Source organism: Amblyraja radiata, chromosome 40 (genome assembly GCF_010909765.2).
Source record: "Amblyraja radiata isolate CabotCenter1 chromosome 40, sAmbRad1.1.pri, whole genome shotgun sequence".
NCBI lineage: Eukaryota > Metazoa > Chordata > Chondrichthyes > Rajiformes > Rajidae > Amblyraja > Amblyraja radiata.
In genome coordinates, this window is record NC_045995.1 from 809,988 (window position 1) to 882,076 (window position 72,089).

The window sequence follows — 72,089 nt, forward strand, 5'->3', positions numbered from 1 at the left end:
CGCGCTTGCCGGTGGGGTTACATTAGCTGCTCTCCAATCCTCAGGAACTACTCCAGAATCTAAAGAGTTTTGAAAAATTATCACTAATGCATCCACTATTTCTGTGGTTACTTCCTTAAGTACTCTGGGATGCAGCCTATCTGGCCCTGGGGATTTATCGGCCTTTAATCCATTAAATTTACCTAACACCACTTCCCGGCTAACCTGGATTTCACTCAGTTCCTCCATCTCCTTTGACCCGCGGTCCCCTGCTATTTTCGCAGATTATTTGTGTCGTCCTTAGTGAAGACGGAACCAAAGTAGTTATTCAATTGGTCCGCCATGTGCTTGTTCCCCATGATCAATTCACCTGTTTCTGACTGCAAGGGACCTACATTTATTTTAACTAAACTCTTTCTCTTCACATATCCATAAACACGTTTCCAGTCAGTTTTAATGTTCCCTGCCAGTTTTCTTTCATAATCTATTACCCTTTCCTAATTAAACCCTTTGTCCTCCTCTGCTGGTCTCTGAATTTCTCCCAGTCCTCTGGTCGGCTGCTTTTTCTGGCTAATTTGTACGCTTCATCTTTTGCTTTGATACTATCCCTGATTTCCCTTGTTATCCACGGATGCACTACCTTCCCTGATTGATTATTTTGCCAAACTGGGATGAACAATTTTTGTAGATCATCCATGCAGTCTTTAAATTACTTCCATTGCATATCCACCGTCAACCCTTTAAGAATTAATCGCCAGTCAATCTTGACCAATTCACGTCTCATTCCCTAAAAATTACCTTTCTTTAAGGTCAGAACCATTGTTTCTGAATTAACAATGTCACTCTCCATCCTAATGAAGAACTCAACCATATTATGGTCACTCTTGCCCAAGGGGGCACGTACAACAAGACTGCTAACTAACCCTTCCTCATTACTCAATACCTAGTCTAAAATAGCCTGCTCTCTCGTTGGTTCCTCTACATGTTGATTTAGATAACTATCCCGCATACATTCCAAAAAATCCTCTTCCTCAGCACCCCTGCCAATTTGATTCACCCAATCTATATGTAGATTGAAGTCACGCATTATAACGGTTTTGTCTTTGTCGCACGCATTTCTAATTTCCTGTTTGATACCATCTCCAAATTCACTACTACTGTTAGGTGGCCTGTACACAACACCCACCAGCGTTTTCTGCCCCTTAGTGTTTCGCAGCTCTACCCATACCGATTCCACATCCTGCCAAGCTAATGTCCTTCCTTTCCATTGCGTTAATCTCCTCTCTAATCAGCAACGCTACCCCACCTCCTTTTCCTTTCTCTCTATCCCTCCTGAATATTGAATATCCCTGGATGTTCAGCTCCCAGCCTTGGTCACCCTGGAGCCATGTCTCCGTGATCCCAACTATATCATATTCATTAATAGCTATCTGCACATTCAACTCATCCACCTTATTACGAATGCTCCTTGCATTGAGACACAACGCCTTCAGGCTTGTTTTTACAACACTCTTACCCCTTACACAATTATGTTGAAAAGTGGCCCTTTTTGATTTTTGCCCTGGATTTGTCTGCCTGACACTTTTTATTTTCACCTTACTACCTATTGCTTTTACCCCCATTTTACACCCCCCTCTCTCTCTCTCTGCTCACACATTTAAGAACCCCACCACGTCATATTATATGTTTATTATTGTTTTCTTCTTTTCCCCTACATGTTGGGCTGGAGTGCTTCCCTTCTCTGCCTCCTCCCTCACACACTGTCTACTAGCTTTCTCTATTTGAGTCCCTCCCCCCAAACGTTCTAGTTTAAAGTCTCCGCAGTAGCCTTTGCAAATTTCCCCGCCAGGATATTGGTCCCCCTCGGGTTCAAGTGCAACCCATCCTTTGTGTACAGGTCGCACCTTGCACAAAAGAGGTCCCAATGATCCAGAAACTTGAATCCCTGCCTTCTGCACCAGTCCTTCAGCCACGCATTTATCCTCCACCTCGCTCCATTCCTACTCTCACTGTCGCGTGGTACAGACAGTAATGCCGAGATTGTTACCTTTGCGGTCCTTCTTTTTCACTCTCCTCCTAACTCACTAAATTCTCCTTTCAGGACCTCTTCTCTTTTTCTACCTATGTCATTGGTACCTATATGTCCCACGACCTCGGGCTCCTCTCCCTCCCATTTCAGGATATCTTGGGCACGTTCTGACACATCCCAGACCCAGGCACCAGGGAGGCAAACTACCATCCCGGTCTCCCGACTGCGTCCACAGGATCGACAGTCTGACCCCTAACCATAGAGTCCCCTATTACTAATTCCCTCCTCTTCCTTTCCTTACCCTTCTGAGCAACAGGACCGGTCTCTGTATCGGAGGCCCGCTCGCTGTTGCTACCCCCAGGTAGGCTGTCCCCCCCAACAGTACTCAAACAGGAATACTTATTGTCAATGTGTACAGTCACCGGGGTACTCTCTAGTCCCTGCCTTTGCCCCTTGCCCCTCCTAACCGTGACCCACTTACTTGCCTCCTGTGTTCTTGGAGTGACCACCTCTCTGTAACTCCTCTCAATGACTTCCTCGCTCTCCCTAACCCAGACGGAGGTCATCGAGCTGCTGCTCAGGTTCCTAATACGGTCCTTTGGGAGTCCCATCTCGACGCACCTTGCATAAGCTAAGAATAGAGAGTTATAAGAAAGACTTGAGGGGTAACATAGTTTTACTCAGGTTGTGGTCTATAACTACAAGGAGCATTCCCCCATCTCGACGCACCTGGCGCAGATGTGGACGTCTGGAAGGCTATCCGATTCCTTGATCTCCCACATCCGACATCCAGAACAGTAACTGCCCTGGCACTCATACTACCCTCTTACCTAGGATACAATACAAAGTACAATACAATACAATACAAACTGCTGGAAGAAATCAGCAGGGATCTGACTCTCAATCAGCTGCTCCCTCTTGTCTGCTTCCACCAATGAGGGACTTCCTCAAGCCGACTTGTTTTGAAATGCGAATGGAACTTGGAACTGTGAACGTTACAGATTCGAGTTCCTCCCTCTGCGACCGCTCCAATGGCTCTCGGGCCTCTGTAAAAAACAAGCCCCGCGCTCGAGTTTAAATCCTACCGGGCGGGTGTAGCTCCTCCCTCTGCGACCGCTCCAACGGCTCTCGGGACTCAGCAAGAAGCAATCTTGGACATAGGTCGGGAGAGATTGGACCAGGGAAGATAGGATGGATTCGAGGTACGTGGAAATAATTTCCGTGGGACAGGAGCAGGCAGGAACAACAGGTCTGTCAGGGCAGTTGTGTATGAGGATGGGTCTGTCAGGGCTGTTGTGATTGAGGATTTTGGAGAGAAGGTACAAACGGGCAGTGCTTGATCTTCTAATTCCCGTGGTCTATTTCTGGGCCTGTGGCACAATGCAGCATGGTGACCATCATCTCCTTTTCATTTCTCTCCTTCAGTCATATAGCCTGGCGGCACAGAAAACGTACAATGCTGTGGCTTTATCGGGCGCCGACGCTCCCACATTTGTAATTTGTCGAATTACTGAGTATAGAAGTCGGGAGGTCATGTTGCAGTTGTATAAGACGTTGGAGAGATCGCATTTAGAACATTGTGTGCGCTTCTGGGCACCGTGTATAGGGAAGATATTGTCGTGCTTGAAAGGGTTCAGGGTAGATTTACGAGGCTTCTGCCAGGACTAGAAGGTCTGATTTATATGGAGAGGTTGAGTAGGCTGGGTGTCTATTCCTTGGAGCACAGGATGACGAGGGGTGATCTTATAGAGGTGTGTACAATCATGAGAGGAATAGATGGGGTTCATACACAAAATCTCTTGCCCAGAGTAGCGGAATAGAAGACCAGAGGACATATGTTCAAGGTGAAGGGCAATAAATTTAATAGGAATCTGGGGAGTAACCTTTTCACACAAAGAGTGGTGGGTGTTTGGACCAAGCTGCCAGAGGAGGCTGGGACTATCCCAAAGTTTGAAAAACAGTTAATAAGAGACACGGATAGGACAGGTTTAGAGGGATATGGACCAAGCGAAGGCAGGTGGGACTACTGTAGCCGGTGTTGGTAAGTTGGCAGAAGGACCTGTTTCCACACTGTATCAATCTATGACTGTGGCCCTTATCTCCAAGAAGACGAAGGAGCTCATTGTAGACTTCAGGGAGTCTAGGGGCGGAACGCACACCCCCATCCACATCACGTGTTTCCAGCTTCAGGTTCCTGGGGATCAACATCTCCGATTACCTCTCTTGGACCCACAATACCTCAACTCTGGTCAAGAAGGCTCACCAGCGTCTCTCCTTCCTGAGGAGACTGAAGAAGGTCCATCTGTCTCCTCAGATTCTGGCGATCTTCTACCGCTGCACCATCGAGAGCATCCTTATCAACTATATCAGGGTATGGTATGGCAACTGCTCTGTTTCCGACCGGAAAGCACAGCAGAGGGTGGTGAAAATTTCCCAACGCATCACCGGTTCCTCGCTCCCCTCCATTAAAAGTCTGTCAGTCCAAAGCAAGCGTTGTCTGCGAAGGGCGCTCAGCATCGCCAAGCACTGCTCTCATCCCAACCATGGACTGTTTACCCTCCTACCATCCGGGAGGCGCTACAGGTCTCTCCGTTGCCGGACCAGCAGGTCCAGGAACAGCTTCTTCCCTGCGGCTGCCACACTACTCAACAATGTACATCGGTGACTGCCAATCACACCCCCCCCCCCCCCGGACACTCCTCCCACAGGAAAAACACTATGACTGTATGCATGTAAATAGATGTATTTATTTAGATCATATTCTATGTCGCTCTTCCAGGGAGATGCTAACTGTATTTCGTTGTCTCCGTACTGTACACTGACAATGACAATTAAAGTTCAATCTGAATCTGAATCGGATCTGTGATTCTATAAGGAAAAACATTTTGAAATAGTCGGAACAGCGTTATAGCGGTGGATTTCCTGCCTAATATATGAGGAGGTAAAGAGTAACGAGAGAGAGAGAGATATATTTGTACCCCTCAGAAAGCAAAGCTCCGTGTGGAGCCACGGGAGATGGACAAGAAACTGAATGAGTCTTTCTCCTCTGTATTTACCGGGGAGAAACACAGGAGAACGGAGGAACTAGGGGCAGTCAATGGAAGTATCTTGAGAGCAGTCAGTGTTACGGTCGAAGTGGCGGTGAAGGCACTATCGTGTATGAAGGGAGATAAATCTCCATGGCCTGGTCAGATATTATTCCGACCACTTTAACGGAACCCAGAGAGGAAATTGCGGGAGCTTTGGTTGTAATTTTCGAGTCGGCTTCATATTCAGGATAGGTGCTTGGAGACCGTAGGTTGGTAAATGTTGTGTCTTTCTTTCAAGAAGGGCTACAGGGAAAATGCTGCGAATTATAGGCCAGTGAGCTTAAGATCTGTAGATGGATATTTACTACAGAATATTCTGAGGGATATAATATACAGTCATTTACACGGACAAGGGATGATTAGAAATAGTCGGCATGGTTTTGTTGGTGGCAGGTCGTGTCTTACAAATCTGTTTTTTTAAAGACGTGACCAACAAAGTCGATGAGGGCAGTGCAGTAGATGTTGTATATGTGGACTTCAGTAAAGCATTCGACAAGATTCATCATGGTAGCTTGCTCTGGAACGTTAGATCGCATGGGATCCAAAGGGAGATAGCTGAATGGAAAAAAAATCGCGTTCTTAGAAGGAAGTAGAGGGTGATGCTGGAAGGTTGCTTCTCGGACTGGAGGACTATGACTAGTAGTGTGCCTTATGGTTCGGTGCTGGGCCCGTTACTGTTTATCATCCATACCCACGATTTGGATGAGAAGAACCACGGCAAGATTAGCAAGTTTGCAGATGATACAAAGATGGTCGATTAGGCAGGCAGTGAAGATGGTTGTGAAAAATTGCAGCAGGATCGTGTTTCTATAAGGAAAAATTGCAGAAAATTTGCAAAGAGAGAGCAGGCTATTCTAGATTGGGTATTGAGTAATGAGGAAAGGTTAGTTAGCAGTCTTGTTGTGCGTGGCCCCTTTGATTATAGGAGCAAGGAGGTTCCACTGCAGTTGTACAGGGTCTTGGTGAGACCACACCTGGAGTATTGCGTACAGATTTGGTCTCCTAATCTGAGGAAAGACATTCTTGCCATGGAGGGAGTACAGAGAAGGTTCACCAGACTGATTCCTGGGATGTCAGGACTTTCATATGAAGAAAGTCTGGATAGACTCGGTTTGTACTCGCTAGAATTTAGAATATTGAGGGGGGATCATATAGAAACTTACAAAATTCTTAAGGGGTTGGACAGGCTAGATGCAGGAAGAATGTTCCCGATGTTGGGGAAGTCCAGAACAAGGGGTCACACAGTTTGAGGATAAGGGGGAAATTCTTTAGGACCGAGATGAGAAAAAACATTTTTCACACAGAGACTGGTGAATCTCTGGAATTTTCTGCCACATAAAGTAGTTGAGGCCAGTTCATTGGCTATATTTAAGAGGGAGTTAGATGTGGCCTTTGTGGCTAAAGTTATCAGGGTGTATGTAGAGAAGGCAGGTACAGGATACTGAGTTGGATGATCAGCCATGATCATATTGAATGGCGGTGCAGGCTCGAAGGGCCGAATGGCCTACTCATGCACCTATTTTCTATGTTTCTATGTTTCTCTGTCCCTATATCTTGTCCGTCGACTCGGTCCAGGGACCTCGACAGTTCTTTCTGGTTATGTAGAGATTTATTTGACCCTACTTCAACCTCATCTACTGTATTCGTTGTTCAAGATGTGCACTCTTATACATCGGCGAAATCAAACGTAGACTGGGCGAACGTTTCACTGAACACCTTCACTCAGTCCATGTGAACCTACCTGGTCTCCCGGCTGCTAAACACTTTAGTTCTCCTTCCCATTCCCATATTGACCTTCCTGTCCCAGGTCTCCTCCATAGACAGAGAGGGGCTAAACGCATATTGGAAGAACACCATCCCATATTTCGCTTGGGCAGCTATACTAAAGACACCACTGCAGCAGAGTGGTATGAATATTGATTTCGCTAAAGTCAAGTCACCCCGACATTCCCTCTCTTTCTATTTTGCGAACCCGCGCCCTCACAGTTTCTGCCCAACAATATTATATTCATATAATATAATTCTTAAAATTCGCGGATGACACAACGGTGGTGGGACGCATCAGCGGAGATGACGAATCAATGTACAGGGAGGAAGTAAAACAACTAGTGGACTGGTGCGGCAAAAATAATCTAGAATTAAATGTCGACAAAACGAAGGAGATGGTTGTCGACTTCAGGAGGGCGCAGCCGAAGCATACACCCCTCAACATCAGTGGAACTTCAGTGGAGAGAGTGGAGAGCATAAGGTTCCTCGTTGTGCAAATTACAGACAGCCTCACCTGGTCCAGGAACACCACTGGGACCGTCAAACGGGCCCATCAGCGACTGCACTTCCTGAGGAAACTAAAACAGGCCTCACTCCCCACCAACATCCTCAGGACTTTCTACAGGGGTACGGTGGAGTCTGTACTCACGTACTGCATAAATACGTGGTACTCCACCTGCAACTGCTCGGACAGGAAGGCTCTGCAGAGGGTAGTGAGGGGAGCAGAGAGGATCATTGGCGTCTCCCTACCCTCGGTACAAGAACTGTTCCAGAGCCGCTGTCTGAAAAAAAACTCAGAGAATTGCTAAGGACAAACTGCACCACCTCCACATACACCTGGATCTCCTGCCATCAGGCAAGAGATATCGAAGCATCAAAGCCCGGACTACAAGACTGCTAAACAGCTTCCTACCACAGGCTGTGAGGCTGCTAAACAGTCACTCTGTACTCACAGTCACTTGATTCAGCGGCTTGGCACGGACACTTTAATCTTCTTCTTCTTCTATGTGGTGTTTTTTGGCGGTTGGCAAACAACTTTTTTGGTGCATTACCGCCACCAACTGGCATGGTGTGGATCAAACAACACCATTACATATACTAATAACCTATATCCTTCCGAACAAATTGGTTACCCTAAGAAAATGCAACAGGATTTGATAGCACTTATATGAACTTCCTTGCAAAATATCTACCAAATCAAATTGTATTCTTTCTTTTCTGAACTGCTCACTCATCCGTTCTCTCTCCTCCTCATACCTCTAACAATGTACAATGACATGCTCTATTGTCTCTTCTTGCCCACAGTATTCACATCTACCTGTATTATGCTTGCCTATTATAAAAAGTGTACTGTTCAGACCAGTGTGTCCAAATCTAATTCTTGAGATTACTGTCTCCTCTTTTCTGTTTTTTCCTGCACATCTCATTTCTCCCACTTTCCTCTGGACTCTGTAGAACCACCGTCCTTTCCGCTCTTCATCCCATTGCTTTTGCCATCTTTCCTTCAGTCTTTGCTTAATAATGTCTTTGATTTCAGTTTTACCTATGTTAATACTTAAATCAATTTTACTTCTTTTTGCTACCTCTTTTGCTACCTTATCTGCCATTTCGTTTCCTCTAATGCCAATGTGTGACGGACACTTTAATAACTGTCACTGGCCACTTTAGTAACTGGCACTGGCCACTCAAATCAGCTGCCCCGGACATTTTTATGATTGGTTTTATTGTATTTTAACGTTGTGTTTTTACCCGCTTTTAACTATTTATACTGTTTCATCAGGGACTGGATTGTTTTTAGTGTTATTATGTGTGAAATGTTTTAAATTTCATGTGCGATGCTCCGCTATTCCCTGGGAAACGTCTTTTTATTTTGCACTGTACAACTGTTGCTTGCAAGATGACAATAAAGGTTGATTGATTGATTGATTGATTGATTGATTGATTGATTGATTGATTGATTGATTGATTGATTGGTTGATTGATTGATTGATATTCCATTCACCCGACTTCTGCAATATATCGACAAAACAAATGTTCGTTAAAATAATGTATTATTATCAGTGTTATATCTTTCAATATAGTCTATTAAATAAAACTTAAACTTTTAAATTCCTAATTAATTCATCTTATTCTTCCTCTTCACCCCGTCTCTCCAGGTCGGCGGAATCCACGGCCACCTCCTGGTAGTCCTTCTCCAGCGACGCCATGTCCTCCCGCGCGTCCTGGAACTCCCCTTCCTCCAGCCCCTCTCCCACGTACCAGTGGACAAAGGCCCGCTTGGCGTACATCTTGTCGAACTTGAGGTTGAGACGGGACCAGGCCATGGAGATGGCGGTGGTGTTGCTCAGCATGCAGAGGGCGCGTTGCACCTTGGCCAGGTCGCCCCCCGGCACCACAGTCGGGGGCTGGTAGTTGATGCCCACCTATGGCCGGAAGAAAAATATCTTATAATCAAATCTACTTGCAAAAAAAAAAACCATGTTCCATTATTAATTTAATATGCGCCCAAAAATTAACCAAACAACGTTTAGTACATCTGTCTGAAGAAGGGTTTCGGCCCGAAACGTCGCCTATTTCCTTCGCTCCATAGATGCTGCTGCACCCGCTGAGTTTCCCCAGCAATTTTGTGTACCAACGTTTAGTACACCCTTGCCATTCCCTAAAATAAGTCTCCGGCTGTAAGTATTCTCTGGATAGCCATCAATGTCGCAAGTTCCGATATGCGTGTTAGAGCCATGAAGGTATGGAGCTGTGCAGATGGGAAACATGCCCTTCGAACCACCTTGTCCATGCCCCAAGAGTTGGCACATTCGGCTCGTCTCATTTGCCTGTAGCTGGCCTTAATCTCCAAAACCAATCAGATTCATATGTTTTGGGATTTACTACATGTACCTAACTTCCAGAATGCATTCAGATGCAGTGAAGAAAGCTAATGGATTGTTGGCCTTCATAACAAGAGGATTTCAGTACAGGAGTAAAGAGGTTCTTCTGCAGTTGTATAGGGCTCTGGTGAGCCCACATCTGGAGTATTGTGTACAGTTTTGGTCTCCTAATTTGAGGAAGGACATCCTTGTGATTGAGGCAGTGCAGCGTAGATTCACGAGATTGATCCCTGGAATGGCGGGACTGTCATATGAGGAAAGATTGGAAAGACTAGGCTTGTATTCACTGGAGTTTAGAAGGATGAGGGGGTTTCTTATGGAAACTTATAAAATTATAAAAGGACTGGTCAAGCTAGATGCAGGAATTTTTTTCGCAATGTTGGGCGAGTCCAGAACCAGAGGCCACACAGACTTCGAATAAAGGGGAGGTCATTTAAGACTGAGGTGAGAAAAACTTTTTCACCCAGAGAGTTGTGAATTTATGAAGTTCCCTGCCACAAAGGGCAGTGGAGGCCAAGTCACTGGATGGATTTAAGAGAGAGTTAGATAGAGCTCTAGGGGCTAGTGGAGTCAAGGGATATTGAGAGAAGGCAAGCACGGGTTATTGATAGGGGACGATCAGCCATGGTCACGATGAATAGCGGTGCTGGCTCTATGGGCCGAATGGCCTCCTCCTGAACCTATTTTCTATGTTTCTATGTTTCTACGAAACACGCGAATTGGTCACACTCACCTTGAACCCGGTCGGACACCAGTCCACGAACTGGATGGAGCGCTTGGTCTTGATGGTGGCGATGGAGGCGTTGACGTCCTTGGGCACCACGTCCCCGCGGTACAACATGCAGCACGACATGTACTTGCCCTGGCGAGGGTCGCACTTCACCATCTGGTTGGCCGGCTCGAAGCATGCGTTGGTCAGTTGTGGAACGGACAGTTCCTCGTGGTAAGCCTTCTCGGCCGAAATAATGGGAGCGTAGGTGACGAGCGGGAAATGGATGCGCGGGTAGGGGACCAGGTTGGTCTGGAACTCAGTAAGGTCCACGTTGAGGGCCCCGTCGAAGCGCAGCGAGGCGGTGATGGACGACACGATCTGCGCCAACAGGCGGTTGAGGTTGGTGTAGGTTGGGCGCTCGATGTCCAGGTTCCGCCGGCACAAGTCGTAAATGGCCTCGTTGTCCACCATGAAGGCGCAGTCGGAGTGCTCCAGGGTGCAGTGGGTGACCAGCACCGCGTTGTAGGGCTCGACCACGGCTGTGGAGATCTGCGGCGCCGGGTAGACGGAAAATTCCAGTTTGGATTTCTTGCCGTAGTCCACGGAGAGTCTCTCCATGAGGAGGGAGGTGAAGCCCGAGCCGGTGCCGCCGCCGAAACTATGGAAGATGAGGAACCCCTGGAGTCCGGTGCAGAGATCGGCCTGAGGGCGGAGAAGGGGCAAAGCATCAATTCTTGATTGGGAAGGGGCGACGCGATAGGATCACGTTCGTCTCTATAGCCGGCGCTGAGAAAGATAGTGCGGTGGGTATCTCAGTGTTGCAGGGAGAGGTAGCATTGGGAATCCGGGAGCATCGTGGCCGCAGTACTCGGGAATGGACCTGTGTAACCGGATACATTGCGCTTCAAGCACGCGGAACGTCGTACAAGAATATGCATTCGCTGAGCAACCTACCAGCTTCCGGATGCGATCCAGGACTAGGTCCACGATCTCCTTGCCGATGGAGCAGTGGCCCCGGGCGTAGTTATTGGCCGCGTCCTCCTTGCCGGTGATGAGCTGCTCGGGATGGAAGAGCTGGCGGTAGGTGCCGGTCCGCACCTCGTCTGTAGGGGGAGGGGAGCACGGAAGCGTGAATTCACCATCGGCGCACACTCCTCCATCCCCGCACGGGAGAAGTTTAAGACAACGCTCTACATTCTCCGGACCCCCCCCCCCCCCCCCCACCTTACCGATCACCGTGGGTTCCAGGTCGATGAACACGGCCCTTGGTACGTGCTTGCCCGCCCCCGTCTCGCTGAAGAAGGTGTTGAACGAATCGTCGCCGCCTCCGATGGTCGAGTCGGTGGGCATCTGTCCATCTGGCTGGATCCCGTGCTCCAGGCAATACAACTCCCAGCAAGCGTTGCCAATCTGGACGCCAGCCTGGCCGATGTGGATTGAAATACACTCGCGCTGTTGGCGAGCGGAAACAGGCGGTGAGATGGACTCCACTTAGACTGGCTCAAAGCGCATTGATCGCGAACAGACCCACACCCTTTGTGAGCACCGTCTCAATTCTACCCACCTCTACAATTCGCGCACACACCACGCTGCATTCGCCTTTTTCTACCCTCGAATCCCTGGCAAATTCCCGCCCCGTGAGTACCCTGCGCCCTTCCCTCCCACCGTCGCCTCATTCCCGCTCAGCGTATCCATTCAGCCACTACGATCCCAATTCCCCGGGTGCGCTCTCCCCTTCCCGTGTCCAGTCTCGAACACCAGTCCACAAATCCTCCCCCCCCCCCCCCCGTGGATCCCTCGCCCGGGTGCAACACGCGCGTCTCAAGGGCATTCTCCCGCGCGCTCACCATGTTGCTCCGCTCGCGTGTTGCCAGAGACAGTGACACAATACTGCGCCGCTCCGGCATTTATACGGCCCCCGGGTATAGAACGTTAGCGCTGACCAAAGGAGCGCTGACTGGTCAGTGAGAACAATGGCCTTGGTTGCCACAGGAAACAAACACCTAAAGTTCCAAGGCGCTCATTGATGAATAATCCACAATGTGTGACGTAGAAAGATGGACCTTCAGTGACGCAATCAATTGCCCGTTGTCATCTGCCAGATTACAATCCATCACTTGCCGCTAGAAATACAGCGGTCTGACCAAATGCCCCCAAGTGAAACCTAGCGCCACCTATTACACTTCCTCGCCCAATGAAATAAACCATTCGTACATGAACCAGCTCCCCAGTGCCATAATCTGCTAGATTCCAATCTATCACTTGCCGCTGGACATACAGCCTTGGACTTGGAGGAAGTGGGGAGGGGTCAAATGTGATTTTTTTTTTAGTGTGAGGACCAGCTTCGCTAGGCAGAGAGAGTGTTAGTAAAGAGAAATTCGTTGGTTCAGAGGTCGAGGAAGAAACGGAGGACATTAAGGCCTTCCAGTTGGGGGGAGGGGGGGGGTGGAGGAGTACAGTGCCTGAACGTCCATAGTAAAGATGCGGGATTGGGGGCTTCGAAAGCGGAAGTCAAGGTTTCAAGGTCATTGAAGAGACGAAGTGTATGTGGGGCATCTTAGACATAGGACGGGAGAGATTGAACCAGGGAAGATGGGATGGATTCGAGGTACGTGGAAATCATTTCCGTGTGACAGGAGCAGGCAGGGTCTGTCAGGGCAGTTGTGTTTGAGGATGGGTCTGTCAGGGCAGTTGTGATTGAGGATTTTGGAGAGAAGGTACAAACGGGCAGTGCTTGATCTTCTAATTCCCGTGGTCTATTTCTGGGCCTGTGGCACAATGCAGCATGGTGACCATCATCTCCTTTTCATTTCTCTGCTTCAGTCATATAGCGTGGCGGCACAGAAAGGGTGCAATGCGGTGGCTACATCGGCCGCCGACGCTGCCACATTTGTAATGTGTCGAATTACTGATTATAGGTCATGTTGCATTTGTATAAGACGTTGGTGAGATCGCATTTAGAATATTGTGTGTGCTTCTGGCCACCTTGTATAGGGAAGATATTGTCGTGCTTGAAAGGGTTCAGAGAAGATTTACGAGTGTTCTGCCAGGACTAGAAAGTCTGGTCTATATGGAGAGGTTGAGTACGCTGGGTCTCTATTCTTTGGAGCGCAGGATGATGAGGGGTGATCTTATAGAGGTGTGTAAAATCATGAGAGGAATAGATGGGGTTCATACACTAAATCTCTTGCCCAGAGTAGCGGAATAGAAGACCAGAGGACATAGCTTCAAGGTGAAGGGGAATAGATTTAATAGGAATCTGGAGAGTAGCTTTTTCACACAAAGGTTGGTGGGTGAATGGACCAAGCTGTCATAGGAGACTATCCCAAAGTTTGAAAAACAGTTAGTAAGAGACACGGATAGGACAGGTTTAGAGGGATATGGACCAAGCGCAGGCAGGTGGAACTACTGTAGCCGGTGTTGGCAGGTTGGGCAGAAGGACCTGTTTCCACACTGTATCAATCTATGACTATGATTCTATAAGGAAACATATTTTAAAATAGTCGGAACAGCGGCATAGTGGTGGATTTGCTGCTGATAGACGAGGAGGGAAAGAGTAACGAGAGAGAGGGAGGGATTTGTGACTCTCAGGAATCAAAGCAGTCAAATCTGTGTGGAGCCAGGGGAGATGGACAAGAACCTGAATGAGTATTTCTCCTCTGTATTTTCCGTGGAGAAAGACAGGAGAACGGAGGAACTAGGGTCAGTCAATGGAAGTATCTTGAGAGCAGTCAGCATTACGGTCGAAGTGGCGCTGAAGGTACTATCGTGTATGTAGGGGGATAAATCTCGATGGCCTGGTCAGATATTATTCCGACCACATTTACGGAAACCAGAGAGGAAATTGCGGGAGCTTTGGTTATAATTTTCGAGTCGGCTTCATATTCAGGACATGTGCTTGGAGACTGTAGGTTGGTAAATGTTGTGTCTTTCTTTCAAGATGGGCTACAGGGGAAATGCTGGGAATTATAGGCCAGTGAGCTTAAGATCTGTAGTTGGAAAGTTACTAGAGAATATTCTGAGGGATATGATATACAGGCATTTAGAAGCATAGAAACATATAAACATAGAAAATAGGTGCAGTAGAAGAGGCCATTCGGCCCTTCGAGCTTACACCGCCATTCAATATGATCATGGCTGATCATCCAACTCAGTATCCTGTACCTGCCTTCTCTCCATACCACTTGATCCCTTTAGCCATAAGGGTCACATCTAACTCCCTCTTAAATATAGTCAATGAACTCGCCACGAATACCTTCTGTGGCAGAGAATTCCAGAGATTCACCACTCTCTGTGTGAAAAAAAAAATTCTCATCTTTGTCCTAAATGGTTTCCCCCTTATCCTTAAACTGTGACTCCTTGTTCTGGAGTTCCCCAACATCGGGAACAATCTTCCTGCATCTAGCCTGTCCAACCCCTTAAGAAATTTGTACGTTTCTATAAGGAACCCCCCCCCCCCCCCCTCAATCTTCTAAATTCTAGCTAGTACAAGACGAGTCTATCCAAGCTTTCTTCATATGAAAGTCCTGACATCTTTCAGTACAGTAGATGTTGCATATGTGGACTTCAGTAAAGCATTCGACACGATTCATCATGGTAGGTTCCTCTGGAACGTTAAATGGCATGGGATCCAAGCTGAATGTAAAGAAAATCGCATTCTTGGAAGGAAGCAGAGGGGGATGCTGGAAGGTTGCTTCTCGGACTGGAGGACTATGACCAGTGGTGTGCCTCGTGGTTCGGTGCTGGGCCCGTTACTGTTTGTCATCTACACCCACAATTTGGATGAGAAGAAACATGGCAACATTAGCAAGTTTGCAGATGATACAAAGATGGTTGGTTAGGCAGGCAGTGAAGATGGTTGTGAAAAATTGCAGCAGGATCCTGATCAATTAGTCAAGTGGACTGAGGAATGGTTGATGGAATTGAATGCAGAAAATAAAGGAAGGTTTTACCTTTTGGGAAGTCTAACGTGGGCTGGCAGTGAAGAAAGCGAATGGCATGTTGGCCTTCATAACAAGAGGAGTTGAGTAGAGGAGCAAAGAGGTCCTTCTGCAGTTGTACAGGGCCCTAGTGAGACCACACTTGGCGTATTGTGTGCAGTTTTGTTCTCCAAATTTGAGGAAGGACATTCTTGCTATTTAGGCAGCCCAGCGTAGATTCACGAGATTAATTTCAGGGTTGACGGGACTGTCATATGTTGATAGAATGCAGCGGCTGAGCTTGTATACTCTGGGATTTAGAAGGGCGAGAGGGGGACATTGAAATATATAAGATTAGATGCAGGAAACGTGTTCCCGGTTTTGGGGGAGTCCAGAACCAGAGGCCACAGTTTAAGAATATTGGGCAAGGCCATTTTGAACGGAGATGAGGAAAACACTTTTTCACACAGAGGGTTGTGAATTTGTGGAATTCTCTGCCTCAGAAGGCAGTGGAGGCCAATTGGCTGTATGCTTCACGCCGGTATGATTTCCAATCAGCTGGTCTGTAATCGACTGCCGCAGTTATGATAGGGACTTATTCAAGGACAGCTGCTCCCAAATTACTCCCGCCCAGTTTGTTATCAACGCACTGACTCCCACAATTATCTCCACTACACCTCTTCCCACTCTGCTTGCTGCAAATACTCCATCCTCTAATCCAAATTCCTCCGTCTCCGTCGCATCTGCGCCCATACTGAAGTGTTCCATACCAGGACATTCGAGATGCGAGCATTCTTTAGGGAACCGGGGTAATCCTTTTCCCCATCATATATGCGGCCCTCACTCGTTTCTCCTCGTTCCCCCGCCGAACCGTTCTTGCTTCCCCTGCCCCAAGTCGCAACAGAGAGCAGATTATCCCTTGTTCTTATCTTTAATCCCACCAGCCGTCACATACAACACATTATCCTCCGACATTTTCGCCAACCCAACACTCTCACATCTTCCCATCTCCATCTTTTTCCACTTTCCGCAGAGACCGCAACTCCCTGATTAATCCATCCCTTCCGACCCAACCCCTCCTCAGGTTCTTCCCTAACAACCGCATGAGATACAACACCTGTCCCTAAATCTTCTACCTCGACTTGGTCCAGGGACCTCGACAATCCTTTCTGATTTGGTAGAGATTTATTTGGCCCTGCTTCAAGCTCATCTTCTATATTCGTTGTTCAAGCTAAAGGATTTGAGTATAGGAGCAGGGAGGTTCTACTGCAGATGTGCAGGGTCTTGGTGAGACCACACCTGGAGTGTTGCGTACAGTTTTGGTCTCCTAATCTGAGGACAGACTGATTCCTGGGATGGCAGGACTTTCATATGAAGAAAGACTGGATAGACTCGGCTTGTACTCGCTAGAATTTAGAAGATTGAGGAGGGGTCTTATAGAAGCTTACAACATTCTTAAGCGGTTGGACAGGCTAGACGCAGGAAGATTGTTCCCGATATTGGGGAAGTTCAGAACAAGGGCTCACACAGTTTAAGGATAAGGGGGAAGTCTTTTAGGACCGAGATGAGAAAAACATTTTCCACACCGAGAGTGGTGAATCTCTGGAATTTTCTGCCACAGAAGGTTGTTGTGGCCAGTTCATTGGCTATATTTAAGAGGGAGTTAGATGAGGCCCTTGTGGCTAAATGTATCAGGGTGTATGGAGAGAAGGCAGGTACAGAATACTGAGTTGGATGATCAGCCATGATCATATTGAATGGTGGTGCAGGCTCGAAGGGCCGAATGGCCTACTCCTGCAGCTATTTTCTATGTTTCTATGTTTCTATTTCCCTATACAGTGGCTTGCAAATTTTTCATACCCCTTGAACTTTTCCACATTTTGTCACGTTACAACCACAAACGTAAATGTATTTTATTGGGGTTTTATGTGATAGACCAACGCAAAGTGGTGCATAATTGTGAAGTGGAAGGAAATTGATATATGGTTTTCAATTTTTTTTACAAAACTGAAAAGTGTGGCGTGCAAAAGTATTCAGCCCCCCTGAGTCAATACTTTGTAGAACCACCTTTCGCTGGAATTACAGCTGCACGCCTTTTGGGGTATGTCTCTACCAGCTTTGCACATCTAGAGACTGAAGATTTTGCCCATTCTTCATTGCAAAATAGCTCAAGCTCAGTCAGATTGGATGGAGAGCGTCTGTGAGCAGCAATTTTCAAGTCTTGCCAGAGATTCGCAATTGGATTTAGGCCCAGACTTTGACTGGGCTATTCTAACACATGAATATGCTTTGATCTACACCATTCCATTGTAGCTCTGGCTGCATGTTTAGGGTCGTTGTCCTGCTGGAACGTGAACCTCCGCTCCAGTCTCAAGTCTTTTGCAGATTCTAACAGGTTTGCTTCCAAGATTGCCCTGTATTTGGCTCCATCCATCTTCCCATCAACTCTGACCAGCTTCCCTGTCCCTGCTGAAGAAAAGCATTCCCACAGCATGATGCTGCCACCACCATGTTTTACAGTGGGGATGGTGTGTTCAGGGTGATGTGCAGTGTTAGTTTTCCGCCACACATAGCGTTTTGCATTTAGGCCAAAAACTTCAATTGTGGTCTCATCTGACGAGAGCACCTTCCTCCACATGTTTGCTGTGTCCCCCACATGGCTTGTGGCAAATTGCAAACGGGACTTCTTATGGCTTTTTTTCAACAATGGCTTTCTTCTTGCCACTCTTCCATAAAGGCCCGATTTGTGGAGTGCACGACTAATAGTAGTCCTGTGGACAGATTCTCCCACCTGAGCTGTGGATCTCTGCAGCTCCTCAAGAGATACCATGGCTGCTTCTCTGATCAATGCTCTCCTTGCCCGGCCTGGCAGTTTAGGTGGACGGCCATGTCCAGGTAGGTTTGCAGTTGTGCCATATTCTTTCCATTTTCGGATGATGGATTGAACAGTGCTCCGTGAGATGTTCAAAGCTTGGGATATTTTTTTATAACCTAACCCTGGTTTAAACTTCTCCACAACTTTATCCCTGACCTAAGGTACACAAAATTGCTGGGGAAACTCAGCGGGTGCAGCAGCATCTATGGAGCGAAGGAAATGGGCGACGTTTCGGGCTAAAACCCTTCTTCAGACTGATGGGGGGTGGGGGAAAGAAAGAAGGAAAAGGGGAGGAGGAGGAGGAGCCCGAGGGCGGGCGGATGGGAGGGTGGGAGGAGACAGCTAGAGGGTTAAGGAAGGGGAGGAGACAGCAAGGGCTAGCCAAATTGGGAGAATTCTATGTTAATGCCATAAGGACGCAAGGTCCCCAGACGGAATATGAGGTGCTGTTCCTCCAATTTCCGCTGTTGAGCTGTTCCGCTGTTTATCCCTGACCTGTCTGGTGTGTTCCTTGGCTTCATGATGCTGTTTGTTCACTAATGTTCTCTAACAAACCCCTGAAGCCTTCACAGAACAGCTGTATTTATACTGAGATTAGATTACACACAAATGGACTCTATTTATTAATTAGGTGACTTCTGAAGGCAATTGGTTGCACTGGATTTTATTTAGGGGTATCAAAGTAAAGGGGGCTGAAATCCTTTGCACGCCACACTTTTCAGTTTTTTATTTGTAAAAAAATTTGTAAACCATGTATCATTTTCCTTCCACTTCACAATTATGCGCCACTTTGTGTTGGTCTATCACATAAAATCCCATAAAATACATTTACGTTTGTGGTTGTAACGTGACAAAATGTGGAACAGTTCAAGGGGTATGAAAACTTTTGCAAGCCACTGTATCTTCTCCTTCGAGTCACCCCGACATTCCCTCTCTTTCTATTTTGCAAACCCGCCCCCTCACAGTTTCTGCCTAACAATATTATATTCCATTCACCCAACTTCTGCAATATATCGACAAAAGAGTTGTTCATTAAAATAATTTATTATTATCAGTGTTATATCTTTCAATATAGTCTATTAAATAAAACTTAAACTTTTAACTTATAATTAATTCATCTTATTCTTCCTCTTCACCCCGTCTCTCCATGTCGGCGGAATCCACGGCCACCTCCTGGTAGTCCTTCTCCAGCAACGCCAAGTCCTCCCGCACGTCCTGGAACTCCCCTTCCTCCAGCCACTTTCCCACGTACCAGTGGACAAAGGCCCGCTTGGCGTACATCTTGTCGAACTTGAGGTTGAGGCGGGTCCCGGCCATGGACATGGCGGTCGTGTTGCTCAGCATGCAGAGAGCGCGTTCCACCTTGGCCAGGTCGCCTCCCGGCACCACAGTCGGGGGCTGGTAGTTGATGCCCACCAATGGCCGGAAGAAAAACATCTTATAATCAATTCTACTTGCAATAAAACTATGTTCCATTATCACTTTAATATGCGCCCAAAAATTAACAAAACATCGTTTAGTAGAACCTTGCGATTCCCTAAAACATATCTCTGGCTGTAAGTATTCTCTGGATAGCCATCAACGCCGCAAGTTCCGATATGCGTGTTAGAGGCATGACGGTATGGAGCTGTGCAGCTGGGAAACATGCCCTTCGAACCACCTTGTCCATGCCCCAAGAGCTGACATGTTGGGCTCGTCTCATTTGCCTGCGGCTGGCCTTAATCTCCAATACCAATCGAATCCACGTGTTTTGGGATTTACTATATGTACCTAACTTCCAGAATGCATTCAGATGCGGTGAAGAAAGCGAATGGAATGTTGGCCTTCATAACATGAGGATTTCAGTATAGGAGAAAAGATGTTCTTCTGCAGTTGTATAGGGCTCTGGTGAGCCCACATCTGGAGTATTGTGTGCACCGAGAGAGTTGTGAATTTATGGAATTCTCTGCCACAGAGGGCAGTGGAGGCCAAGTCACTGGATGGATTTAAGAGAGAGTTAGATTTCTAGGGGCTAGTGAAATCAAGGGATGTGCAGAGAAAGCAGGCACGGGTTATTGATAGGGGATAATCAGCAATGATCACGATGAATGGCGGTGCTGGCTCGAAGGGCCGAATGGCCTCCTCCTGCACCTACTTTCTATGTTTCTACGTTTCTATGATCATATTGAAAGGCGGTGCTGGCTCGAAGGGACGAATGGCCTCCTGCTGCACCTATTTTCTATGTTTCGATATTTCTATGAAACACGCGAATTGCTCACACTCACCTTGAACCCGGTCGGACACCAGTTCACGAACTGGATGGAGCACTTGCTCTTGATGGTGGCGATGGCGGCGTTGACGTCCTTGGGCACCACGTCCCCGCGGTACAACATGCAGCACGCCATGTACTTGCCCTGGCGGGGGTCGAACTTTACCATCTGGTTGGCCGGCTCGAAGCAGGCGTTGGTCAGTTGTGGAACGGACAGTTCATCGTGATAAGCCTTCTCAGCCGAAATAATGGTGACGAGTGGGATGTGGATGCGCGGGTATGGGACCAGGTTGGTTTGGAACTCAGTCAGGTCCACGTTGAGGGCGCCGTCGAAACGCAGCGAGGCGGTGATGGATGGCGCAGTCGGAGTGCTCCAGGGTGCAGTGGGTGACCAGTACCGCGTTGAAGGGCCCGACCACGGCGGTGGTGATCTGCGGCGCCGGGTAGATGGAAAACTCCAGCATGGATTTCTTCCCGTAGTCGACGGAGAGTCTCTCCATGAGGAGGGAGGTGAAGACCGAGCCGGTGCCGCCGCCGAAACTGTGGAAGATGAGGAACCCCTGCAGTCCGGTGCAAAGATCGGCCTGAGGGTGGAGAAGGGACAAAATCTCAATTGAACTTCGGAGTAACGTGAGTGAATACGTGAAGAACCCGTCCAGCACGCATGCGCGGAGTAAAGTTTGGTTTGTACTAACAGGGGGGGGGGGGGGGGAGGGAATCACACCTGGATTGGGAACTATCACAATTGGTAGTTATATACCAAAAGTATTCAAGGGGAAATTTGAGTTAAAACTTGCCACCAGTTCAACATGCACCCCAAAGGGGTCTACCCTCCCACTAATAAGAACATGAGGGTCTGGCTAACTGGAAAAGATATACCAAGGGGTCATAAAGAAGTCTAATATGAACCTTTGGTACCAAAAAACCCAAAGATGGTGAATGTCGCACCATCATTGACTTAACCACTTGAGTATTTCACCAGGTATACCCACTTTATGGAATTTGTAACTTCTACCATGGATTTCCAAGGATACTTTATGGTAGACATCGAATTAAAAGATGCATACTATTCAGTACCCATTCATATAAGATTCGGAGATACCACAATTTACCTGGATGGGGTAACGATGGCAGTATAATTATTGACTATGGCTAATATGAGCCAAAATTATTTCCAGATATTCAAACCAGTCCTGACACTATTAAGGAACATATCGTCATGGCATGCCTCTATGATATTAACGACAGACTAATCCATGGAAATAGCTATATCAGCAGCATTAGCTACTATTTAGCCTGGGCTGTCATATTATCCAGATATCTACGTTGACACCATCCACAATTATTGACTATCTGGTATTCAATTGACTCTACCTACTCACCTATAACATTGCCGTAAGAAAGTCAGTGTATAGCACAACCTGCAATCAATTAATAGTAACAATTAACCACCATTCAACTAAGTGGCAAAAGTAATTGGAAATTAGTAGCAGCATTACCAGCTACTTATTTGAACATTTCCAATAGAGCTAAGATGATAGTGTTCTAACAAAATATCTCATACCCAGAACATGGTGGCAAATGGACTAATCTGGAGTCGTCATCATTATAGACACTGGGCATAAAACCTAGTTGGAAATATTGAGTATGTTCTATTGGTAAAAGCATATTGTTCAGTAGTGCACCATTTTGCATGTTCGTTTATAAATTAACAACATCACAGTGGTGGCATATACCAAACCACTTGGGCGGAATAAAATCGATATCATGTGACAATTTATTTAACAATTGGTAACCGTATGTCGTCAAACATTTTTGACCATCAGCAACTTACCTACCAGGTGAGCTAAATACTGTAAACATACATTAAACCAAAGTATTTGCTGAAATTACAAAGCAATATGGAACACCAGATAGCGATTTCCTTGTATTACAATTGAATCGCCACGTACCAATGTATGTCGCATGAAACCAAACTTGAGGCAGCGGCAATGGATACATTCCCGCTGAATTTGGGGGGGAGGGGGGTCTAATCTCTATGTTATCCCCTTTTTTCTACCTTTTTTCTACCTCATCAGTCAGGTACTACAGCCTCATCAGTCGGGTACTACGCAAAATACAGATGGACTCTGCTTCAGGTATTTTGATAGTACCCGACTAAACCCACAGTCATGGTTCCCAGAGGTCCTCGACATGGTCATTAAAACCCTAATGATTTCGCAATGGCCCAGACTTATCAACCCACCCAGTTCAGGCATAAACCATCCATGCCACGATAAAGTACTGGGTTGCAGATTTGAAGAAAAAAAAGAAAACCACTGCTGGGCCTGGATTGCAGAATTGGGAAGACCACTGCTGGGCCTGGATTATCAGACAGCACTATCAACGCGATGACAGCATCCCATCGCATATCCACTAGGGAACATACCTGGCGAACATAAAGAAGTGGGAAGAGACTGCTCAATCACAGGAACTACATATTCAACTACAACAAAACCTGTACTGGAGTTCCTGGCAGGTCTTCACCACAATGAAGGACTCAGCTACTGCGCCATCAATACAGCCAGAAGTACTCTGTCAGCCTACTTAACTCAGGGACCACGACAACAGGGCATAGGGTACCACCCACTTGTGATCAAATTCAGGAGAGGCATATTCAACTCTATTCCCCCAGATCTAGGTACACCCTAATCTGGAATGTCAGTGAGGTCCTGACGTGCCTTAGGGGATGGTCACCAGCCAGGTCCCTCACCCTGGAACAGCCTGAAGACGGGCATGCTGGTGGCCTTGTCTCAGCACAAAGAGCCAATTCTTCCATCTACTACGATTGGACAACATGGTTATAACACCAGACAGTGTCACATTTACCATTCAGGGTCTGGCCAAACAGAGCAGACCAGGAACATCAGGTCCAGTCATGGAACTCCGGGCATACCCACCTGAACCACGGTTATGTGTCATGACCCACTTATTGAACTACATCGACACAATAAGAAATCCTCGAGGGAGAGAAAAGGCCTAATGGGTCAGCCACAAGAAACCTCATGGGCGGGTGACGAGCCAAACTATCTCAAGTGGCCCAAGCAGGTACTGGGAGTCGCTGGAGTAAATACTAACGTGTATACATCTTATTCCACCAGGGCAGCATCCACGTCGGTGATTCAGAGGATGGACGTGCCTACAGACCACATCCTGGCTACAGCGGGGTGGTCTAGGGAGTATACGTTCCAAACTTTTATAACAAGCCGCTGGCAGAACCTGTATCGTTTGCAGAAAAAGTATTAGAATCTGCAAATATATAATTTAATCCCGGGGGAGCATTTTTGGTCTTGTTATTGTTAATAACACAATTTTTTGTTTTACAAACAGATTCATGGTTGATCACGATAACATACTTCCTCCCTCGAATGACTTCGGCAGCGAGTGAAGTATGAACTGTTACACGGTTTGAAATCACAGAGTGATCAAATCTTCACGTAGTCACTCACGTGACTCTGAAGTAAAATAGTAAGATTAAACGAGAACACCAGTTTGAAGTTTGATCTGTATTTTATGATAATAGAATAGAATAGAAATAATTTTATTACCACACAACCAAGGTCGGTGGTATTTGGGTTGCCAGCAGCGGTACAATAATAAAGAACACAACCACATTAAAATGTTACACAAACATCCACCACAGCATTCATCACTGTGGTGGAAGGCACGGAGCTTGGCCAGTCCTCCTCCATTCCCCCCCGTGGTCGGGACCACCACCCTCCACAGCCGTTGCTGCGGGCGTCCAGATGGTAAGGGACAAAGTCAAAGGCAAGGTGAGTCCAGGATCGGCTCTTCCCAACCAGAGACCGCGGCTTCAGGCTGGTGTAGGCCGCAGGCCGGCGGTCAAAGTTTTAAAGTACCTGCCGTGCCGCAGCCGGAAGCACCACAGTCTGCAGGGCCGGCGGTCGAAGCTCCCCTCCTGGGGTGATGTTAAGTCCATACCGCACCCGCGGTAGAAGATGGCCGCGGGCCGGCGGTGGAAGCTTCTTCCACCCGGGTCCCCAACGTGAGATCCCGGGCTGTAGACGCCGCACCAGCTGGAGTTCTGCAGACCGCGGCTTCAGGGTGCCGGCTGCCGTGGGCCAGCGTAACGGAGCGCTCCCCTCCAGCGAGGTCTCACCCGCTCCGCGCCGAGAGTCCACGCTGTGCCCGCCGCTGAAGCTCCGGGCGCGTCTCCGGGAAAGTCGGCGCCGATCCTTGCTGTTAGGCCACGGGGGAGGCGGCCTGGAAAAGTCGCCTCTCCATGGAAGAGGCGGCCGAAACGGTTTCCCCCTTACCCCCCCCCCCCCCCCCCACACCACCCCCCACACATAACACACAAGGAAACATTAAAAACACACTTTTAAACATACTAAAAAAATAAAAAAAAGTTGAAAAAAGACGGACACGCTGCCGACAGGCGCTGCCAGTGCAGCGCACCCTACCGAAGTGCCGAATGAGGAGTTACGATGAGGGATTACGTGCCCGCTCCCACCCTCAATTATAGAGATCAGCTGGTATTTTAGTTCTCCTTTTCTTTACTATGTTTATTTCACCGCTGCTTTGAAGTATGACGCGCATGCGTGCTGGACGGGTTCTTCACGTAATCCCTCATCGTAACTCCTCATAAAATACAGATCAAACGTCAAACTGGCAAGTTCTCGTTTAATCTTACTATTCTGTGCCAACGTTTAAAGGGAAGGAGCGACACGACAGGGTCATAGTGCTCTCTACAGCCGGCGCAGAGCGAAATGGTTCGGTGAGTATCTCAGTGATAAATAGAGCGGTGACAATGAGTATTTGGGAACACCGTGGCCGCAGCACTCGCGAATAGTCCGGTGCAACCGGATACATTGGCGCTGTAAACACGCGGAGCGGCAGTCGGCAATTTGCAGTCGCTGAGCAACCTACCAGTTTCCGGATGCTATCCAGTACGAGGTCCACGATCTCCTTGCCGATGGAGCAGTGGCCCCGAGCGTAGTTATTGGCCGCGTCCTCCTTGCCGGTGATGAGCTGCTCGGGGTGGAAGAGCTGGCGGTATGTGCCGGTCTATATGACGCCAGCCTGGCCGATGTGGATTGAAAGACACTCGCGCTGTTGGCGAGGGGAAACAGACGGTGAGATGTTAGGGCGAGAGATGAGCGTTGGTAATTTGTCGTTTGCTGGTGCGGGCCGCGTGATTTCCATAATTCCAATTGATCACCACTTGGACTTCTTCATAGCCTGTTTGCCCCTGATCGTTCACCGTCCCACGCCCAATATGATCACCTTCTCAGTTCCACCCCACATTGCATTTCGCAGACTCTCCACGCTGCCTTCGCCGAATGTAACCCACAAATTCCTCGAAATTACATTCCTCTTTTCCCTGCCCAATATTACCCTGCGCCGTACCCCCGTCGCCATCTCATTCCCGCTCTCAGTTCCCAGTTACCCACTGCGTTCCCATTCCCCAGGTGCGCTCTCCCCTTCCCGTGTCCGGTGTCTGTAGACAATCGCTTCCCTCCCCCGTGGATTCCTCGCCCGGGGGGAACACGCGCGTCCGCGGACATTCTCCCGCGCGCTGACCATGTTGCTCCGCTCGCGTGGTTCTCGAGACTGTGACGCAATGCGGCGCCGCTCCAGTATTTATACGGCCACCGGGGATAGAACGGTAGCGTTGGCCACACGCGCGCCGATTGGGCAATGAGAACAATGACCTTGGTTGCCACACGAAACAAACATAGAAGGTTCCAAGGCGCTCGTTGATGAATAATCCACAGTGTGTGACGTTGAACTATGGACCTTCAGTGACGCAATCCATTGTCTGCCTTCACCTCCCACATTCCAATCTATCAATTACAGCTGTAAATTAAAGTATCTGACCACATGCCTCCAAATGATACCTAGCGCCAACTATTTGACTTCCTAACCGCATTGCTGCAGATCATAGCGAATGTGATGTTAATCCCACGCATACAAGAGATAACCATCAATTTATCTCCATTAATCACTTCATAATCCGGGAACTCCTTATCATCGCATTGCATGAGATCAAATGTTATTGATTTATTACCATCACGTGTGCCGGCGTACTATCCAGGCAGAAAACATCACTCCTCAGTATATCTGGTAGCGCAACACGAAACAAATGAGCAAGTTGCATTTGAGAATAAAAAGAGCATTTTAATTTTCAAGCATGAGGACCACAGGGATGTAGCACAGGTGAGGTATGCTGGGAACAAGCTGTCCCTGAATCAGGTGGTACTTCTTTCATGCTTTGGTAGACGCTGTCCAACAGAAGTGGAGAGAAGAGTGAATGACTCGGGCTTAGGGGATGGAAGGGTGGGATGGTGGCGGTGAGTGGCCCTTGATTGTGACGATTTCATGCCATTAGATTCCAATTGATAAATCACTGATTAATAAAGTCTGATTGAACATCTCGATTGATTGCCAGATGTACTCTACAAATATGATGACGTGCAATCCATCAGAATCCCAGCTATCTCCAATCTTGTTAGGATGAATCGCAAGGATATCACATTGATGGCTTGATAGAGTGATAGAGTCAAAGCGTGATACAGTGTGGAAACAGGCCCTACGGCTCAACTTCCCACACCGGCCAACATGTCCCAGCTACAGTAGTCCCACCTGCCTGCCCTTGGACCATATCCATCCAAACTGTCACATCAATGTAACTGCTTAACTGTTCCTTATACGATCGGATAGTTCCAGCCTCAACGACCTCATCTGGCAGCTTGTTCCATGCAACCACCACCCTTTGTTTGAAAAGGTTACCCCTTACATTCCTATCAAATCTTTATCCCTTCACCTTGAATCCATGTCCTCTGGTCCTCGATTCCCCTACTCTGGGAAAGAGATTCGGTGCATCTACCCGACCTGTTTCTCTCATGATTTTTAACACCTCTATACGATCACCACTCGTCCTCCTGCGCTCCAAGGAATAGCGACCTAGCCTACTAAAACTCTCCCAAAAGCTCTGTCCCTCTTGTCCTGGTAACATGCTCGTAAATCTTCACTGAACCCTTTCAAGCTTGACAATATGTTTCCTATAACATAGTACCCAGAACTGAACACATTACTCTAAATGCGTTCTTATCATGTTTGTGGCAAACGGAATATATCATCATGGATAGCAAACAGACACAAAATGCTGGAGTAATTCAGCTGGACAGGTAGCATTTGTTCTCTCCAGAGACTGAGTTACTCCAGCATTTTGTATTTATCTTCGATTTAAACCAGCATCTGCAGTTCTTTCCTGCACAGTTTGGACAACAGGTTGCACGGATGTCTGAAGGCAAAGAGTGGCAATAAAGGTGGCCTTTCTGATTTTGCTGCAAGAGGCTAGCGGTCGGTGCGTGGGAGCTCCTCTTCACGTTGTATATCAATGATTTGGATGAGGGTATTGAATGATTGCTAGGAAGTTTGGTGATGCTGCGAATTGAGAGAATAGAGAAAGCAGCGACTCTGTGGAAGGATTTGGGCATGTTTCGAAAGTTGGCAAAGAAATGGCAGATGGGGTACAGCGTAGCAAAATGCGGTCCGCAATTTTGATACTAAGAATCAATCGAAGACTATTTTTTCGAGGAAGAGGGAATTCAGAAATCTGATGTTCAAAGGGACTTGGGGGCGCTGATACAGGATTCACAAAAGTATAATTTGTCGAAGGGGCTAGTGGAATCAAGGGAGATGGGGAGAAGGCAGGCACGTGTTATTAATTGGGGACGATCAGCCACGATTACATTGAATGGCGGTGCTGAATCGAAGGGCCGAATGTCCCCCTCCTCCACGTATTTTCTCTGTGTCTATGTTTCTATGAATTGATAGTGAGGCAGGAAGATGCATTGCTAGCATTTATTTAGGGGGCACAGGAATATTTAAAAAACGGATGTAATGTTGAGGCTTTATAAGGCAAGGGTTAGATCGCATTTGTAGTATTGTGAGCAATTTTATCTAAGGAGTTATGTGCTGTCGTTGGAGGGGGTCTGGAGGAGGTTTGTGAGAATGATCCCAGGACCGATTAGGGTTCACGCATGATAAACGCTTGACGACACGGACCTGTATTCGCTGGATAGTAGAAGGAAGAGGGGGAAATCTGATTGAAAAATGGGCTGCAGATACTATCGCGTGAAGGCAGAGGAATGGGGCTGATAGGGGAAGAAAGACAACCCACGATTAAATGGCGGAGGTAGCTGGAATCGTAAAGTCTTTTTGTTTTGATAAAAAATACATCTATTGATGCTCCTGAACACATCATCAGTGATGTATCCTGGGATCATTGGGTGTTTCGGGACTTTCAACATTAGACACCCTCACCCAGGCGACCCAGCCGTACTTCAGCAGACCACGACGTGTTCAGGTGGCATTCGCTCCTCCCATGGAACTCCTTTCCTGAACCAGAGCCATCTCGAGGCCTTCTCCGCTCCCTCTGTGGTGTTCTTGAAGGCTCTTCCCCTCTTCATTCCGATGCCCATGGCACTCAAGGCTTTGTAGGGCGATTACCCTGCAAAACCTCTGCAGCCAACCTCGATGGGCAACTTGCCTTCCAGCCCTGCCTCCGGCAGTCTATGACCAGCTCTTCATACTTGGTCAACTTTCTCTTGTGGGCCTCCTCCAGACGGTCCTCCCACGGCACTGTCAGTTCCAACAAGATGATGTTTTGGTCGCCTCTGAGACCAGGAGGATATCTGGCCTCAGCGTGGTCGTGGCAATGTGCTGTGGGAACTTCAGCTGTTTCACCAGGTCTACAGAAAGCCGCCAGTCCTGCGCAGTCGCCAACATTCCTGACGGATTCCTGGCTGCTGTGGTTCTTGGCAGCTGCACTCCGGCCTTCACGATGGTGTTCATCTGGGTGGTGGGGCGTGCTCGGCTGCAGCTGCTAATTCCCATGCTGATAGCTTCTGCAATGGGTTTAAGAACCTGGTCGTGACGCCATGTGTACCGGCCCTGCCCAAGAGCCTTTGGGCAGCAGCTCAGGATGTGTTCCAACGTCCCCTTGCTTGAGCATTGTGGGTAATCGGGAGATTCCGCTTTGCCCCAGATGAAGAGGTTCGATGGGCTGGGCAGTACATCATGCACTGCCTGGACCAGGAACTTGACGCGCTGTGGTTCAGCGTGCCAGAGCTCAGTCCATGTGATTGATTGATAGTTTGATTGATTGACTGATCGATTGATTGATCGTTTGATCTGAAGATTGATCGATTGATCGGATGAGTGATAGATTGGTCGATGATTGGTCGATGAACGATTGATTGATTGATTGATTGATTGATTGATTGATTGATTGATTGATTGATTGATTGATTGATTGGTTGATACCTTTGTTCCTTCATTCATTCATTCATTCATTCATTCATTCATTCATTCATTCATTCATTCATGTTCTGACTGCGTGCACGATCTATATCTTTTTAAAAAACACAAACGTTTTGCAGATGTTCTCCAAAGCCTCATGCGGACCAGAATAAACGATACAACTTTGTCCAAATTCTCCTTTTTGTTAATACCCTCCAATGAAGCATCATCGCGGTGAGTCTCCTGTGCTTCCTATCTAAAGCCCACACATCCTTCCAGTAGTGGGGCAAGCTGAATTACAGACAATATCCAGAAATGCTATTAAGCTGCCACATGACTTCCTGACTCTTATATTCAATGCTCCGACCCGGGATGTGAGCTCATTAATAAAACAACGCGATGCCTGTGTTGCGTCACTCGCGCTGAGAACCAATCGGCGTTCGATTTCCCTTTGTCTCCGCGTTCCACGCCAACGGTTGGTTCGCTGGCAGCCAATCACAGGGCGTTCTATCGGGTGGGTTCGCTGGCAGCCAATCACAGCGCGTTCTATCGGGCGGGTTCGCTGGCAGCCAATCACACCGCGTTCCGACTGCATAGAACGTTCTATCGGCGGATGCGACACATTGTCTGGAGCTGCCGGATTGGATGGAAGTTCATGTTGGATGCGCCAGGGGCGGGGCTGGGTCCGTCGGTTTAATCGGGTGAGGGGAGAGCCGGGCGACATCCCGAGGACCGGTACGTAGAAAGCACCCGGTGTCAGGATCGCTCCCACATGTGTGCTGCTGCAAGAAAGCAACTTCTGGTAAACGACATTCTTGCCTATGGTGAGGTGAACGACCTAAGCCTCACCACAGACAAGACAAGAGAAATAATAATGGACTTCAGAAAAAATCCACCCCCCCCCCTGCAGCCGCTCATCATCAAGGGGACTGTGGTGGAGAGGGCTGACAGTTACAGATACCTGGGATTACAAGTAACATCAGATCTGAACTGGACTTTGAACACTGCAGCCACAGTGAAAAAAGCCCAGCAGAGACTGTACTTCATCAGGCTGCTCAGAAAAGCTGGTCTGCACTGTCGCCCTCTCACCCAGGTCTACAAAGGACTTATAGAGAGCATCCTCACCACAGGCATCACGGTGTGGTATGGAAACACCACACAGACAGAGAGGAAGGCTCTGCAAAGAGTCATAAAGACTGCAGAGAGGATTATCAGAACTGAACTCCCCTCCATGGACACAATCTACACACAGCACTGTCAAAAAAGAGCAGAGAGAATCATCAGAGACACACTACATCCAGCTCACTCCCTGCTCAAACACAAAAACTGCACATACAACCTCAGGCACAGACGAGCGGACAGCATCGCCACAAACAGAACACGCTTTTTTAAGAGCTTCTTCCCTGCAACAGTGAGACTCTTGGCCAAAACAAAACAAAATGAACTGATGTCCTGATATAGGGTTTGTGCAAGTTACAATGCTCTCACTTTCCCCTTTATATAGGGTTTTAGGCATTTTCTTTTTTTATTTCTAGAGTAGTATATGTTTTTATAGACTATGTGTCTTCTGTGTGTCTTTTTAATTTTTAATTTGACTTGACTCTCTGAATAACCGCACAAGAGTTCCTATGTGTGTAAGCACAAATGGCAAATAAAGTTTTTGACCTTTGACCTTGACCTTCATCGCTGCGCCACCGTGCAGCCGTCATTCGATAAGGGCATTAGAGTCATAGAGTCATAGAGTCATAGAGTAATACAGTGTTGAAACAGGCCCTTCGATCCAACCTGCCTACACTAGTCAACCGTGCAAGAGCTGGCTGCTCTTGAAAAGGAGGCGCAGTCGGCTTTCTTACAGTTTGGCTTTCTTCCCAACCAATTGTTCAAGCGCTTTTGATTGCAACATGCGCCTTAATTTAGTTCAACAAAGAAACTGACAAGTTACTAAAGAATTCCGGAAGTGGCGGCGCTGGGAACGGCTGCGGCTCGCCTGCAGTCCGTTTGTCTTTTACTTTATGAGTTGTTTTTTTCGTTTTGTCTAGTTACGTTTTTGGTTTTTAGGTCGTGTTCATGTGTGGGGGGGGGTGGGTGGGGGGGGTGAAACGGGGCTTGCTGTCTCTCCCTTCGGGGGAATACGACATTTTTGTCGTATCCCCCTTCTCTGCCTCCGTCTACGCTGAGGCCTAATGGCGGAGCTGGCGACCTCGGGACTCTGGAAGCAGCTGACAGGACTCGCCCTGAGCTCCCGTGAGGGTGGCCCAGCCCGGGGCTGGAACTGCGCTCTCGTGAGAGCGGCCTGGCGAGGGGCTGAGAGACTTTCCCGTGAGGGGCTGTGGCCCGTCGGAGTGGCCCAGCCCGAGGGTGGAACGGCACTCCCGTCGGAGTGGCCCAGCCCGAGGGTGGAACGGCACTCCCGTCGGAGTGGCCCAGCCCGAGGGAGAACGGCACTCCCGTCGGAGTGGCCCAGCCCGAGGGTGGAACGGCACTCTCGTCGGAGTGGCCCAACCCGAGGGTGGAACGGCGCTCCCGTCGGAGTGGCCCAGCCCGAGGGAGGAGCGGCACTCCCGTCGGAGTGGCCCAGCCCGAGGGAGAACGGCACTCCCGTCGGAGTGGCCCAGCCCGAGGGAGAACGGCACTCCCGTCAGAGTGGCCCAGCCCGAGGGAGAACGGTACTCACGTGAGGGCGATCCGGCTCGGGGCTGGAACGGCGTTCTGGCGGCGGTGACCTGAGTCCGGGGTTCGGCCGCGGGCCAGCGGCTGCGTGTGCTGGACTGGAGGGCGGCAGCTTCGACCACCCCCGGGCCGCGGTGTTTGAACCGGCCCGTTTGCGGGGTTCGGTGAGCCGCGGGACTGTACCATCGCCCGGTGGGGAGTCGCCTCAGCGCAGAGGGAGAAGAGGAGGGAAGAGACAGTAACCCTAAGATTTTTGCCTCCACCACAGTGAGGAGGTGCTTGGAGGATACACTGTGGTGGTGTTAATTTGTGTTTATTGTTGTTTATTATTGTATGATTGTATGTATGCCTGCAGGCACGAAATTTCGTTCAGACCGTAAGGTCTGAATGACAATAAAGGTATTCAATTCAATTCAATTCAATTGTCCCACCTACACTCGTCTCACCTGCCTGCGCTTGGTACATATCCGTCCAAACCTGTCCTGTCCATGGACCTGCCCAACAGTTTCTTAAACGATGAGATAGTCCCAGCCTCAACTACCTCCTCTGGCAGCTTTTTCCATACACCCACCACCCTTTGGGTGAAAACGTTACCCCTTGGATTCCTATTAAATCTTTTCCCGTTCACCTTGAACCTCTGTGGTCTGGTTCTCGATTTAGCCTGCTCTGGACAAGAGATTGTGCATCTACCCGATCTATTCCTCTCATGGGTTGTACACCTCTGTAAGATCATCTCTCATCTTCCTCCGCCCCAAGGAATAGAGACCCAGCCCACTCAATCTCTCCCTATAGTTCATAACTTCTAGTCCTGGCAACATCCTCGTAAATCGTTTCTGAACCCTTTCAAGCTTGAACATATCTTTCCTACAACATGGCTCCCAAAAATAGGGCACAATATTCTAAATGCGGTCCCACCAGCGACTTATGCAACTGCAACATGACCTCCCAATAAAGGTCAATGTGCCATAAGCCTGTTTGTCTACCTTATCTAACTAAAACTCCACCTGTAAGGAACCGTACACCTGCACGCCTAGAACCCTCTGCCCCACAACACTCCTCTGAGCCCTGACATTTACTGTGCAGCTCTTTCTCTTGTTTCACGTCCCAAAATGCAACACCTCACACTTCCCAGTATTAAATTCCATCACCTATTAATGGTCCTTCCCTCTCCCCGTCTCCCCTCGTATAATCTATATATAGTTGAAATTCATATTCCCATTGGCCAAAGACATTTCATCTTCCCGATTCCCTACCTAACTGCTTTGCTCCTTTTTGTATATTCCATCGGGACCGTGTCCCATCTCAACTTCCTAACACTTACTTGTATTTCATTTTATGTACGAATGAACTACAGTTGCTGGATTACCCCCCCTCCCCCCGAAGATAGACTCAAAATGCTGGACTAGCCGCGGTCAGGGAGCAAATATGGAGAAAAGGAATAGGCGACGTTTCGATTCGAGGCCCTACTTCAAACTCATTAGCTTCCTTAAAGTGTATTTTATTTTTCACAGTTACAGCGCGATAAGAGTCCCGTCGGCTGGCCGAGCGTGCGGCGAGCAGCAATTCCCCTACCTCAAAATTATCCTACACACTAAGGACAATTTGCAGACACCAAATTAACCTGCGAACCTGTAAGAATTTTGAGTGTGTGAGGAAACCGGTGTATGCTGGGAAAACCGACGCGGTGACAGGGAGAACATGCAAACTCCGTACAGATAAGCACCAGTAGTCAGAATGGAACCCGTGTCTCTGGCGCTGTAAAGCACCAGCTCTACCGCGGCGCCGCCGAGGTCGTTTCCTCTTTTCTTATTGACTGAATTTACCATCCAAGCTTCAGAAAAAACTCCATCCGCATCGTTCGTGTTCTGTGGAGTACGCCAGAACTGAATTCCCATCACATCGTCTTTAAATGACCCCTACGGGAAGGATGAGGACCTACATACGAACAGCTGCTCCCAAATTACTCTCCCCACTTTCTGCCTAACAATGTTGTTATTTTTCATTCTCCGACCTCAAATAAATCGACAAAACAATCGGTCCTTAAAATAATTTTATCATCATAAGTATAATATCTATCAATATATTATATTAAATCTGTATTAAATTAAACTTATAACTGCTAAATTAATACATTTATTCTTCCTCTCCCCCCCCCCCCCCCCCCCCCCCCCCCCCCCCCACCCCCACCCCTTCTCTCCATGTCGGCAGAATCCACGGCCACCTCTTGGTAGTCCTTCAGCGGCGCCATGTCCTCCCGCGCATCCTGGAACTCACCTTCCTCCAGCCCCTCTCCCACGTACCAATGGACAGAGGCTCGCTTGGCGTACATCTTGTCGAACTTGATGTTGAGGCGGGTCCAGGCCATGGAGATGGCGGTGGTGTTGCTCAGCATGCAGAGCGTTGCACCTTGGCCAGGTCGCCCCCCGGCACAACCGTCGGGGGCTGGTTGTTGATGCCCACCTGCGGTCGCAAAAAAATTTAAATCTACTTGCTCAAATATGCTTGCATTGTCAGTTTAGTACAGCATCCTTAAATTGTACAAATGATCATTGATTAATAGTTTAGCGATTCCGTTAAATAAATCTCTGGATGTAATTATTCTCCGGATTGCCGTCAGAGCCGCAAGCTCGGTGTGTGTTAGAGCCATGAAGGTATGATGTTGTGCAGCTGGGAAGCGAGCTCTTCCAACCACCTTGTCCGTGCCCCACAGTTGGCATATTGGGCTCGTCTCATTTGCATGCGACTGGCCTTTATCCTTCTAAACCCTTCCTGTGCATCCTATATCTTGGGATTTTCTATCTATGCTTTAAATGTGGCAAACGTAAGGGTTTCTAGCTTTATCTGACAACTCGTTCCAGATGCGGACTACCCTCTGAATAGATTAATTGTTCGGGAGGTCCTTCTGAAATACCTCACCTCTCGCCTCACGTAGAGGACATCCAGTTTTGAGATGTTAAGATGAGAGCACATCTTATCCATGTCCCTCGTGATCTTTCACACCAGGATATGTCGGGCCCCTCACATTTCTACGCCCCAAATTAAAAACGCCCTCGCCCATCTAACCTCTGCCATAAACGCAAGGCCGCAAGGCCAAGGAATGTCCAGATGAGAACCTCCTGCACCCGTTGCAAAATATTCACACCCTTGAACAAGGGGTGGGGGTGTGTCCTTCGGGTGCTGATATGATTTATTTGCTGAGTACAAATGGTGCCAAGGATGCATTCTGAGTCGTTGTATGTATGTTGTTATTCCAGCAGATGAGTTGGGCTGCATGTGTGTGCATGGAAACGCGAGCGTTGGTCACACTCACCTTGAACCCGCTCGGGCACCAGTCCACGGACTGGATGGAGCGCTTGGTCTTGATGGTGGCGATGGAGGCGTTGACGTCCTTGGGCACCACGTCCCCGCGGTACAACATACAGCACGCCATGTACTTCCCCTGGCGAGGGTCGCACTTCACCAACTGGTTGGCCGGCTCGAAGAAGGCGTTGGTCAATTGGGAGACGGGTAGTTCCTCGTGGTAAGCCTTCTCTGAAGAAATAATGGGAGCATAGTTGACGAGCGGGAAAAGAAGGCGTTGGTCAATTGGGAGACGGGTAGTTCCTCGTGGTAAGCCTTCTATGAAGAAATAATGGGAGCATAGTTGATGAGCGGGAAGTGAATGCGCGGGTAGGGACCAGGTTGGTTTGGAATTCAGTCAGGTCCACGTTGAGGGCGCCGTCGAAGCACAGCGAGGCGGTGATGGACGACTAACTGTGCCATCAGGCGGTTGAGGTTGGTATAGGTGGGTCGCTCGATGTCCAGGTTCCGCCGACACACGTCGTAAATGGCCTCGTTGTCCATCATGAAGGCGCAGTCGGAGTGCTCCAGGGTGCAGTGGGTAACCAGCACCGCGTAGTCGGGCTCGACCACGCCGGTGGAGATCTGCGGCGCCGGGTAGTTGGAAAACTCCAGTTTGGATTTCTTGCCGTAGTCGACGGAGAGTCTCTCCATGAGGAGGGAGGCGAAGCCCGAGCCGGTGCCGCCGACGAAACTATGGAAGATGAGGAACCCCTGCAGTCCGGTGCACAGATCGGCCTGAGGGTGGACAATGGACAAAAGTTCAATTCTGTGCCAACGTTTAAAGGGAAGGAGCGACACGAGAGGGTCGTGGTGCTCTCTACAGCCGGCGCAGAGCGAGATGGTTCGGTGAGTATCTCAGTGATAAAAAGAACGGTGACAATGAGTATTTGGGAACACCGTGGCCGCAGCACTCGCGAATAGTCCGGTGCAACCGGATACATTGGCGCTGTAAGCACGCGGAGCGGCAGTCGGCAATTTGAAGTCGCTGAGCAACCTACCAGTTTCCGGATGCGATCCAGGACGAGGTCCACGATCTCCTTGCCGATGGAACAGTGGCCCCGGGCGTAGTTATTGGCCGCGTCCTCCTTGCCGGTGGTGAGCTGTTCGGGATGGAAGAGCTGGCGGTAGGAGCCGGTCCGCACCTCATCTGTAGGGCGGCACAGAGAGATAATTAACCATTGCCACACACTGCCCCCTCCCCGCACGGGGAGGACTTAAGAGAACGCGAAACATTCTCCTCAACTCCCAACTTACCGATCACCGTGGGCTCCAGGTCGATGAACACGGCCCTTGGTACGTGCTTGCCCGCACCCGTCTCGCTGAAGAAGGTGTTGAACGAATCGTCGCCGCCTCCGATGGTCGAGTCGCTGGGCATCTGTCCATCCGGTTGGATCCCGTGCTCCAGGCAATACAACTCCCAGCAAGCGTTGCCAACCTGGACGCCAGCCTGACCGATGTGGATTGAAAGACACTCGCGCTGTTGACGAGTGGAACCAGACCGTGAGATGTTAGGGCGAGAGGTGCGCGTTGGTAATTTGTCGTTTGCTGTTGCGCGCTGTGTGATTTCCATAATTCCTATCGATTACCACTTGGACTTGTTCATAGCCTGTTTGCCCCTGATCGTTCACCGTCCCCCGCCCAATATGACCACCTTCTCAGTTCCACCCAAGTTTGCAATTCGCAGACTCTCCACGCTGCCTTCGCCGAATGTAACCCTCAAATTCCTCGAAATTGCATACTTCGTTTCCCTGCCCAATATTACCCTCGTCGCTGTCTCATTCCCGCTCTCAGTTCCCAGTTACCCACTACGTTCCCATTCCCCGAGTGCGATCTCCCCTTCCCGTGTCCGGTGTCTGTAGACAATCGCTTCCCTCCCCCGTGGATACCTCGCCCGGGGAGAACACGCACGTCCCGCGGACATTCTCCCCGCGCTGACCATGTTGCTCCGCTCGCGTGGTTCTCGAGACTGTGACGCAATGCGGCGCCGCTCCGGTATTTATACGATCCCCGGGATAGAACGGTAGCGTTGGCCAAACGCGCGCCGATTGGGCAATGAGAACAATGACCTTGGTTGCCACAGGAAACAAACATAGAAGGTTCCAAGGCGCTCGTTGCTGAATAGTCCACAGTGTGTGACGTAGAACTATGGACCTTCAGTGACGCAATCCATTGTCTGCCTTCACCTCTCATATTCCAATCTATGAATTACAGCTGGAAATTAAAGTATCTGACCACATGCCTCCAAATGATACCTAGCGCCACCTATTTGACTTCCTAACCCCATGCAATCAACTGGTCGTATTAATTTAACTACTTTACCAGTGGAAATATTGCTACAGATCACAGCGAATGTGATGTTAATCCCACGCATACAAGAGATCTTCTTCTTCTTATCGAGTCCACACACAAGATTAGAAGTTGTTCAGCCAGAGCTGAACACACTTCTCGGCATCTGCACAATAGTGTCTGTCTTGCGCTTCTTGTGCTTCTTGTGCGTGGTGGTGGAAAGATTGGTTGAAACAGGGCCGCGACGTGAACGCTCTTTCCTTGGCCCCATACAAGAGATAACCATCAATTTCTCTCCATTAATCACTTCATAATCAGGGATCTCCGGTCTATCATCCCATTGTCTAAGATCAAACGTTATTGATTTATTACCATCACGTGTGCTGTGAAAAAAATATATGTTATGCGAACTATCCAGTCAGATCACATCACTCATCAGTATATCTGGTAGCGCAACACGAAACAAATGAGCAAGGTGCAGAGTACAGTGTTACATCTAGTGAATAAAAAGAGCATTTTTATTCTCAAGCATGAGGACCACAGGAAGGTAGCACAGGTGAGGACTGCTGGGAACAAGCTGTCCCTGAATCAGGTGGTACGTTCTTTCATGCTTTGGTACACGCTGTCCAACAGAAGTGGAGAGAAGAGTGAATGACTGGGGCTTAAGGGATGGAAGGGAGGGAGGGTGGCGGTGAGTGGCCCTTGATTGTGACGATTTCATGCAATTAGATTTCAATTGATAAATCGCTGATTAATAAAGTCTGATTGAACATCTCGAATGATTGCAAGATGTACTCTACAAATATGATGACGTGCAATCCATCAGAATCCCAGCTATCTCCAATCTCGTTAGGGTGAATCGCAAGGATATCATATTGATGGCTTGATAGAGTGATAGTCAAAGCGTGATAAAGTGTGGAAACAGGCCCTTCGGCTCAACTACCCACACCGGCCAACATGTCCCAGCTACACTAGTCCCACCTGCCTGCCCTGGGACCATATCCATCCAAACGTGTCACATCAATGTACCTGTTTAACTGTTCCTTATACGATCGGATAGTTCCAGCCTCAACTACCTCATCTGGCAGCTTGTTCCATGCAACCACCACCCTTTGTTTGAAAAGGTTACCCCTCACATTCCTATTAAATCTTTATCGCTTCACCTTGAATCTATGTCCTCTGGTCCTCGATTCCCCTTGTCTGGGCAAGAGATTCGGTGCATCTACCCGACCTGTTCCTCTCATGATTTTTAACACTTCGATACGATCACCCCTCGTCCTCCTGCGCTCCAAACAATAGCGACCCAGCCTACTAAAACTCTCCCAAAATCTCTGCCCATCTTGTCCTGGTAACATGCTCGTAAATCTGCACTGAACCCATTCAAGCTTGACAATATGTTTCCTATAACATAGTACCCACAACTGAACACAATACTCTAAATGCGTTCTTATCATCTTTGTGGCAAACGGAATATATCATCATGGATAGTACATAGACACAAAATGCTGGAGTAACTCAGCTGGACAGGTAGCATTTGTTCTCTCCAGAGACTGAGTTACTCCAGCATTTTGTATTTATCTTCGATTTAAACCAGCATCTGCATTTCTTTCTTGCACAGTTTGGACAACAGGTTGCACGGATGTCTGAGGGCAAAGAGTGGCAATAAAGGTGGCCTTTCTGATTTGGCTGCAAGAGGCTAGCGGTCGGTGCGGTGGCAGCTCCTCTTCACGTTGTATATCAATGATTTGGATGAGGGAATTGAATGATTGTTGGGAAGTTTAGTGATGCTGCGAAGGTAGGTGTGGGGGCAGATAGTGTAGAGAAAGCAGCGACTCTGCCGAAGGATTTGGGCATTTTGGAAAGTTGGCAAAGAAATGGCAGATGGAGAACAGCGTAGCAAATTGCGGAGACCGGCATTTTGATACTAAGAATCAATCGAAGACTATTTTATAGAGGAAGAGGGAATTCAGAAATCTGAGGTTCAAAGGGACTTGGGAACGCTGATACAGGATTCTCAAAAGTATAATCTGCAAGTCGAAGGGGCTAGTGGAATTAAGGGATATGGGGAGAAGGCAATGAATGTTATTAATTGGGGACGATCAGCGACGATCACATTGAATGGCGGTGCTGAATCGAAGGGCGGAATGTACTGTATATTGTAAATAGCTGCGGTCCCAGCACCGAGCCTTGCGGTACCCCACTAGTCACTGCCTGCCATTCTGAAAGGGACCCGCTAATCCCTACTCTTTGTTTCCTGTCTGCCAACCATTTATCTATCGATGTCAGCACTCTACCCCCAATACCATGTCCCTAATTTTGCTCACTAATCTCCTATGTGGGACCTTATCAAATGCTTTCTGAAAGTCCAGGTACACCACATCCACTGGCTCTCCCTGTCCATTTGTGGATTTGCGAAGGGGAAATCATGCATGACAAATCTTCTGGACATTTTTGAGGATGTAACAAGTAAAATGGACAAGGGAGAACCAGTGGATGTAGTGTACCTGGACATTCGGATGAGTTAAACAGGTACTTTGGATCCGTCTTCAATAAGGAGGACACAAACAATCTTTCTGATGTACTAGTAAACTTGGGACATGGGAGGAACTGAAGGAAATCTACATTAGGCAGGAAATGGTGTTGAGTAGACTGATGGGACTGAAGGTTGATAAATCCCCAGGGCCTGATGGTCTACATTAATGGGTACTTATCGAAGTGGCTCTAGAAATCGTGGACACATTGGTGTTCATTTTCCAATGTTCTATAGATTCAGGATCAGTTCCTGGGGATTGGAGGGTAACTAATGTTATCCCACTTTTTAAGAATGGCGGGAGAGAGAAAACAGGGAATTATAGACCAGTTAGCCTAACATCAGTGGTGGGGAAGATGCTGGAGTCAATCATAAAAGATGAAATAGCGGAACATTTGGATAGCAGTACCAGGGTCGGTCCAGGTCAGCATCGATTTACAAGGGGAAATCATGCTTGACTAATCTTCTGGATTTTTTGAGGATGTAACTAGGAAAATGGACAAGGGAGAGTCAGTGGATGTAGTGTACCTGGACTTTCAGAAAGCATTTGATAAGGTCCCACATTGGAGATTAGTGGGCAAAATTAGGGCACATGGTATTGGGGGTAGAGTGCTGACATGGATTGGTTGGCAGACAGGAAACAAAAGTAGGGATTAATGGGTCCTTTTCGGAATGACAGGCAGTGACTAGTGGGGTACCACAGGGCTCGGTGCTGCGATCGGTCCTAAAAGATTTCCCCCGTATCCTTAAACTGTGACCCCTTGTTCTGGACTTCCCCAACATCGGGAGCAATCTTCCTGCATCTAGCCTGTCCAACCCCTTAAGAATTTTGTAAGTTTCTATAAGATCCCCCCTCAATCTGCTAAATTCTAGCGAGTACAAGCCGAGTCTATCCAGTCTTTCTTCATATGAAAGTCCTGACATCCCAGGAATCAGTCTGGTGAACCTTCTCTGTACTCCGTCTATGGCAAGAATGTCTTTCCTCAGATTAGGAGACCAAAACTGTACGTAATACTCCAGGCGTGGTCATACCAAGACCCTGTACAGCTGCAGTAGAACCTCCCTGCTCCTATACTCACATCCTTTTGCTATGAATGCTAACATACCATTCACTTTCTTCACTGCCTGCTGCACCTGCATGACTTCTTTCAATGACTGGTGTACCATGACACCCAGGTCTCGTTGCATCTCCCCATTTCCTACTCGGCCACCATTCAGATAACAGTCTACTTTCCTGTTTTTGCCACGAAAGTGGATAACCTCACATTTATTCATATTATACTGCATCTGTCATGCATTTACCCACTCACCCAGCCTATCCAAGTCACCTTGCAGCCTACTAGCATCCTCCTCACAGTTAACACTGCCCCCCAGCTTCGTGCCATCCGCTAACTTTGAGATCTTGCATTCAATTCCCTCCAAGATTTGTCAGACATGATTTACCTTTCATAAATCAATGCTGACTTTGTCCAATGATTTCACCACTTTCCAAATGTGCTGCTATCCCATCTTTATTAACTGACTCTAGCAGTTTCCCCACTACCGATGTTAGACTAACTGGTCTGTAATTCACCGTTTTTTCTCTCCCTCCCTTTTTAAAAGCGGTGTTACATTAGCTACCCTCCAATCCTCATGAACTACTCCAGAATCTAAAGAGTTTTGAAACATTATCACTAATGCATTCACTATTTCTGGGGCTACTTCCTTAAGTACTCTGGGATGGAGCCTATCTGGCCCTGGGGATTTATCGACCTTTAATCCATTCCATTTACCTAACACCATTTCACGGCGAACCTGGATTTCACTCAGTTCCTCCATCTCATTTGACCCCCGGTCCCCTGCTATTTCCGGCAGATTATTTATGTCTTCCTTAGTGAAGACAGATCCACAGTAGTTATGCCATTGGTCTGCCATGTCCTTGTTCCCCATGATCAATACGCCTGTTTCTGACTGCAAGGGACCTACATTCGTTTTAAGTAATCTTGTTCTCTTCACGTATCTATAAAAACTTTTGCAGACAGTTTTTATGTTCCCTGCCAGTTTTCTATCATTATCTATTTTCCCTTTCCTAACTAAGCCCTTTGTCCTCCTCTGCTGTACTCTGAATGTCTCCCAGTCCTCTGGTAGGCTGCTTTTTCTGGCTAATTTGTATGCGTTGAGTCCCGTAGTAATGCCCCTGTCCCACCTAGGAAACCTGAACGGAAACCTCTGGAGACCTAGCGCCCCATCCAAGGTTTCCGTGCGGTTCCCGGAGGTTTTTGACAGTGTCCCTACCTGCTTCCACTACCTGCAACCTCCGGCAACCACCTGCAACGTCCGGTAACCGCACGGAAACCTTGGGTGGGTCGCAAAGTCTCCAGAGGTTTCCGTTCAGGTTTCCTAAGTGGGACAGAGGCATTAGTTGGCACCCCAGGTTATTGGTCCATTCTCGATTCTGTTGTCCGCCTAAATCTCGCTCTGTTGTCCGCCTAAGACTGCCCGAACTATGCGATTTCACCCGACCTTCCACGAATCCCGGATTAAGCCTGTGTCCTCCAGCTCCCTGTCTCCCGCCCCTCTGCTACCTCCGCCTTCCCGCACCATTAACGGTGGTCCGGTGTACCCTGCTGAAGTCCCGGCGGCGTGGCAGAGGGATTTTTTCATCTCGGTCCTAAAAGACTTAAACTGTGATCCCTTGTTCTGGACTTCCCCAACATCGGGAATAATCTTCCTGCATCTAGCCTGTCCAACCACTTAATAATGTTGTAAGTTTCTATAAGATCCCCCCACCCCCCCTCCCCCTTCTAAATTCTAGCGAGTACAAGCCGAGCCTATCCAGTCTTTCTTCATATGAAAGTCCTGCCATCCCAGGAATCAGTCTGGTGAACCTTATCTTTACTCCCTCTATGGCAAGAATGTATTTCCTCTGATTAGGGCAAGAATGTCTTTACTCAGATTAGGGCAAGAATGTATTTCCTCAGATTAGGTGTAGAGGAGGTTTAGCACGATGCTGCCTGGTATTAGCTTAAAGCAGGTTGGACAAACCTGGGTCGTTTGCTCTGTAGCGTTTAAGGCCGAGAAGAGACGCGATGGTAGTTTACAAAATGATGAGACAGAGATAGGTTAAAAGTCAGAACATTTTACGCAGGATAGAACTAGCAAGAACTCGAAGATCTGATATATGGTGAAGCCCTGGCATTTTAACTGAGATGTGCGGGTATTTATTTTGCACGGAAACTGGTGGGTGCCTGGAACACGGAGGTATTTAAGAGGTTTTTGTCGTGCACACGAATATACAGAGTATGGAGGGATATAATTCACATGCAAATGGAGGACTGTGCTTTAACTGGGCACCATGTTGGGAAATGTATTAGAACAGCGGTGTCTGCTGCCAGAAGGCGCACCCACGGGCACTTCCATCATTTGACTTCCAAATTTCCTCAGAGAAGATCAAACTTTGCCCGCTCCCTTATCCCAGAGGACTTGTGGAGGCAGAGATCAGCCATGATTGAATGGCGGTGGACTCAATGGGCCGAATGTCGTCATTATATTCCTTTAACTTATGAATTTGTGAACTTATAGGGCCCTATACTTATGGTCCTGTCAGAAGGCTCTGAAATGGAAATGATTCGAATGCAGGCTCACCGAGAAGAACTGAAGCAAAACCAAACTCCACACGCGAATGGAACCGAAAGATAGAGACCTGGAACCGACAGAGCCCAGAACTGTAATCGAACAGACAGAATGCTGAACTGACTGGTCGGCACCTAATTGGTGAAGATCTCACGTATTTTTTCCATGTGATAGATGAGGGGAGGAGATTAAATGGACGTGTAACTCCTTATAGCTCAGGGTCGGTGTGTGGAAATAGTGTGTGGAGGCGTAGCAAGTGTGACAGGGGCCCTTCCGCCATGGACGCCTCCTGGCGTCCTCTTTGGCTGGTCCGGATATTGGTGATGAACGTCACGGATCAGGTTGGGGACCAGAATGTCACGGGCAGGAATCCAGCTCATCTCCACTTGACCCGAATCCTCACAGTCAGTCAGGTAGTGGATCCCTCTGCCACGCCGCCGGGAATTCAGCAGTATACACCGGACCACCGTTAATGGTGCGGGAAGGCGGAGGTAGCAGAGGGACGGGAGACAGGGAGCTGGAGGACACAGGCTTAACCCGGGATTCGTGGAAGGTGGGGTGAAACCGCATAGTTCGGGGCAGTCTTAGGCGGACAACAGAGCGAGATTTAGGCGGACACCAGAATCGAGAATGGGCCGAGATGCCGACGGTTCGAAGAACAGGTCGCCTCTGTTGCGTCACTCGCGCTGAGAACCAATCGACGTTCTCTGTGCCTTTGTCTCCGCGTTCCACGGGTCGCTGGCGGCCAATCACAGCGCGGCCCGGGAGTATGAACGTTCTATTCGGCGGGGTATAAAAGGGACGCGTTCGGCGAATGCGACACATTGTCTGGAGCTGAGAGACTGGAAGGGACATCATGGTGGGTGATCCCGGGGCTGGGCGGCGGGGCGTCGTGTGAAACCGGTGATGGGGAGAGCCGGGATAACTCCAGAGAACCGGGAACGAAGACCCATGGGTGGAGAGTGTTTCCGCGGTGACCACGCTGGGCAGACGCGATGATCCAGTCGCACACTGTGGTGTGGCGTGGGGGAAATGTTAGCACTCAGACCCAATATCCGCGGGAATAACACAATCATCTCTTCCCCCTTACCTCCACCCACACGCCCCCTCTTTCTCTCTCTCTCTCTCCAGCGTGAGTGTATCTCCATCCACATCGGCCAGGCCGGAGTTCAGGTCGGCAACGCTTGCTGGGAGCTCTATTACCTGGAGCACGGGATCCAGCCGGATGGACAGATGCCGAGCGACAAGACCATCGGGGGCGGCGCCGACTCCTTCAACACCTTCTTCAGCGAGACGGGGGCGGGCAAGCACGTCCCCCGCGCCATGTGCCTTGATCTGGAGCCCACGGTGATCGGTAAGCTGAAACAGGGGACAGTCCTGACATAAAAACATAGAAACATAGAAAATAGGCGCAGGAGGAGGCCATTCGGCCCTTCGATTGTGATTCATTGTGATCATGGCTGATCGCCTCCTATCAATAACCCGTGCCTTCATTCTCTCCACATCCCTTGACTCCAGTAGCCCCTAGAGCTCTATCTAACTCGCTCTTAAATCCATCCAATTACTTGGCCTCCACTGCCCTCTGTGGCAGGGAATTCCATAAATTCACAACTCTCTGGGTGAAAAAAAAAATTCTCACCTCAGTCTTAAATGACCTCCCCTTTATTGTAAGACTGTGGCCCCTGGTTCTGGACTCGCCCAACATTGGGAAAATCTTTCCAGCATCTAGCTTGTCCAGTCCTTTTATAATTTTATATGTTTCTATAAGATCCCCCTCATCCTTCTAAACTCCATTGAATACAAGCCTAGTCTTTTCAGTCTTTCCTCGTATGACAGTCCCACCATCCCAGGGATCAATCTCGCGAACCTACGCTGCACTGCCTCAATCACAAGGATGTCCTTCCTCAAATCAGGAGACCAAAACTGTACACAATACTCTAGATGTGGTCTCACCAGAGCCCTGTACAACTGCAGAAGAACCTCTTTACTCCTATACTGAAATCCTCTTGTTATGAAGGCCAACGTTCCATTAGCTTTCTTCCTGTAAGCCAACTTTTAGTGACCGGTGTACAAGTACGCCCAGGTCTCGCTGCAGTTATCTAACCTAACCCCATTGAGATAATAATCTGCCCCCTTGTTTTTGCCGGCAAAGTGGATAACCTCACATTTATCTATATTATACTGCATCTGCCACGCATCTGCCCACTCACTTAACCTGTCCAGGTCACCCTGCAACCTCCTAACATCCTCTTCACAGGTCACAATGCCACCTAGCTTTGTGTCATCAGCAAACTAACTAGTGTTGCTCCTAATTCCCTCTTCCAAATCATTAATATATATGGTAAACAGTTGCGGCCCCAACACCGAGCCTTGCGGCATTCCACTCGCCACTGCCTGCCATTCTAAAAAGGACCCGTTCACTCCTATTCTTTGCTTCCGGTCTGCCAACCATTTTTCTATCCATGTCAACCCCCTACCCCCAATATCATGTGCTCTAATTTTAGTCACCAGTCTCCTGTGCGGGACTTTATCAAAGGCTTTCTGAAAGTCTAGATACACTACATCCACTGGCACCTCTTCATCCATTTTACTTGTCACATCCTCAAAAAACTCCTGAAGATTAGTCAAGCATGATTTCCCTTTCATAAATCCGTGTTGACATGGACTAATCCTTTTACAGCTATCCAAATGCCCCATTATTACCTTTTAATAATTGACTCCAGCATCTTTCCCACCACCGAAGTCAGGCTAACTGGTCTGTAATTCCCTGTTTTCTCTCTCGCTCCTTTCTGGAAAAGTGGGATAACATTAGCTATCCTCCAATCCACAGGAACCGATCCCGAATCCAATGAACATTGGAAAATGATCACCAATACGTTCATTATTTCTCGACCCACCTCCCTGGGGACCCAGGGATGCAGACCATCAGGCCCAGGGGATGTATCATCCTTCAGTCCCATTAGCCTACCCAACACTATTTCTCGGCTAAAGAACATTTCTTTCAGTTCCTCTACCCCCTTAGATCCTCTGTCCTCCAGTACATCTGAGAGATTGTTTGAGTCTTCCTTAGTGAAGACAGATCCGAAGTACCTGTTCAACTGTTCTGCCATTTCCATGTTCCCCATAATGATTTCACCCGTGTCTGCCTTCAAGGGACCCACATATGACTTTGCTACTCTTTTTCCCTTAACATATCTAAAGAAGCTTTTACTGTCCTTCTTTATATTCCTGGCCAGCTTCCCTTCGTACTTCATCTTTTCAGCCCGTATTGCCCGTTTTGTTTCCTTCTGTTGTCCTATGTATGTTTCCCGATCCTCTAGCTTCCGGCTACTCTTTGCTGTGTTATACATCTTTTCTTTTAGTTTTATTCTATCCCTAACTTCTCTTGTCAGCCACGGTTGCCTCCTACTCCCCTTAGAATATATCTTCCTTTTTGGAATGAAATGATCCTGCGTCGTACGGATTATGCCCTGAAATTTCTGCCATTGCTGTTCCACCGTCATTCCTGCTCGGATCCCTTTCCAGTCTACCTTGGCCAGCTCCTCTCTCATGCCTACATGGTCCCTTTTGTTCAATTGCATCACTGGAATTTCCGATTTAACGTTCTCCTTCTCCAATTGCAGTTTAAAACTAATCATATTATGATCACTACCTCCAAGCGGTTCCTTTACCTCGAGTTCTCCTATCAAATCTGGTTTATTGGACAACACTAAATCACTAAATCCCCGTACCGTGCAGCAATGGAAAGTGTTGTTTTGCATGCTATTCACTTGGTTCAAATATTCCAGACACAAAAGCAATCAATGTAAAGCCAAGTGCAATAGATCGGGTAAATGGGAAGATACAGAATGTAGAATATAGTTCGTGATACAGAATATCATGCTGAATGTCGTTCTTCATATCCACCGAACCCTGATTTGTCCGGGTATTTGGAACAATGAACAATCGTTGCTCAAGCCACATTGCATAATTCCAGGCTGCCGTTCTCCTAGGAGTTGCACCTTTGCATTTGGAGAACTAGACATCTGTGCAAACACAAAACCATCATTGAACCTGATGTAAACTTCGTGTCAAACCGTGCCGAGGTGCATAGCTAGACAGATTAATAATGCAATGCTTCTAGTAACTATGGGTCTTGGTTTGTGAAGGTGGAAACAATTAGGTTACAAGGGGCATTAAGATTTAGGCTTCATGTTTAGGTTTATTATTGCCATGTGTATTGAGGCGCATGATAATGCTAAAGGGTAGATACAGAATGCACAACAAAGTTCGCAGCATGATAGCGCATATGTTCCATGGACAAATATTCACTAAGATGCAGGGATGTTTCGAACAGTAATCTGATGATGGAAGAGAAGAAACTATTCCTATGTGTAGTTGTGCGCTTTCGAGCACTTGTACTTTCTACTGGACGGGAGAAGGGGTGGAAAGGAATGATCGTGTTGGGACACGCCTTTTACTATATTTGTTGCTTTTACGCGGCAGCGTGGTAGAGATGGAGCCAATTGTGCGAGGTCTGGTCTGTGTGATGGACTGTGCCACATCTAAAATATCTTTGCAACTTCTAGCTGTCTTGAGCAGAACATTTCCCAAACTAAGCTGCGATGCATCGCGACAATATGCTTTCTATAGTCCATCCGTAGAGGTTTGTAGAAGTTCTGTCTGTCTCCTCCGAATGTCTTGCCTTCTTGTCTACCTCCTCTATGTGGTTGATGCTGCACTGCTCGGCGGTAATAATAACTCCAAACAACTCCAAGCTCAAACAATACCACTTCTGCACCATTGATGCTGATTTGGCGGGTTTGACTGATTTGGCCGCCATGCTTTTTCGTCTTGTTAACAGCGGGGACGTGGGTATTTTCAAGAGACGATTTCAGTCAGTACTCTCCCTCCTGCCTGTATTACGCATCATCATTTTTGTGATCCGACACAGTGGTGTTGTCTGCGAGCAAGTTTATGGAATTGGGGCCGTACTCGGCCTTGAGTCGCGAGTGTAATCAGAATCAGAATCAGAATCAGAAGCACAATTTTTCCGCCAAGTATGTTTTGCAACATACGAGGAATTTGATTGGCCAGGTCAGTCATAAAATTAAAAGGAACAGATCACTCAAAATCACATTTTAACATAAACATCCATCACAGTGACTCCTACACATTCCTCACTGTGATGGAAGGCGAAATAAAGTTCAAGTCCTTCCTTTTGTTCTTCCTCAGTCGGGGGCCTCGAGCCGATCGGGACGATCTTGACTCCCGTAGCCGGTGGAGTTCGGGCCCTCCACGTCGAGTCGTTCAGCTCCCGCATCGGGGTGGGGGATGTCAGCTCCGCGCAGGACGATCAAACCTCGCGTCGGGGTAGGTGAACATTCCGCGACGTTAGAGCGCCCGACTCGGCCTCACCCGAGACTGCGAGCCCTTGATGTTGATTCTGCGGTGGGTGCGATCCCAGGCAAGGCATCAACTCCGATGTTAAGTCCACGCCCCGCGGTGGGGCTTACGACTGTCCGAGGCGGCTTCCAGCTCCATAGATGTTAGGCCGCAGAGCCCAGAGAATGTGATCCGAAAATTGATCACATCTCCGGGAAGGTAAGAACTTGAAAAAAAGATTCCCCCGACCCCCTGCCCCTTCCGCCCACATAAAACAAACCAAAGAATATTAAAACAAAACTTTGAACAAACTAAAAAATAACAAAAAGAAAGAAAAAACGAACAAAATGCCTGCAGGGATGCCATCTCACCGGCGCCCCTGGTGGTTAAACGGAGAATATTAGGGAAATGAGAATGAATCCATATGGGGCAGCGGCGATGAGTGTTATTATGAGGAAGTTGTTGTCACGTAAACTGACTGATTGAGGACTGTGGGGCAGAAAGTTACGGATCCCGTGGCAGAGGAAGGATGTGATTCCGAGATCCCACGGTTTGGAGATAACCTCCCCCAGCAGTCACAGCTACACATGGCCTTATGCACAATGACAAACTCGGGACTGTTCCTACATTCAATATCACAATTACCGACGTGACCTTAATTTCCACGTAGAGATCCATTAGTCTTCATTTCTTTAATGTCCACAAATATATTCGCCCCACCCCTGATTGTACTTAACAAGCGAGCATTGCTACTTTTTGTAGTCTTTTCATAGAAACATAGACATAGAAACATAGAAATTAGGTGCAGGAGTAGGCCATTCGGCCCTTCGAGCCTGCAGCGCCATTCAATATGATCATGGCTGATCATCCAACTCAGTATCCCGTACCTGCCTTCTCTCCATACCCTCTGATCCCCTTAGCCACAAGGGCCACATCTAACTCCCTCTTAAATATAGCCAATGAACTGGCCTCGACTACCCTCTGTGGCAGGGAGTTCCAGAGATTAACCACTCTCTGTGTGAAAAAAGTTCTTCTCATCTCGGTTTTAAAGGATTTCCCCCTTATCCTTAAGCTGTGACCCCTTGTCCTGGACTTCCCCAACATCGGGAGCAATCTTCCTGCATCTAGCCTGTCCAACCCCTTAAGAATTTTGTAAGTTTCTATAAGATCCCCTCTCAATCTCCTAAATTCTAGAGAGTATAAACCAAGTCTATCCAGTCTTTCTTCATAAGACAGTCCTGACATCCCAGGAATCAGTCTGGTGAACCTTCTCTGCACTCCCTCTATGGCAATAATGTCCTTCCTCAGATTTGGAGACCAAAACTGTACGCAATACTCCAGGTGTGGTCTCACCAAGACCCTGTACAACTGCAGTAGAACCTCCCTGCTCCTATACTCAAATCCTTTTGCTATGAAAGCTAACATGCCATTCGCTTTCTTCACTGCCTGCTGCACCTGCATGCCCACTTTCAATGACTGGTGTACCATGACACCCAGGTATCGCTGCAGCTCCCCTTTTCCTAGTCGGCCACCATTTAGATAATAGTCTGCTTTCCTGTTTTTGCCACCAAAATGGATAACCTCACATGTATCCACATTATACTGCATCTGCCAAACATTTTCCCACTCACCCAGCCTATCCAAGTCACCTTGCAGTCTCCTAGCATCCTCCTCACAGCTAACACTGCCCCCCAGCTTAGTGTCATCCGCAAACTTGGAGATATTGCCTTCAATTCCCTCATCCAGATCATTAATATATATTGTAAATAGCTGGGGTCCCAGCACTGAGCCTTGCGGTACCCCACTAGTTACTACCTGCCATTGTGAAAAGGACCCGTTTACTCCTACTCTTTGCTTCCTGTTTGCCAGCCAGTTCTCTATCCACATCAATACTGAACCCCCAATGCCGTGTGCTTTAAGTTTGTAAACTAATCTCTTATGTGGGACCTTGTCGAAAGCCTTCTGGAAGTCCAGATACACCACATCCACTGGTCTCCCCTATCCACGCTACTAGTTACATCCTCGAAAAATTCTATAAGATTCGTCAGACATGATTTACCTTTTGTAAATCCATGCTGACTTTGTCCAATGATTTCACCACTTTCCAAATGTGCTGCTATCCCATCTTTAATAACTGACTCTAGCAATTTCCCCACTACCGATGTTAGACTAACTGGTCTGTAATTCCCCGTTTTCTCTCTCCCTCCCTTCTTAAAAAGTGGGGTTACGTTTGCTACCCGCCAATCCTCAGGAACTACTCCAGAATCTAAAGAGTTTTGAAAGATTATTACTAATGCATCCACTATTTCTGGAGCTACTTCCTTAAGTACTCTGGGATGCAGCCTATCTGGCCCTGGAGATTTATCGGCCTTTAATCCATTTAATTTACCCAACACCACTTCCCGGCTAACCTGGATTTCACTCAATTCCTCCAACTCCTTTGACCCGCGGTCCCCTGCTATTTCCGGCAGATTATTTATGTCTTCCTTAGTGAAGACGGAACCAAAGTAGTTATTCAATTGGTCCGCCATATCCTTGTTCCCCATTATCAACTCACCTGTTTCTGACTGCAAGGGACCTATATTTGTTTTAACTAATCTCTTTCTTTTCACATGTCTATAAAAACTTTTGCAGTCAGTTTTTATGGTCCCTGCCAGTTTTCTTTCATAATCTATTTTTCCTTTCCCAATTAAGCCCTTTGTCCTCCTCTGCTGGTCTCTGAATTTCTCCCAGTCCTCCGGTATGCTGCTTTTTCTGGCTAATTTGTACGCATCGTCCTTCGCTTTGATACTATCCCTGATTTCCGTTGTTATCCACGGATGCACTACCTTCCCTGATTTATTCTTTTGCCAAACTGGGATGAACAATTTTTGTAGTTCATCCATGCAGTCTTTAAATGTCTTCCATTGCATATCCACCGTCAACCCTTTTAGAATTAATTGCCAGTCAATCTTGGCCAATTCACGTCTCATACCCTCAAAGTTACCTTTCTTTAAGTTCAGAACCATTGTTTCTGAATTAACAATGTCATTCTCCATCCTAATGAAGAACTCAACCATATTATGGTCACTCTTGCCCAAGGGGGCACGTACAACAAGACTGCTAACTAACCCTTCCTCATTACTCAACACCAGTCTAAAATAGCCTGCTCTCTCTCGTTGGTTCCTCTACATGTTGATTTAGATAACTATCCCGCATACATTCCAAAAAATCCTCTTCCTCAGCACCCCTGCCAATTTGATTCACCCAATCTATATGTAGATTGAAGTCACCCATTATAACGGTTTTGCCTTTGTCGCACGCATTTCTAATTTCCTGTTTGATACCATCTCCAACTTCACCTTACTGTTAGGTGGCCTGTACACAACACCCACCAGCGTTTTCTGCCCCTCAGTGTTTCGCAGCTCTACCCATACCGATTCCACATCCTGCAAACTAATGTCCTTCCTTTCCATTGCGTTAATCTCCTCTCTAATCAGCAACGCTACCCCATCACCTTTTCCTTTCTCTCTATCCCTCCTGAATATTGAATATCCCTGGATGTTCAGCTCCCAGCCTTGGTCACACTGGAGCCATGTCTGCGTGATCCCAACTATATCATAGTCATTAATAGCTATCTGCACATTCAACTCATCCACCTTATTCCGAATGCTCCTTGCATTGAGACACAAAGCCTTCAGGCTTGTTTTTACAACACTCTTACCCCTTATACAATTTTGTTGAAAAGTGGCCCTTTTTGATTTTTGCCCTGGATTTTCCGGCCTGCCACTTTTACTTTTCACCTTGCTACCTATTGCTTCTACCCTCATTTTACACCCCTCTGTCTCTACGCTCACACATTTAAGAAACCCTTTCCCTTTAACTCCATCCTCCACTAGCCCATTCGACACCCCAATGCCCTTTTCCTCTCCAGGGCGCTCAAGTTGCCGAACCAAGCCACGATGCAACCGGTCAGCATGCTCTCTACTGTGCACCTGTAGAAGTTAGAGAGAGTCCTCCTTGACAAACCGACTCTCCGTAATCTTCTCAGGAAGTAGAGGCGCTGATGAGCTTTCTTGATAATTGCATTAGAGTTCTCGGACCAGGAAAGATCTTCAGAGATGTGCACGCCCAGGAATTTGAAGCCCTTGACCCTTTCAACCATAATATAAGCGGGACTGTGGGTCCCCATCCTACTGTCTGCCAACCACTTCTCTATCCATGTCAGCACTCTACCCCCAATACCATGTGCCCTAATTTTGCCCACTAATCTCCTATGTGGGACCTTATCAAATGCTTTCTGAAAGTCCAGGTACACTACATCCACTGGCTCTCCCTTGTCCATTTTCCTAGTTACATCTTCAAAATGTTCCAGAAGATTAGTCAAAACAACGTTTTGAGTTAGGACCTTCTTCAGACTGATTGGGGAGGGTGGGGGGAGTAAGCTGGAAAAGAGAGGTGGGGGCTGGACAAAGACTGGCATGTGATTTGCGGACACAAAATGCTGGAGTAACTCAGCGGGACAGGTAGCATCTTTAGAGAGAAGGAATGGGTGACGTTTAAGGCTGAAACCCTTCCTCACAAGTGATAGGTGGGTATAGGTGAAGGAGACACAAGAAACTGCAGATGCCAGAATCTTGCATAGAACACAATTTAGTTAGATGCACCGAATCTGTTGCCCAGAGTGGGGGAATCGAGGATCAGTGGACATGGGTTCAAGGTGAAGGAGGAAGGATTTAATAGGAATTTGAGGGGTAACTTTTTCGCAGAGTGTGGGTTTATGGAGCAAGCGGCCAGAGGAGGTAGTTGAGGCTGGGACTATTCTAACGTTTCAAATGCAGTTGGACAGGTACATGGATCGGACAAGTTTGGAGGGATATGGACCAAAAGCAGGCAGATTGGGACTAGTGTAGCTGGGACACGTTTATAGGTGTGGGCCAGTTGGGCCGAAGGGCCTGTTTCCATACTGTATGACTCGAACACCAAGTGCTGCAGCAAATCAGTGGGTCAGGCAGCATCTGTGGAGAACATGGAGAGGTGACGTTTCACACAGTGCTGGAGTAACTCAGCGGGTCAGGCAGCATCTCTGGAGAATATGGATAGGTGACGTTTCGGGTCGGGACCCTTCTTCAGACGCACACGATGTTAACAGATAAGGGTGTGATCGGCAGGTGAGTGGAGTAAGTGACAGAGGTGAGAAAAATAAATAGATAAAAGGGTGTGAGATAAGGAGAGAGGAATGTATATGTCCAGCTATAAGGGACATTGGTCATGTAGCATTTGGAGTATTGCATACAGTTCTGGTCACTCCATTACAGGACTGATGTGGAGGCTTTGGGGAAGGTGAAGAGATGGTTAACCAGAATGGTTTAAAAACAAGGAACTGCAGAAGCTGGTTTACAAAAAAGAACACAAAATGCTGGGGTTACTCAGCGGGACAGGCAGCATCTCGTGAGATAAGGAATGGGTGATGTTTCGGGACGAGACTGAAGAAGGGTCTCGACCCGAAACGTGACCCATTCCAGCATTTTGTGTCTACATAAACAGTGCCTATCCACGTTGCGGTGTGCCAACAGGCTGGAGGAGCGGGCAAAGGCCGTGCCACAGAGCGGGCAGGTGAAGGGGCGCTGGCCAGTGTGGACTCGCCGGTGCTCCAGCAGGTGGTCAAGGCGGGTGAAGCCCTTACCACAGGACATCAGACATTGAAAATTAGCATGCAGGTACAGCAGGATGTGAAGAAAGCTAATGGCATGCTGGCCTTCATAACAGGAGTTTAGTATAGGAGACAAGAGGTCCTTCTGCAGTTGTACAGGCCCCTGGTGAGACCACACCTGGAGTATTGTGTGCAGTTGTGGTCTCCAAATATGAGGAAGGACCCACAATACCTCAACACTGGTAAAGAAGGCTCCCCAGCGTCTCTTCTTCTTGAGGAGACTAAAGCAGGTCCATCTGTCTCCCCTGATTCTGGTGAACTTCTACCGCTGCACCATCGAGAGCATCCTTACCAACTGTATCACAGTATGGTATGGCAACTGCTCTGTCTCCGACCGGAAAGCACTGCAGAGGGTGGTGAAAATTGCCCATTCCCTGCGGCTGTTACATTACTCAACACTGTAATTCGGTGATTGCCAATCACCCCCCCCCCCCCCCCCCCCCCCCCCCCCCGATACTCCTTCCACCAGGAAAAAATAATTGCACTACTATGACTGAATGCACGTAAAGATATTTATTTATTGCTCATATTCTTTGTCGCTCTTCTAGGGAGATGCTAACTGCTTTTCGTTGTCTCTTTACTGTACACTGCACAATGACAATAAAGTTTTAATCTGAATCTGACATTCTTGCTATTGAGGAAGTGCAGCGTAGGTTCATGAGGTTAATTCCCGGGGTGGCGGGACTGTCATATGTTGAAAGAATGAAGCGACTGGGCTGTATACACTGGAGTTTAGAAGGACGAGAGGGGATCTTACTGAAATATAAAATTATTATGGGATTGGACACGCAAGAAGCAGGAAACATGTTCCCGATGTTAGGGGAAGTCCAGAACCAGAGGCCACGGTTTAAGGATTGGGGGTAGGCCATTTAGAACAGAGATGAGGAAATACCTGTTCATCCAGTGAGTTGTGAATCTGTGGAATTCTCTGCCTCAGAAGGCTGTGGAGGTCAATTATCTGGATGCTGTCAAAAGAGAGTTAGATAGAGCACTTAAAGATAGCGAGTCAGGAGATATAGTGAGAGGGCAGGAACGGGGTACTGATTGTGGACGATCAGCCATTATCAAAGTAAATGGCAGTGCTGGCTCGAAGGGCTGAATGGCCTCCTGCACCAATTGTCTATTGACGGGCAGGAGAAGCGACGCTCACCGCCGGTGCTGCTACAAGCTGGACATGCGGGTGAAACCCTCGCCACACTCAGCGCACACAAAGGGTCACTCTCGGTGTGTATCCGCTGGTGCTCCCACAGTTCCCGTGCGCTCTTGAAACGCTTGCTGCAGTGGGAGCAGGTGAATGGGCGCTCGCCGGTGTGGGTGCTCAGTCTCTCTCTCTCTCTCTCTCTCTCTCTCTCTCTCTCTCTCAAACACACACACTCTCTCGCTCTGCCCCCGTTCTTGATCTTAAACCATGTATTGTGCTTTTAGAAGTAATTTACTGTGCTTTTGTATATAATGTATTGTGCTTGATTGTGGGGAGGCGAGCTCAGCCTCCCAAGCCTCAATCCCAGCTCAGCTTATTTTATAGGAGAGACATTTATTTCATGGAAAATACATTTATTTTTGGAAAAGATATTTATTGAATTGAAAAGACATTTATTTCATGGCACATACATTTATTTCATTGGAATACAACTTGGCTCCAGCGGGTTAACGATCCAAAGTCCTTGTTAACCGCAGCCAGAGTCTTGCGGACGTCCACGGGCGGAGAGCGAGATCTCACCATTCGGAGTTGAAGGGGGAATGGCCGGTGGACGGGAAGCGGTGACTCCCGATTAATCCTGACGCCTTTCACCAGCGAGAAGAAGACTGTGGAATGATGAAGAGATGGGCCACGAGGGGACGGGGGGGGGGGCTGTCGATCACCTCGGACCTTGCATCCCATCCAAAGAATGGAACCGTATTCTCGACAGGGCCAAGGAGGGCTTATATTTTGTGTCCACCTATCAATTACCAGGCTTTGTCCAGCCCCCATCTCTCTTTTCCAGCTTCCTCCCCCCACCCACTCCAATCAGTCTGAGGAAGGGTCCTAACTCAAACTTTGAGTTCGGACATGGTTGACCTGCTGAGTTCTACCGGCACCGTGGAGGGGAATGGACAGTTGCGTGTCGGGTCTGGATCCTTCTTTGGGCTGATGGGAGTCGGGGGAGAAAACTGGAGAGAACGAGATGGGGTCGGGACAGACTCCAGGACACGATTAGGAGGGGGGGGGGTCTCCTTAATTTGGAGAATTCAATGTTCATGTAATTGGGCTTTAACCTCGTTTGTGTGTCACCTCACTCTGGCAATGGAGGAGGCCCAGGACAGAAAGATCAGTGTGGGTGGGAAGGGGAGTTAAAATGGTTGGCAACCGGGAGATCCAGCAGGCCTTGGCGGACCGAGTGCAAGTGTAGGGTGCAATGCACGCTCAGTCTAGATACAAGGAACAGCAGATGCTGGTTTACAAAAAGAGACACAATCTCCTGGAGTAACTTGCACCTCTGGAGAGCATGGACAGGCAACATTCTAGGTCAGGACACTTTTTCGGGCTGCTTGGTGTGGAGGGTGGAGAAAGTTGGAAAGGAGAGGTGGGAGTAGTCGCCTTAGATTCCCTACCCTCTACAGATGCGGCCTGACCCACTGAGTTCCTCCATCGTTTTAGAGGGAATGGACAGACGATGTTTTGAGTTAGGACCCTTCTTCAGACTGATTTGAGATGGGGGGAGGGGAAGCTGGAAAAGAGAGATGGGGGCTGGACAAAGCCTGAAAGTGATAGGTGGACACAAAATGCTGGAATAATTCAGCGGAACAGGCAGCATCTCGAGAGAGAAGGAATGGGTGATGTTTCAGGCTGAGACCCTTCTTCAGAAGTGATAGGTGGATATAGGTGAAGGAGACACAAGAAACTGCAGATACTGGAATCTTGCATAGAACACAATTTAGTTAAATGCACAGAATCTGTTGCCCAGAGTGGGGGAATCGAGGACCAGAGGACATGGGTTCAAGGTGAAGGGGAAAAGTTTTAATAGGAATCTGAGAGGTACCTTATTCACACAAAGGGGGTGGGTGTATAGAACAAGCTGTCAGAGGATGTAGTTGAGGCTGGGACTATCCCAACACTTAAGAAACAGTTTGACAGGTACATGGATAGGAAATGTTTGGAGGGATATGGACCAAACGCAGGCAGATTAGACTAGTGTAGCTGCGACATGTGGGTAGGTGGAGGCCAGTTGGGCCGAAAGGCCTGTATCCACATTGTATGACTCTAACACGAAGTGCTGCAGTAACTCAGCGGGTCAGGCAGCATCTGTGGAGAACATGGATAGGTGATGTTTCGCAGAGTGCTGGAGTAACTCAGAGGGTCAGGCAGCATCTGTGGGAACATGGATAGGTGATGTTTCATAGAGTGTCTGTTGGTTTAGAAACTATCTATCAGGCAGATCCCAGTGTGTGCGAGCAGAAGGTATTACTTCTAGCTCTCTTAATGTATCCAAGGGTGTGCCACAGGGATCGGTTCTAGGACCTTTATTATTTACTATTTATATTAATAATCTAGATCATAAAGCTCCGAACGCAATTTTTCACTTTTATGCTGACGACACAGTGATATATTGCTCTGCGTCTACCCCAAATCAGGCTCTCTGTCAGCTCCAAACTGCTTTTAACACTGTGCAACGTAACCTGTGTGATTTAAAACTTGTTTGAGGGGAGATGGCCGGTGGACGGGATTTAAAACTTGTTTTAAATGCTGACAAGACAAAGCTCATGCTGTTCACTAAAGCTAAACCAAAGCCCTCGGACCTCCCTCCTATCACCACTTTGCAGGGCTCTGTGATTGAATCTGTGTCTCAATATAAATATCTGGGAATTATAATTGACGATTCTCTCTCTTTTAAACCTCATATCCAGCAACTTGTGAAAAAACTAAAGATAAAATTAGGTTTTTACTATGGTGGCGGTGCGACTCTTGTCAGCAGCGGCCTCTGCAGTCCGTCTGTGTTTTTTTATTTTTTGTCTCGTTTTTATGTAGTTTTTGTTTTGTTTTTTGTTGGGGTATGTGTGTGGGGGGTGGGGGTGGGGGTGGGGTGGGGGGGGAAGGGGGTAACTTTAAAATCTTTCCCTGCACGGGAGACCCAACCTTTTCTTTGTCGGGTCTCCGTTGTCGTTGGGGCTGCAACGTGGAGCGGCCTCCAACAGGAATGACCTGGGGCTCCAGTTGTGGAGCTGCCGACTACTCACCTCACCGTCGCGGAGCTGGCCGAGTCCGGAGCAGGTGGAGCGGTGGTGGAGCGCTGCTGCCACCCGACCCCCGGAGCTTCGGAGGCTGCAACTGCGGGTCTGGCGGACGGCGGCACCGGGAGCCCGCGGGTCCCTGCTGGGAGACCGCTTTTCGGGGCTTCCGCAACGGCGACTTCTCCCGCCCGAGTTGCGGGGTTGAAGAGCACCTGGAGCGGAGCCGTACAGCACCGCCCCGCGCGGCTTGGAATGGCCGCGGGACTTTGCGAGCGCACGCCGGGGGCTCTAACAACAAGACCCGGTGCGCGACCTTGCATCACCCGGCGTGGCTTTAATGGCCGCGGGACAATCGCCATCGCCAGCCGGGGTCTTTGACTTTGACTCTGACATTGGGGGGGGGGGGGGAGTGCAGTGGAGAGATACGTTTTTTTGCCTTCCATCACAGCGATGTGATGGATGTTTGTGTAAATTGTGTTGTGTCTCGGGTCTTTTTGTTTTGTAATGTATGGCTGCAGAAACGTCATTTCGTTTGGACCTCAAGGGGTCCAAATGACAAATAAATTGTATTGTAAATTGTAAAATTGTACTTTAGAAACAAATCTTGTTTTTCTTTTGAAGCCAAAAAAAGACTTGTTGATGTTCTGACTGTGACTCTATTTATATGTTCTCTGTTGTTTTTAAATTATTGTCTGTAACTGTGGAACTGTGCTGCTGCCTGTCTTGGCCAGGACTCTCTTGTAAAATAGATTTTTAATCTCAATGAGACTTCTCCTGATTAAATAAAGGTTAAATAAAATAAATAAATAAATAAATAATAGAGTGCTGGAGTAACTCAGCGGGTCAGGCAGCATCTGTGGAGAACATGGATAGGTGACATTTTGGGTCGGGACCCTTCTTCAGACTGACACAATGGTAACAGATGAGTGGGTGATCGGCAGGTGAGTGGAGTAAGTGACAGAGCTGAGAGAAAATAAGGAGATAAACGGGTGTGAGATAAGGAGAGAGGAATGTATATGTGCAGCTTTAAGGGACATTGGTCAGGTAGCATTTGGAATATTGCATACAGTTCTGGTCACTCCATTACAGGACTGATGTGGAGGCTTAGGGGAAGGTGCAGAGATGGTTACCCAGAATGGTTTAAAAACAAGGAACTGCAGATGCTGGTTTTCAAAAAAGGACACAAAATGCTGGAGTAACACAGCGGGATAGGCAGCATCTCTGGAGAGAAAGAATTGGTGATGTTGTGGGTCGAGACTGAAGAGGGTCTCGACCTGAAATATTACCCATTCCTTCCAGCATTTTGTGTCTACCTAAACAGTGCCTATCCACATCGCTGTGTGCCAGCAGGCTGGAGGAGCAGGCAAAGGCCTTGCCACAGAGCAGGCAGGTGAAGGGGCGCTGGCCAGTGTGGACTCGCCGGTGCTCCAGCAGGTGGTGCAGGAGGGTGAAGCCATTACCACAGGGCGGGCAGGGGAAGGGACGCTCACTGCTGTGGGCACACTGGTGCTGCCACAGGCTGGACATGCGGGTGAAACCCTCGCCACATTCAGCGCACTCAAAGGGTCTCTCTCTGGTGTGTATCCGCTGGTTCTCCTGCAGCCCCCGTGCTCTCTTGAAACTCTTGCCGCAGTAGGTGCAGCTGCTCGCCGGCGTGAGCCCGCCGGTGCTGCCGCAACCCCCGCGAGAAGTCAAACGACTCACCGCAGTAGGGGCAGTCGTAGGGCTGGCCACTGGTGTGCACGAGCTGGTGAGACAAGGCATGGGCGGTCATGGAAAAGCGCTCTCCACCCACCGAGCTGGAGAAGGGACGGTAGCTGTCGTGCACCCGCTGGTGGGACAGCAGGTTTTTGGAGCAGATGAAGCCCTTGCCGCAGTCGCTGCAGGTGTAGGGCCGCTCGTCGGTGTGGGTGTGCTGGTGGGACAGTAGCCTGCTGGAGCAGGTGAAGCCCTTGCTGCACTGGGTGCAGGTGAAGGGCCGCTCCACGGTGTGGGTGCGCTGGTGGGACAGCAGGTTGCTGGACTGGGTGAAGCTCTTGCCGCACTCGCTGCAGGTGATGGGCCGCTCCCCGGTGTGCTGGCGCCTGTGCAACTTCAGGTGCGTGCATGACTTGAAGCCTTTGCCGCAGTTGGTGCAGGAGAAGGGCCGCTCGCTGCTGTGCACCCGCCGGTGCTCCCGCAGCCCTGACAACCGGACAATGCTCTTGCCACAGGTGGAGCAGCCATGGGGCTTCTCGCCCATGTGTACCCACCGGTGCTCCTCCAGCCCCGACAAATGGGCAAAGCTCTTCCCGCAGGTGGAGCAGCCATAGGGCTTCTCGCCCATATGCACTCGCCGGTGTATCTTCAGTTCCTGCGCTGTCTTGAAGCTCTTGCCGCATTCGGAGCATTCAAAGGGGCATTCTCCCGTGTGCACCCGCTGGTGCACCTGCAGCCCCGACAACCTGGGAAAGGTCTTGCCACCGTCGGAGCAGTCAAAGGGACGTTCTCCCGTGTGCACCCGCCGGTGGATCTCTAGATGGCTCGGGTACTGCCAGTCCTTGCCACACACGTCGCACTCATAACACTTCTCCTTGTTGTGCCCCGTCATGTGGTCCTCCACTGAAGCTCAGCCCCTCGAAGCTCAGTCCACACACCGAGCAGATGGGGGGGGGGGGGGGGGGGGGGGGCTCACCGGCAACCTGGCCACCCTCAATGGCCGCTCACATTCCCGTCTCTCCGTCCACAGCAACAGCTCCTAAACCCTGCAGGAGGGGAACACAGAGGGGCAACAAGCTGGCAAACAGGACATTACTAACGCGTGAACATTACTGGTGCTTGAAGGGGGGGAAGCGTGGAAGGGGGTGAGGATGGTGGAAGTGAGGGGAGGGGGAGAAGGGAGGGGTTATGAGGGGAGAGCGGGGGGGGGGGGAGCGGAGTTGAGTGAGGGGAGAGGGGGAGATGGGAAGGGGTGAGTAAGCAAGTGGGAGAAGGGAGGCTGCACAACCAGCGCACTGACGTCACCACCAATCCGAGGGGGACTGTCGACCATGCACCCTGCCATTGCACATGGGGGGAGTCACATGGGGGGCAGCATGCATCATGGGAAGAAGGTCACACAGTGCTGGAGTCACTCAGCGGGTCGGGGAGCTTCTGTGGAGGGAGGGAATGCGTGACATTTCAGGTCAAGACCCTTCTTCAGTCTGATGGGAAGTACAGAGATAAGGAAGTGTAAGGAGTGAAAACAGGACAAAGGGAATGGAGTTCAAGGAAAATGTAGAATAGATCATTGTTAGTTGGGAGAAGGTAACAGGCAATAGGTACAGGAGTCGGCCATTCAGCCCTTCGAGCCACCACCGCCATTCAATATGATCATGGCTGATCATCCAGAATCTAAGTGTCCCGTTCCTGCGTTTTCCCCATATCCCTTGATTCCGTTAGACATTGAGCTAAATCTAACTTGAAAATCTAGTCTTGAAAACATCCAGTGAATAAGCGAGTTCGGTATTCTGACTGCGCATGCCCAGGTCATAGGTCACTCGCTATAAATATTCTCGACGGCTGTGCTGCTGTGTGGGTGCAGGTCTGCGTTTCGCCCGTGGTTGGGCCCGGGTCGCCGGCACTGCGGGCACTGTCGAGTTGCTGATGGACCTTCCCCGTCCCCTCCCGGGTGTCCCTTCCCTGTCCGGGAGTGTCCGGAGGTGTCCAGGTTGGCCCTGAGCTGGTGGGGCGGTGGCTCCAGCTCGGTTCTGCTTGTCCCACCGGGTTGGTCTGCAGCCCTGGACTGGTGGGGCGTCGGCCCTGAGCGGTGGTGGCCCTGGACTTGCAGCCAGCGCTTGGCTCTGCTCCAGCTCCCAGGGGGCCTATTCCTGGGCGGGCCGGGGACCGTCGGCTGCGCCTCTCGCCTTGTCCAGTGGTTGACGGTTAGTCACCTCGGTGCCGGCGGGAGCCGAGCGCCGATCATCGGTGGGGATGCACACGGGATGCTGCGGTGGCTCGGCGGGTCAGGCAACATCTCTGGAGAAGGGTCTCGACCTGAAACGTCACCAATTCCTTTTATCCGGGGATGCTGCCTGTCCCGCTGAATAGCTGCAGGTTTTTGTGTTCCCCCATTGATGGCTGGTGCTCGGCTTTCACCGGCGCCCGGGGGAGTTGGCCGGCGGCCTCTGGGTGGGGCGGCGAGTGCGACTGGCGGTCCCTGGCTTGTCGGGGAATGGGATCCTCGGGAGTTGGAGCGGGGTTGGGCCTATCCCTTATTCTTAAACTGTGACCCCTGGTTGTGGATTCCCCGAACATCGGGGACATGTTTTCTGCATCTACCCTGTCCAATCCTTTAATAATGTTATACGTTTCTATAAGATAGCCTCTCTTCCTTCTAAATTCCACAAAAATACAAACCCAGTCAACATATTTTTTTCATTATATGTCAGTCCCGGGAATTAACCTGTTTAAGAAAGACCTGCATATGCTTTGAAAGATCGAAGGTAGACAAAAATGCTGGAGAAACTCTGCTGGTGAGGCAGCTTCTATAATGCGAAGGAATTCTTTCGTTCCATAGATGCTGCCTCACCTGCTGAGTTTCTCCAGCATTTTTGTCTGCCTGCGGGAATTAACCTAGTGAACCTACGCTGCACTCCCTCAATAGCAAGAATGTCCTTCCTCAAATTAGCAGACCAAAATTACACACAATACTCCAGGTGCGGTCTCACCAGTGCCCTGTACAGCTGCAGTAGGACCTCCTAAACTCAAATCCTCTCGCAATGAAGGCCAACATGCCATTAGCATTCTTTACTGCCCGCTGCACCTGCATGTGTACTTTCAGTGACTGATATACAGGAACACCCAGGGCTCGTTGCACCTCCCCTTCTCCTAATATTGGCTCATTACCGTTCCGTGTACCGAGATACGGGTGTCAGTGGTTACGGGGAGAAGGCAGGAGAATGGGGTTAGGAGGTAGAGATAGATCAGCCATGATTGAATGGCGGAATAGACTTGATGGGCCGAATGGCCTAATTTTTCTGCTATCACTTTTGACCTTAAACAGGGAGAAACCTTGTCTCCGCTCTGGAGTCACACAAGCCTTACACTCAACGTTATTCCCTTCATCCCGTATCCGTACACTGTGGACGGATCGATTGTGATCATGTGTTGTCTTTATGCTGATTGGTTAGCAACAACAACAAAGCTTTTCACTGAACCTCGGTCCACGTGACACTAAATTAAACTCAACCTTCCCGACGCCAGGTGGCGCTGCAAACAGAGGGACAAAGACGGTGCGTCACGGACTCCCGCCGCCAGGGGGCGCTGCGCTCGGAGGACCAGAGACGCTGCACTTGGAGGACCAGAGACGCTGCACTCGGAGGACCAGAGACGCTGCACTCGGAGGACCAGAGGGCGACCACACCTCCTCTCCTTCCTCACTCACACCCCCCCCGCTCCTCACCGCCCGCACGCCTCGGGCTCCGGCTCCTCGGGCTCCGGCCGCAGGATGGCGCTGGGTAAGGGAGGGAGGAGCGGGTGGTGAAAGGACGCGGGGCCGAGCGTCCTATCGAACCATAGCCCCGCCCCCCGGACAGACAGCGCATGTAGACTGGCGGCTCATCACAGGCATGTACAAAGATCTTATAGCGGAGATCTTTGGGCATGTAGACTGGCGGCTCATCACAGGCATGTAGACTGGGGTTTGTACTTGGATTATTCTGCAGTTTGCGTCCATACTTGTACCTCGTCTCCACTTTCCCCGCTTCTGATCGGCACCATTTCGTGCCGATCCCGGGCACTTTCTTCTGGGCTGGAAACTGATCTGAGGACAACATTCACTGGGCGGTAAGTTCACAAGTTATGTTACAAAATTTTGAGATTTAAAAAATCAAGTCTATAATCTATCCCATCCGATAAAGCATAAAAATAAGTTTAATTTGACACCTAATTCACTTTCATATCTTCAGTATTAAAAAAAGTTATGGCCATCTTCATACTCGGAAAGAAGCATCTTGTTTCCTATTTCTTTTCCATTGACTAAACACAAAAGCTGTGATCGAGGACAGTCAAAAGCCTAGAACTTTATTTAAAATTAAGAGAACTGAAAGAAATTTTCAGTTATTATAGATTGAAGCATTCTGAAACAAACATGAAACAATCTTACTTAGATTACTTGAAATTAAAGCATATAATTAGTTAGTTACCTAATTGTAGCTAATTACAAAATTCAATTACTAGATCTAAACGTCTATCGATTTTTTAAGAATAGATTAACATTTTTAAATAGCCTAAGTGTCCAAATAACATTCACACAAGAATTCACAATAAAACAAGTTTTTTAAATCTCATTGTCATGGATTTATAGGTCAAATGGAAGGAATTTAATGTTTAATACCTGTAAATTAATGGCCATTTAAATCAACTTGCGAGTGGGTTTTACTGGAACGGGACCATTTGGAACATTGAGGTTGTGGTGATTTATACCCCCATATCAGCATGCCGGTTTGTATGGGGACTAAATCGCCGTTTCGCTACTTAAAATGTGAACTAAAGTCATCTTAAGAAACACTTTTATACATAGAAATAAACGACTTTCTTTTACCTGTCACCTACATGAAATCCGTCCCCGTTGTCGGCGTTTACGGCTTTAGAAGCTGGTTTTAAAATGACTACAGCGTTGAAATTGTCGTGCGATTGAAAAAAAAAGACACAGAACGCCCGTCGGAACGATTCTTCAGCAAACGCTTGGACTCCGACAAAATATAATCCAGGACAAGGTAAGAGAAAATAGGTGAATTAGGCCATTTGGCCCATCGAGTCCACTCCGCCATTCAATCATGGCTGATCTCTGCCTCTTAATCCCATTCTCATTCTCCTGGCCTCTCCCCATAACCCTTGACACCCGTTCTAATCAAGTATGTGTCCATCTCTGCTTTAAAACGTGGTCGGGGAGATTGGGTTGTGGGTGAGTGGCGCTGACAGCTGGGGCCATTTTGCCATCTGTATCTGGCACAGTGTGTGAAATCCCCAGAGGGTGCAAGCTGTGGGAACCCCAGCAATGGGGGCTGCAGGAGGGGCAGGGAGGGGGGGGGTGTAGGGGTGGGGAGATGAGAGTGGTTGTGGACACCGTGAACTGGTGCGCAAAAGGACACAAAATGCTGGAGTAACTCAGCGGGTCAGGCAGCATCTGTGGAGAACGTGGACAGGTACAAAGTGCTGGAGTAACTCAGCGGGTCAGGCAGCATCTGTGGAGAATGTGGATAGGTACAAAGTGCTGGAGTAACTCAGCGGGACAGGCAGAATCTGGGCGGAACATGGATCAGTACAAAGTGCTGGAGTTTCACTCTTCAACTATAGATGAGGCTCTCACCAGGGTCTCTTCTACACCCCGTGACTTTGCTCCACTTGACCGCCTCTTCCTTTCGTCTTCCCGCCCCCCTCCCCCACATCAGTATGAAGAAGTGTGCCAGAAACGTCCCCCATTCCTTCTCTCCATCGACGCCGCCTCCCTCTCTCTCTCTCCCTCCCTCCCTCCTTCACCCGCTGACTTTCTCCAGCTTTGTTGATGGCAAAATCCTAGAGGAGCAAGATAGAAATCCTATGGACTGACGTGTAGTACGTATCGGAACGTCACGGCCGTCATTTGTTAATGCATAACGCGACTTCCTGTATGCCTCCCGCTGTGTAATCCCCTCTATCATCCTTGGTGTAATCAGTGTTGTAGGGAACAGTGTTTGATACAGCGCATAGAAACCTAGAAACATAGAAATTAGTTGCACCGCCATTCAATATGATCATGGCTGATCATCCAACTCAGTATCCCGTACCTGCCTTCTCTCCATACCCTCTGATCCCCTTAGCCACAAGGGCCACATCTAACTCCCTCTTAAATATAGCCAATGAACTGGCCTCAACTACCCTCTGTGGCAGAGAGTTCCAGAGATTCACCACTCTCTGTGTGAAAAAAGTTTTTCTCATCTCGGTTTTTAAAGTATTTCCCCCTTATCCTTAAGCTGTGACCCCTTGTCCTGGACTTCCCCAACATCGGGAACAATCTTCCTGCATCTAGCCTGTCCAACCCCGTAAGAATTTTGTAAGTTTCTATAAGATCCCCTCTCAATCTCCTAAATTCTAGAGAGTATAAACCAAATCTATCCAGTCTTTCTTCATAAGACAGTCCTGACATCCCAGGAATCAGTCTGGTGAACCTTCTCTGCACTGCCTTTATGGCAATAATGTCCTTCCTCATATTTGGAGACCAAACTATGCAATACTCCAGGTGTGGTCTCACCAAGACCCTGTACAACTGCAGTAGAACCTCCCTGCTCCTATACTCAAATCCTAGCATCCTTCAATATAGCATCTATCACATCACATATTTCAGTTAATTTTTTTGTAAATGTTTTCCCCCTGTTCACCCATTTCCCTCCCATCTTTACTCACCAGCCCCATCTTTGCGTAGTTTCCCTTTCATTGTATTGTGCAGCTTCCCTTGTATTGCTTTAACACACACTGTGCACAAAATTAAATTTAACTTATATATATATTTCTATGAATGTGTGTTTGTGTGTGCCTGTGTGTGAAAGGCAAGTTAAGGGCCTGTCCCACCAGCATGCGATTGCATGCGTCTAGCCCGACCAAACGTGGTTCTTTGAAAAATCTTGCACTGTCTGAAAATCCCGCGCACCAACGGCCTATCAGCCCGCAGGTGCATTGAGGGCGTACACAGCTTCTCGACGGGCGTACGCAGCGTTTTGATGTCATACGCAGTGTCTTGACGGCGTACGCCTAGTTGTGCGAGAGTTGTTTTTTAAATGTGCTATATAAATAAAAGTGACTTGACTTGACATATTGACTTAACCTTTTTCATCCAATCTCTGTGTGCATGTACACAAAAATGCTGGAGAAACTCAGCGGGTGCAGCAGCATCTATGGAGCGAAGGAAATAGGCGACGTTTCGGGCCGAAACCCTTCTTCAGACTGATGGGGGGGGGGGAGAAGGAAGGAAAAAGGGAGGAGGAGGAGCCCGAGGGCGGAGGGATGGGAGGATACAGCTCGAGGGTTAAGGAAGGGGAGGAGACAGCAAGGGCTAGCAAAACTGGGAGAATTCAACGTTCATGCCATCCGGACGCAAGCAACCCAGGCGGAATATGAGGTGCTGTTCCTCCAATTTCCGGTGTTGCTCACTCTGGCAATGGAGGAGACCCAGGACAGAGAGGTCGGATTGGGATTGGGGGGGGGAGTTGAAGTGCTGAGCCACCGGGAGTTCAGGTAGGTTATTGCGGACTGAGCGGAGGTGTTCGGCGAAACGATCGCCCAACCTCCACTTAGTCTCCCCGATGTAAATCAGCTGACATCTAGAACTTGCCCTAGATGTCGGCTGTTACAGAGAAAGGTTGAACAAGTTAGGTCTTTATTCTTTGGAGCGCAGAAGGTTAAGGGGGGACTTGATAGAGGTCTTTAAAATGATGAGAGGGATAGACAGAGTTGACGTGGATATGTTATTTCCATTCAGAGTAGGGAAGATTCAAACAAGAGGACATGATTTGAGAATTAAAGGACAGAAGTTTAGGGGTAACATGAGGGGGAACTTCTTTACCCAGAGAGTGGTAGCTGTGTGGAATGAGCTTCTAGTGGAAGTTGTGGAGGCAGGTTTGATTTTATAATTTAAAAATAAATTGGATAGGTATATGGATGGGAAAGGAATGGAGGGTTATGGTCTGGGTGCAGGTAGATGGGACTAGGGGAGAATAAGTGTTCGGCACGGACTAGAAGGGCCGAGATGGCCTGTTTCTGTGCTGTAATTGTAATATGTTTATATGGTTAATAGACAATGTCTTTATGGAGAAGGTCAGTTGCTAGCTGGTACATTGGCATATCATAATCAGTAGCATCATAATACTCCTCAGATTGTAACCAATAAGCAACTATGCACACTTTTTTTTCCTCAACTTTTTTTAATTTTGGCATTGTAAACTACAAGTTTTTGTGCTTCAAACCACACATGAGATGCCTTTCTGCCCACTACTTTCCCATTAAGAATGTCCTGTAGATTCCATTTCTTAAGAAAAGGATAATTTTTTTAAATATCCTAAGTATCCAAATACAAACTAATCCCATTCACACAATAATTCACATTATAACATGATTTTTAAATCTCACTGTCATGAAATTATATGCCAGATGGAAGGAATTTAATGTTTAATTCCCATAAATTAATCCAGAAACATCCACTCAATATAATCAAAATTGTTGTTTTTTGAACAATACATGTGACTCAAACTGTTGTGAATATTTATTTTGAAAATAATGATCATGGAGAGAGAATAACACAAAATATAGACAATTTAGACGACTTATGACATGATTATCCAAACAAAATGGGCATTTTAATCATCTTGCTAGTTGGTGATTCTGGAACACCATCGATTGGAACGTTGCATTTGCGGTGAATTTGAACCCCATATCGGCAGGAAAGACATGGCCGAATCGTATGGGGCCCAAATAACATTTTTGCAACGTAGAATTAGATTAAAGCCATCCCAAGAAGCAAGATTATATGTAACATCCACGACTTACCTTTTGTTTTGTCCCGTTCTTGCGATCCGTCACGTTGTAGGCGTTGAGGGCGTAAAATGTCGCTTTTTATTTTAATCCAATTATTAAATTGTCCAGCGAATGTTTTTTTTAAATAATCTGGGAACGGAAGTCTGATTTTTTTCTTCATCTGCTAGCAGCCCGAGGAAATCTGCCTCCGACAAGCGAGACTAATATGCATTTTAATCCCACCCGCAACCCCCCCTCAAAGGCGCCAGAGTTGCGCACACAGCCAGTGGCAGAACTGCAGCACCGCTGAAGGTAGGTTTTGTCACATTGCTACTAACAATAAGGGGGGGACAATTTCACGATTCAAGATTCAATTTAATTGTCACTTCACCAATTAAGGTATTATTAAATAGGTGCATGAGGAGGCCATTCGGCCCTTCAAGCCGGCACCGCCATTCATTGTGATCATGGCTGATCGTCCCCAATCAATAACCCGTGCCTGCCTTCTCTCCATATACCTTGATTTCACTAGCCCCTAGAGCTCTATCTAACTCTCTCTTAAATCCATCCAGTGATTTGGCCTCCACTGCCCTCTGTGGCAGGGAATTCCACAAATTCACAACTCTCAGGGTGAAAACGTTTTTTCTCACCTCAGTCTTAAATGGCTTCCCCTTTATTCTAAGACTGTGGCCCCTGGTTCGGGACTCGCCCAACATTGTTAAATTTTTTCCTGCATCTAGCTTGTCCAATCCTTTTATAATTTTATATGTTTCTATAAGATCCCCCCTCATCCATCTAAACTCTAGTGAATACAAGCCTAGTCCTTTCAATCTTTCCTCATATGGCAATCCCGCCATCCCAGGGATCAATCTTGTGACCCTATGCTGCATTGCCTCAAACACAAGGATGTCCTTCCTCAAATTAGGAGACCAAAACTGTACACAATACTCCAGATGTCGTCTTACCAGAATCCTATACAACTGCACAAGAACCTCTCTACTCCTATACTGCAATCCTCTTGTTATGAAGTCCAACATTCAATTTGCTTTCCTCACTGCCTGCTGTACCTACACGCCAACTTTCAGTGGCCGGTGTACAAGGACAGCAAGGTCTCGCTGTACCTCCCCCTTACCTAACCTAACCCCGTTGAGATAATAATCTGCCCCCTTGTTTTTGCCACCAAAGTGGATAACCTCACATTTATCTATATTATATTGCATCTGCCATGCATCTGCCCACTCATTCGACCTGTCCAGGTCACCCTGCAACCTCCTATCATCCTCTTCACAATTCACACTGCCTCCCAGCTTTGTGTCATCCGCAAACTTGCTCCTAATTCCCTCTTCCAAATCATTAATATATATGATAAACAGTAGCGGCCCCAACACCAAGCCTTGCAGCACTCCACTCGCCACTGCCTGCCATTCTGAAAATGACCCGTTCACTCCTACTCTTTGCTTCCTGTCTGCCAACCAATTTTCTATCCATGTCAACACCCTACCCCCAATACCATGTGCTCTAATTTTAGTCACCAGTCTCCCGTGCGGGACCTTATCAAAGGCTTTCTGAAAGTCTAGATACACGATGTCTGACGAATCTTATAGAATTTTTCGAGGATGTAACTAATAGAGTGGATAAGGGAGAACCAGTGGATGTGTTATATCTGGTCTTTCAGAAGGCTTTCGACAAGGTCCCACATAAGAGATTAGTAGGCAAACTTAAAGCACACGGTATTGGGGGTTCAGTATTGATGCGGATAGAGAACTGGCGGGCAGATAGGAAGCAAAGAGTAGGAGTAAACGGATCATTTTCAGAATGGCAGGCAGCGACTAGTGGGGTACCGCAAGGCTCAGTGCTGGGACCCCAGCTATTTACAACATATATTAATGATTTGGACGAGGGAATTGAATGCAACATCTCCAAGTTTGCAGATGACACGAAGCTGGTGGGCAGTGTTAGCTTGGAGGAGGATGCTAGGAGGCTGAAAGGTTCCATGAATAGGTTGGGTGTGTGGGCAAATGCATGACAGATGCAGTATAATGTGGACAATTGAGAGGTTATTCACTTTG

The 72,089-nt window shown here is 48.3% G+C and overlaps 2 protein-coding genes and 1 pseudogene across 2 annotated transcripts; 1 reads left to right on the forward strand and 2 right to left on the reverse strand.

Annotated features, from left to right (window-relative positions):
• Positions 1-8,990: 8,990 nt before the first annotated feature.
• On the reverse strand, positions 8,991-11,823 carry LOC116967636 (tubulin alpha chain-like). The gene is made up of 4 exons (XM_033014233.1): positions 11,688-11,823; positions 11,413-11,561; positions 10,480-11,160; positions 8,991-9,287 (listed from the first exon to the last, which is right to left on the reverse strand). Exons 1-4 carry the CDS (start codon positions 11,806-11,808, stop codon positions 8,991-8,993), a joined length of 1,248 nt encoding a protein of 415 aa, XP_032870124.1. The 5' UTR covers positions 11,809-11,823.
• A 7,527-nt stretch (positions 11,824-19,350) lies between these two features.
• On the reverse strand, positions 19,351-43,280 carry LOC116967565 (annotated as a pseudogene).
• Positions 43,281-44,527: 1,247 nt separating this feature from the next.
• On the forward strand, positions 44,528-45,635 carry LOC116967566 (tubulin alpha chain-like). Its single transcript, XM_033014183.1, has 2 exons — positions 44,528-44,662; positions 45,381-45,635. Exons 1-2 carry the CDS (start codon positions 44,528-44,530, stop codon positions 45,633-45,635), a joined length of 390 nt encoding a protein of 129 aa, XP_032870074.1.
• The last annotated feature ends 26,454 nt before the right edge of the window (positions 45,636-72,089 follow it).

What these genes read in the sequence shown, in the direction of transcription:
- LOC116967566 (XM_033014183.1), top strand. Translation starts at nt 44,528, where the DNA reads ATGGACGCCTCCTGGCGTCCTCTTTGGCTGGTCCGGATATTGGTGATG. An exon ending in GAATCCTCACAGTCAGTCAG is followed by an intron (nt 44,663 to 45,380) that starts GTAGTGGATCCC and finishes CTCTCTCTCCAG; the next exon opens with CGTGAGTGTATCTCCATCCA.
- LOC116967636 (XM_033014233.1), bottom strand. Translation starts at nt 11,808, where the DNA reads ATGCCCACCGACTCGACCATCGGAGGCGGCGACGATTCGTTCAACACC. An exon ending in TGGATCGCATCCGGAAGCTG is followed by an intron (nt 11,161 to 11,412) that starts GTAGGTTGCTCA and finishes CTCCGCCCTCAG; the next exon opens with GCCGATCTCTGCACCGGACT. An exon ending in GGTGTCCGACCGGGTTCAAG is followed by an intron (nt 9,288 to 10,479) that starts GTGAGTGTGACC and finishes TTCCGGCCATAG; the next exon opens with GTGGGCATCAACTACCAGCC.